This window comes from Gracilinanus agilis, chromosome 4 (genome assembly GCF_016433145.1).
Source record: "Gracilinanus agilis isolate LMUSP501 chromosome 4, AgileGrace, whole genome shotgun sequence".
Lineage (NCBI taxonomy): Eukaryota > Metazoa > Chordata > Mammalia > Didelphimorphia > Didelphidae > Gracilinanus > Gracilinanus agilis.
The window spans coordinates 65020577-65082941 of NC_058133.1; the positions used below are offsets into that span (position 1 = coordinate 65020577).

Sequence of the window (62365 nt, forward strand, 5' to 3'; positions counted from 1 at the left end):
TTTTTAAGCTTTATTTTTTATTTTAAATCAATAAATCCCTTATCAAGTTCTAATTAAGCATTTTTTATGTGCCAGACGCTATGCTAAATACTGAGAACACAAAGACAAAAAATAAGGCTATCCCTGCATTCAATAAATTTACATGGGGTGGAGGGGAAAGGAGGGAAAGGAATAAATGGCATAAATTTTCATATAAGTGTTTTATCTGTTTAAGAGGGAGAAATGCTCCTGGACACTTTAGTAATACACATTAATATTTGTTTAAGTGAATTTACATAAAACAAGTGTTAATCTAGTTAGAAATCATTCTCTATTCACTGAAATATTTTCTGAACAAGTCCCTACCCTCAGAAAGTTCACAGATATAAGACATATACCCAAATAGCTATTGTTGTTTGTCTTTTGTTTTTGAACATCAGTGATATCAGAGATATGTGCTGTCTTGACTTGTGAATGAATTGGATTTAAGTGAAAGTTGCACAAAATCATCGACCTCACTTTCTCTTTCAGAGTCATCAAAGTCCACTGGCAAGACAAAAGTGAGGATGACTGGCAATGGCCCAGGATGCAGTGGATGACCTTAGCCTCTTCAATATCCAGTCAATCTCTAAGCATTCCACAGCACCTACTCCAGCCACCTTCATGGTGGAACCACCTTCATGGTGGAGCCATTGGAACAAACTGCTCTCATTATCCCATCCTGCTGAGGAAAGTCTTCACATGCTTGGGGTAGACCCTTACCTAATCCAACAATGGATCTGTGGCCAATTACCTTCAACCTGGTAGAGTCCATCTGCCAGGATGATTTACTGGGGTACAGCCACTGAAGGATTCTACAGCTTCTTGGAGCCACAGGTGAGAGTTGAGTGCCACGTAGACACCAAGGGTGAATAAGCAGCCCTGAAAAGCTCTCATATCAGAGTGCTGATCCTCCTTGAACATCCCATAGACCCCACAGATAATTATGCTGTAGATTATAATTTAGAATTAATAATAGCAAATATTGCTATAATGTTTTAACATGTGTCAATCACTTTATTTTGTCTGCATGGTATAGAAAACAGTGAAACTGCCTTGAATCTAAGAAAATGAGTTCAAGACTTGACTTTGACACTGGCTATTATAGGCTATATTGATTTGGCTATAGGTCCCTGGGTAAGTAACTTGTCTCAATGCTCTAGGCAAATCCCTAAGACTATAAATGGATAAGAAGAGGTTGATCTGCATTTTTTATAGTTAGTGTCCTAATCTGGGAGTTCCTATTATAAATGAAGTCAAAAAAAGAAATAATTTTTAAGTGTTGCAGTCTGCATTCAGACCCTATAAGTTTTTTCTTGGGGGACAGACAGACCTGGTAATGATAATTCTGGGTCAAGGGTTTACACAGTTCTATAACCTTTTGGGCTAAGTTCCAAATTGCTCTCCAGAATAATTGGATCAGTTCACAACTCCACCAACAGTGCATTAGAGTCCCAATTTTCTCACATCCCCTCCAACATCTGTCATTTTCCTTTTCAGTCATATTAGCCAATATAATTGGTGTGAGGGGTTACCCCAGAGTTGTTTTAATTTTTACTTCCATTTTACATTAATATTTTATAGTTATGATTACTGTGTATTTCCTTCCATCCTATTTTGCCACCTACTTATCCTTCAGTCTCTCTATCCTTTCATCCTGTCCCTTCTCAAAGGTCTATTTTGCTTCTGACTCCCTGACCCTCATCCACCTTCCCTTTTTTATCTGCACCTCCCCTCTTTTATTCCCCTTTCCTCTTACTTCCCTAACAGGCAAGATAGATTTCTATACCAAATTGAGTATATATGTTATTACCTCTTTCAGCCAGTTCCAAAGGGAATAAGATTCAAGCACAGTCTGTCATTCATCTTCCCTTATACTGCATAAAAGATCTTCCTTTTGTGCCTCTTTATGTAAGATAATTTATCCCCTTTCTCCAAGTGCATCCTTCTTTCTCATCCTTTCTTTTTTAAAATCATCCTATCATAGTCAATTCACACACATGCATTCTCTCTATGTATATTTACCCTAACTGCCCCAATAAGTTCTTAAGAGTTACAAGTATCATCTTCCCATACAGGAATGTAAACAGTTGAACCAAATTCAATCCTTTAAGGGATCTCTTCCAGGTTTACCTTTTTATGCTTCTCTTAAGTCTTGTATTTGAAAGTCAAATTTTCTATTCAACTCTAGTCTTTTCATCAATAATACTTAAAAACTCTCTATTTCATTAAATATCCATTTTTCCCTAATGGATAATATTCAGTTTTACTGGATAGATAATTAATGAAGGAAGTAAAGTGAAGAATGCTATATTTTAATCTGCATTTGAATTCCATCTGTTCCTTCTATGGTGGTGAATATCCTTTTTTCTCATGGATCCCTTGTAGTTTTAGATCCTTTCCTTGTTGATAATAGTTGCAATTCCCAATTGATCATCATATATTATTACTCTTAATGAGCACAACACTTTTCTGATTCTTCTCACTTCACTTTGTGTCACTTCATAGAAGTCTTTCCAGGATTTTTGTGAGCATCTTGTTTGTCATTTCTTATTGCACACTCATTATAATCACATATAGCAACTTGTTCAGCCATTCCCCAGTAGATGGACATCCTTTCAGCTTCCAATTCTTTGTGTGGCAGAAACTTATTAGCTGAGATGCCAAAAATAAAATAAAGTCTCCAAACCAAAAAGAAATAGGTTTCTTGAGAGAGGGTCAATCTCACAATAAAGCCAGACTCTGGTTAGGAACCAAAGACCTTGAGCTTTGAGAGGGGACCTCTTATATAGCCTCATACAGTAATAAAGTGCTCTCCAACTCAAGTAAATTGTCCAGTATGTCTTGGTCCTGTATTTTGTCCCCTACAGTGGTCAGTCATGCCACTGACATAACCTCCACCTTTAGCATGAATGTATTGCATGCTATGCTGATTCAGCAGAGATCAACATAAAGATAAACTGTTCTGAACAGTTATGAGGCAGAAGCCTGTGGATTAAACCCAAGTCTTTCGCCCAGTGTCACCCCAGAGCAGATGAGAAAGATGTACAGCTTAGCCAGCTAGCATGGGGGTTGGGGGTGGGTTGGGAGGGACAGGGCAATGTCAGTACAAAATAGCTATAGAATATTACAGAATTATGGAATATATAAAATGCAATACCACAATCATAAAGAGTATGTATGGGATTTCACATTCACATTTGCTAACACAAAGAGAACTGCTATAAATATTTTAGAACATAGATTCTTTTCCTTTGATCATCTAAGGAAATAAATGTTATAGTGATATTATTAGGTCAAAAGATACATATAGTTTTGTAACTCTTTGAGTGTAATTCCAAACTGCTCGCCACAATAGCTGAATCAACTCCCAGTTCTACCAACAGTGTATTAGTGTCTCTATCTTTCCTCATTCTCTCCAATATCTGTCTTTTTTCTCTTTATCATTTTAGCCAATCTGATAGGCATGAAATGATATCTGAGAGTTGTTTTGATTTGCATTTCACTAATCAATAATGATTTAGAGCATTTTTTCTTACCATTAAATATAGTTTTGACTAAACTATTCATATCTTTTTGACTATCAGTTGGGGAATGGCTCATCTTTTATATTTGACAAAATGTTTATATTCTTTAGATATGAGACTTCTATCCAAGAAACTGTTCAGATAATTTTTTCCTAACATTGCTTTCCTTCTAATCTTGACTATACGAATTTTATTTGTACAAAAAAATTTCTATTAAATGTATTAAAAATATCCATTTTACATTTCACAATGTTTTCTATCTCTTCATAAGTTTTCCTGTCTTTCTCAAACTGTGCTCCTAAGAACTGAATATAATGTTTTAGCTAAGGCCTGAGAAAGGTAGGAAACAATGAGACTATCACCCTCCTCTCACCCCATTCCTGGAAGCTATTTTACCCCAAACTGGTGTTAGTTTTACATTAACATTTTGATACCATTTTGGTGCATTACCAATATTACTGTCTGCTATTGATCTTAAAGCCCACTACATGCCACAGATCTTTTTCACAGCCACTTCTATTTAACCATACTTCCTTCAATTTTATAATTCAGAAGTTGATTTTTTTAATACTCAAGTCAATATTTACCTATATTGAATTTCATCTTTTTTTTTAATTCAGCCCAGTACTGTACCCTGGCCTGATCTTTTTGAAACCTGCTTCCATGAATCAGCATGTTAAATATCCATCTCATCTTTGTGTCATATGCAAAGTGGATGAATATAAAGCATATTTCCTTATCCAAGGCATTGATAAAAATGTTAAAACACACACACACACACACACACACACACACACACACACACACACACACACACACAGAAAGCAAAGGGTCAAGGAAAGATCCTTGCAGTATTTACTCCACGGAGTCTTTCCTCCCATGCTGATGTTCAACCATTAACAATACTATTTTGAGTCCAGTCCCTCCACCAGTTCTTGATAATTACTTTATCAAATTATTAATTAATAAATTTATCAAATTATTAATTTCTCCCTCCCCAGGAAGACTGATAATATGATATAGGTTATACATATATCATCACATAATGAACATATTTCTGTGTTCATCATGCTATGAAACAAGACACATATTGCTTAAAACAGAGAAAATTAATTAAGAAGTAAAGTGGATAGACCTCTGGACTTAGAGTCAGGAAGACCTGAGTTCAAATTATGGCAAGTAAGTCAATGGCTGGCTGTCTCAGTTTCCTCACCTGAAAAAAAGAAATAACAATAGCTTCTACTTCAGAGGATTATTGTGATCATCAAATGAGATGATATCTGTAAAGCACTTTGCAAACCTTAAAGCTCTACAAAAAATACTAGCATAACTCTATTTTACTAATATATATCATATTCACGTAATATATTAATTTATTGTTATTAATACTAGTTATCAAGATTATTCCTCTTCAAGCTTCAATTTCCTCAGGTGCCAAATGAGGAATAATAACACCCTTATTTAGTGGATAGATGGCCTCAGAGTCAGGATACCTGTGTTCAGGTCCAACATGACTCACCCTGAGCCAGTACCTTAACATCTTAGTTCCTCAGGCAACTTTCTAGTACTAAAAGTTGGAAAGCAGGTGTTTCTCTGCATCAGAGGAGGGAATTTCCTCCCCTGGAATTGCCTACCGAATGAAATCACAGATGCCCCAATATTCACATATGTTTATGTGTATAAATCTATATAATCATTGCACACCTAGAAAAATAAACATACATGTACATATACCAAACCCGTATATCTCATCATTTGTTGCGAAGATCGTGGAAGGCAATCAATGTGAAAGCATTTGGCTGGAAACTAGAAAACATGTCCAACATATAATGTTATCATCAGCCCAGAAGCTCTTAAATGCCTGGGATGGGTTCATGCCACGGTAGGTTCCAGCGCCCTCTTATCGTAGGTGACCAGCCCCTTGTTTAATTCGAGCAGGCAGAGCCTGGTAAGCAAGATGCTGGAGGAGGGGCGAGCATTTCCTCCCACTTCTCAAATGCTCTTCATACTCTTAAAATGATTTTGGCTGCCTGTCACTCGGCACTCTGGACAAAGGAGAGAGCAGCTCCTTCCAGCTAGAGCAAGGAAAGGAGAGGACCAGAGGTAAAAATGATGCCCATTTCTCAAAGCAAGGAGCTCGATGGGTGTGGAGGAGGTGGAAGTGGGGAGGAGAAAGAAGAAAAATAAGCCTTTGGAGCTTTGGCTCCTGTCCCTATTCACGCTAATGAATACTTGGGAAGTTCTTCTCTCCAGTTTTAAATCTGTGTCCTGTAAACAATGCATACAACAAAAGACTTAGCTTAGCAACTAAGTTTCTCCAGGGAGAGCTCAGGGTTTGGGATACAGCAGGGGTACTAAAGTCTCAACAGTTAAAGCATCCCAGTGATGCACTTGCACACTTTTAAGAGGCTCTCTTTGATCCACCTGTTGACATAGGAGACCATGGCAAAGAATGTGGCCGTCATTGGAGCTGGGGTGAGTGGGCTGATCTCTCTGAAGTGCTGCCTGGATGAGGGACTTCAGCCTACTTGCTTTGAGAGGACTGAAGACATAGGGGGGTTGTGGAGATTCAAGGTAAGTGGCCATTCGTGGCTCACTAAGTGTGGAGTGGGTTGCCTGTTGGTAGGTGGATTCCTTCTCATGACTGACCCTTATAGAAGATTTTGCAAGGCAGACTTCTTTTCAACACTTAACTAATTTCCAGCCTGTAGATTTTAAAATGCAGCTCCAGGGGTTCAAGATTTTCCAACTATCCAAGTCACCTCACATAGACGAGACAAGTTAGCAAAGGGCTATGAGTCCAGCAACAGAGCATAGCCTACATCTGACTTGGACTCAAAGTGAAGAAGAAGGTAGTAGGTTTCCAATCTCTGACAGGTCTTCAAGAAGTAGATTATCTTATTTTACTATGATTTGATCTCTCGTGCCTCACTTTCCTCCACAACAAAGTGAAGAATGACCGTGTCTACAGTGGTAAAATGGTTAGCTAGATGGTCTTAGCAATCAAGAAGATTTAGGTTCAAGTCCCACCTCTGACGTAGTGATGAACATTTAAGCAAATCACTTAATATCTCGGGAGAGATGGATGTTTGCTTCAGGTAGGAATTCAACCAGATGTTGGTGATCATTAATAGTCAGATGACTTCATCAAGAACTGTTCATGTTGCAGCCTAACCACATTTCCTTTCAGATCAGAAGCTCAGGTGGATTAATCTGGATAATTAGAAGAAATAAAGGAAGTCTGAAAACTCAGCAAAAGTTTGAAGAGCTGTTACTGGAGGAAGGGTTGCATTTATTCTGCTTGGTCCCAGAGGGAAATTTTAGAATCAGATTTTTTAGGATATTTTTTATATCCTAATTATATATGAATAGGATATAATTTAGGATAGAATGTATGGAAGTTAATGAGATACGGATTTCAATGAGATAACAAAGGACTCGGTTTAATAATTAAAGCTATGAATAAGCAAAATGAACTGTCTCAGGAACTAGTGGATTTACCCCCCACTAGTAGTCTTCAAGGGAAGGTGGCACAGTCACCTCTGAATGCTCTGTGGCATAGACTTCTAAATAAGTATGATTTGGACTAGAAGTTCCTCACAACCAGAGGTGTTCCTGGAGCCAATAAGAACTGTCTTTTAAGACTCAATTGTTAAATTTTCAGTGCGAGCACTTAGACCTCAGAAATTAAGTGCCAAAAGTCAAGCCTTGATTTATTGTTTTGTTGATTGCATAGACTTAAGAAAATGTTTATAATGCAAATTAAAATTTAAAAGTGTGCTGTACTGGGAGAGCTAGTTGTTAAACATTTACCAGTAGATCTCTGTGCCAATCTCTTTTTTGCTGTTGTTCAGTGTTTTTCAGTCTTGCCCAACTCTTTTTGACCCCATTTGAGGTTTTTGGCAAAAACACCGGAGTGGCTTGCCATTTCCAATTCATTTTATAGATGATAAAATTGGGGAAAACAAGGTTAAATGACTTGCCCAGGGTCACAAAGCTAGTACACATCTGAGGCTAGTTAGGAACTTAGGTCTTCCTGATTCCAAACCCAGTGCTTTATCCACTGTAGCACCTAGCTGCCCCATCTCTAAGAATCTCTAAGATTCTGGGAGTCTCAATGAACCTGTAATTAAAAAGTATTCATACAACTTCACTAGTATACAAATGACTTTTATTCAAACAAAGTGATAATTCTTTTAAATTCTTTTTTTTTCAGAAAATTATCAACCAATAGTTTTGATGGATTTAATACAGTTAAACCAGTATTATTATAATTGGATTTTTCTCTGATAAATCATATGACTTAGTGCTGGGGGAGACCTTACAGATTATCTAATAGAACTCCATTTTACAGGGTAAATGATTTGCCCTAAATCATGCAGTAATAAAGACATAAGAATCCAACCCAGTCCATTGACTCCACATGCTCATTAAGGTTGTTTTTTGCTGATTAATGTCTTTCCTCAGGGAATAATTTGCTAAATGCATTTTTTAAACCCTTACCTTCTCTCTTAGAATTGCTACAAGTATTAGGTCTAAGGCAGAAGAGAGATAAGGGCTAGGCAGTTAGGGTTAGGTGATTTACCCATGGTCCCGCAGCTAGGAAGTATGTGAGGCTAGACTTGAACCCAGGATCTTCCATCTCTAGGTCTGGCTCTTAATCCACTGAGCCAACCAGCTGCTACCAGCTAAATGCATTTTTTAAAGAATTGCTCAGGAAGCCATAAACAGTGGAGTTCACTAAAATAAGTCAGAAGTTCTGGGCCCTGATCCCATTTCTGTCATTTATTACTTGTATAGTCTTGGACAAATTCCTTAACCTCCTTGAGGCCATTTCCTCATCTGTAAAATGGAGATAATAGCATCCACCCTGACTATCTGGCAAGGTTCTCCTAAGAAAAATAGATAAGGAGTAATAAAATGCAATTAAATTAGAATATACTTGCCAATTAATCATCTGAGCTCTGAAATGGATAGAAATGGCTTTTTCAGTATATACATGTTTTATCTTGCTTAAATGTTACAGATGATGCCAAGATCAGAAGTAAAGGCTTGGTTTTATGTAGAACTCCCTCATAGAACATAGACATCACATTCTAGCAGACTCAGCTTCTGGGGGGTTAGGAATAATCTTTTTTATCTCGTCTGCATCCTCACCACCTACTACAGTGCCCTGTATGTAGTAGACCCCTAATATATGCTAGGTAGAATAGGAAAAGGTTCAGAATATATATATTTTGTGTGTGTATATATATTTTTGTAAATATATATATTTGTATATATTTATTTTTTCCTCTCCAGACAGTTAATAAAGATGTAGTTCTAAAAACCAAGTAAGAAATGGCTAAGGGGCTCAGTAGATAGAGAGCCAGGCCTGGACAGGAAATCTTGGGTTCAAATCCAACCTCAGATACTTCCTATCTGTGTGACCCTGGACAAGTCACTTAACTCTAATTGCCTAGCCCTTAAAGCTGTTCTTCTGCCTTGGAACCAATGCTTAGTCTCAATTCTAAGACATAAGGTAAGGGTTTTTAAAAAAAAAAAAAACAAAATCAAACAAAACCTATTCAATACACCCTTGTTATTGACCCAAAGATTATTTCTAATACAAACCCTTGGAGCTACTCTGCTTAGACAGATGTGGCTTCTTTTCTTTGGCTTGTACTGTCTGCTATCCATAGAAAATTAAACACACAACCTACTCCCTGCTTCTGTCTAAGAACTCACAAACAAGACCAACAACATAGATGACAACTAATATGACAAATAATCTCTTTCTAAATATTTTCTTATTTTATCCTCATATCAACCCTGGGGAGCAGGTGTTATTATTGTGCAATTAATTATCTGAGACAAGACATAAACCATAAGGTTTGTTAAAATGGCCAAACAAAATACATTCTCCTTCTGGTAGTTATTAGCTTGCATTTCCTTTCACTTTTCCCAAACCAGACTGTCTCAGAACAACTCAAAACTGTCTCACCCTTGATATTTCTGAAATTTCCTCTGATTCTAAAGGAGGGGGTTAATTACTTCTTTTTTGGCAAGAAAAAAGGGTGGTTTTTTTCCTTTTACAATTCAACAAATATTTATTAAGTACTGGTTATTCGTAAAGCACTTTACCACATTTGATCCATTTTATAAATTGTTATTTCATTATATTCTTGGGGTTCTTTAACTCTTGTATTCTGTCTTGGAATCAATACTAATTGATTCCAAGATAGAAAAGAGGTAAGAGCTAGACAATTGGGGTTAAGTGACTTGGCCAGAGTCATACAGCTAGGAAGAATCTACAGCTGAATCTGAACCCAAGTACTCCCAACTCTAGGTGTGGGGAATCTATCCATTGTGCTGCCTTAACTTTTTCTTTAAAAAAATGTTTTTGTGATGTCTTGTATCTATTTTTCAAACAGAAGATTGACACTCTCCTAACTTTCCCCTACCCTTCTCTTGTCAAAACTAAATTTTATCTTTTGACAAAAAAAAAGTAATAATAAGCAAAAGCATCCAATGAGGTGACTGCATCTGACAAAAATGTATGCACCATTCTGCCCTTGTAGTCTCCTGCCTCTCTACTTTGAGGGGCTGCTCTTGTTCAGTTATTTTCAGTTATGTCTGACTCTTCATGACCCCATTTAGGATTTTCTTGGAAAACATACTGGAGTAATTTGCCATTGCCTTCTTCAACTCATTTTGCAGAGGAAGAAACTGAGACCAACGGGATTGCCCAGGGTCACACAGCTAGTAAACGTCTGAGGCCACATTTGAACTCAGGAAGAGGAGTCTTCCTGACTCTATGCCTGGCACTATGCCATGTAGGGAGGAAAATATCTTTCACTCTATGTTCTCCAGGGACATCAGTCAATTGTTGTAGAGGAGGGTTGTTTTTTTGTTTTTTGTTTGTTTATTTTAATTTCCACATAGCATTGGCTTGCTGAACAATTGAATGCAAGTTGGATTGCTCCTGGACTGATATTAAAAAGAGTAGGAGGATGAGCATCATCCCTGCTTTAATATTTGGACAAGGAAATCTATGTAACAATGCAATCCTTATTCTTGACCTACTTAAGGAGATATCATGGAATTCAATCAGGATAATTTTTGATCCTAAGAGATTTCATTATTAAATTTGAATTCGATAATGAAGGATTACTGGCACCTTTTATTATTTCCTGTTTGGCAATCCAGTGGGTTCTCTTTGGAGGGGTTATAGGAGAAGGGGGACAGAGCAGAACTCTCTCTTTTGTTTATTCTTCAACCAGGTCACATCCTCTAACCATAAGTGTCTCCCAGAGTTTTGTCCTGGACCCTTTTCTCTACTCCCTCAATACTACTTCACTTGGTAATTTCATCAACTACCCTGGATTTAACTACCATATCTATGATAATGATTCTCATATCTTCCTTTCCTGTCCTAACCTCTCTGCCTCACCTCCAGTTTCACCTTTCTAACTGCATGTCCAATAGACCTCTTAAACTCAACATATACAAAACTGAACTCATTATCTTTCCTCCTAAACCTTCTCCCCTCCAAACTTCTCTATTACTGTCTCTCTTTTTTTCTTTTCAAGTACTCTCATTTATTTAGACTCACATTAACTGTAGCCATACCGCCAATATATTTATAGTTAGGGGCAGTGAATATTTAGAAGTAGAATCATCTGGTCTTAGGGCCCAGTTGTGCCATTCAGTAAGGGGAACCATGATGGGGCATGGATCATCTGAGTGGACTATAAAGATGAATGAGAGCCCCTGTTGTTGTTGGGATAGGACCCTGCCTTGAGTGGAAAGAACAAGGCCAGGTCAGGCATGGTAGAGCCCGATTGATCAAGAGCACAAGATGTGATCCTCTCTTCAAAGTATTCTATGATCCCCAGAGAGGAAGCCCAAGGCCACTGAGTGGATCATTGCATGCTTAGCACAGAGTAGACTGAGACTAGAAACAGCATTTTGATAGCAGTATGGATGCAGAGAGTCCCTGCCTTGGCTGGTAAACCATAGCTTCTAAGAAGGAAGACTCTTCTCCATTCCCATTCCCTTTCCCATTCCCTTGACCATTTCTCTTGATGATATGTAGCATCCTAAAGGCATCATGGCAGATAGGCAGCATAACTATAAAGGTTTCTACCTCTCCCACCCCTACCACAATTCTCCTGTGAACTGTGAAAAAGATAATGGAGGCACCAGGGATGTTACAATAAATCTAAATGATTGTGGGCACACACACTGGGTTGAAGGAGAGACAGGACTGGGACAGGGAGACCAGAGTTCACTGGTTTAACACAGGAATGGCAGTTGGCCTCAACTGTCACCCAGCTCACCCTAGGCTGGGGTTTATGGAATCAACAGGTAAGGTAAAGGTTTTAGCAGTTTTAATTATGTTCAACTAAAAGGTGGGAAAGGGATTGCTATACTTAAATCCTAAAGGGCAAAACCGCAGGGCAAGGGGAGGACTTCTCTACTCTAATCTTAGTGATCTAGCAGACAGGGCCAAAGGAGCAATAATGGAGTCTCTGGGAGGCTGCATCAAACCTGGTTCCTACCAGGCTTGACCAGCACAGCTAAGGGGCTGAGGGTGGCTTTGAGGGTTCTCACGGTTATCCACAGATGATCTCAGGATGTCAAAAGCCAAAATGGTCCAAGGTACCAAGTAGAGTGAGTGTGCTTGATATGCTGTCCACCAGATCCCAAACTTCTCCTCCACCTGGTGCTGCTCTGTAATTCTTGTCCTCTTGTTAGAAACCACCACCACACAGGATCTCAGGGAAATCAGGATGCAGGGTGTCCTTTACTCTGAGATCTCCCAGGGCTAACAACAGTTTGTGCCAACCCCTAATGGAGACTCTCTCAGGGCACAAGCCACTTCTTCCTGCTCCTTCATTCCATTTTGGAATGTTCCAGCTCCAGCCCTTCTTGCTAGGTACATCCTTAATACTTAATTAATTACTACCTAATCTTCCTCACAATAGTACTAAGAGTGAGAGAACTGACTCTTTAGATAAGACATTGTTATTTGGTCATGTCTGACTCTTCATGACCCCATGAAGGATGCTGTTGGGGGGATTTTCTTGACAAAGATACTGGAGTGGTTTACTTTTTTCTCCTCACTAAGGCAAACAGAGATTAACTGGTTTGCTCAGTATCACACAGCTACCAAGTGTCCAAGGCAAGATTTGAACTTACTCTACCCACTGAGCCACCTTATTGTCTCCTTCCATTTCTTAAAGTTTGGCTTAGGCTGAAAACAGAGCTTACACCACTTTTCTCAGGTAAAAGAACCAAAATTAGGTTCCATAGAAAGGAGTGACAATGAAAGGCTAATTTCCCTGCTTGTCTTGGCCCTAGAGAACTGGGGAGACCTTGTGCCTTCATTTCTTCCTGGACACTTGCTTAGCAGTCTCAGTAGTCCTATAGCTTTTGGCCTCTTATATCATTTCTCTAGCCCAAAGGAGCAGAGGCAAAGCTTACTTGTTTTTCTGGAACTAAGATGACTCACTTCGAAAGATGTGAGATAGCATTGGCACAGGTACTTCCTTCATTAGCACATTCCACTCTCTTCACACTTCAGTAGATTGTATTTGCCAGAAGCTGTGGCCAAAAAAGATGAACCATCTGGTGAGTGGCCCTCTGGTTAGGAGTCCCTCCATACTTACTTTGGCTGGTCCTCAGACTCAGTCACACATTTCATCACCCTTCTTGCATGGTAAAACCTATCAGAGCCTGGAAGAATCTACAGTCACCTTTATACCATCATTAGACATTGGAAGGCTCTTCTGCCAACTCAAATGTTCATAAAAGTTAAAAATATAGATTACAAAATTCAGATGCTAACTGGGGTCATAGAGCAACTCTATAGAGCCCTCTTCACCCCTGCTCCTTTCCACCCCACTCCCAACCAAGAGGAGGAAGAGTTGGATCCCTTGGAGAGAGAATTGACTCATGGAGCTTTTAGACTGCCCAGTTCCTGGCATAGAAGGCCAAAACAAGAAAGCTGGAAATGAGCTTTGGGTCCAGGCCAAATCTAATCTCAAATGGGGGAAATGGGAGTCCATCCCTCCCTCTTTACTTGTGCCTACCCCATCAGCCTCCTCATTTATGCATTTCCAGCTCCCTCAGGACTGAGGACTTCCACCACCAGGTCTGAGCTGATCAAAAGAATCAATACAGCTTTGGCCAATCTCTGTCCTTCATCCTATGAATAAGGGGCAACAAGAAAGCTACGAAGAGCACTGCTAAAGCTCCTCAGATCCAGGCTTGATTGAGTATAGCAGAAGGATAGTACCTCTTGAGCTAAGGAGTGCCCCAATCCCTCTATATCAGATCACCCAACATGCCATTGGTCATGAGTCCCTACTCATGAACCTTTGGGTGGCTGTTTTTATAATTATAATATGTAACACAAACATAGCAAACCCACCGGGCCTGAGGAAGACTCTTCATACAAGGCAGAAGCCTATTTTCAGGCCTAGGAATCTGTGTTTCTTAAAACTAAATATAAGCATGAAAAGATTTTTTAAAATGTGGATACCTAATGGTACACACACACATACCACAAGCCAACTTGGTTGGGGATGGAGAAGAGCTGTAAAGCGAAATAGGTGTTTTTTGCTTTGTTCGGATGGAATTTGGGAAGGGAGTGACTTTTTCCCAATTGGTGCTGGCTCATAAAAACATTCAATTTCATGAAAACCTTCCCAAATGAGTCTTGAGGGGACTTGGTGGCACTTATTGATACAGAAGATGTAGAAGGTCCATAGTTCTGGAACAAAGATGACCCCAGAGTATGTCTATCTGAGTGTATTATCATTCCACAGCCACAGTACCCAAGAGGCCATAAACCTAACCTAATACTGTCAAGGCAATCATCATCCTTTGTTGAAATGATTATCTGGGACAAGATGAATGCCACTTTGAATGACAGGTCCGGCAGTTGAGAACCTCGGAATGTCCCCAGGTGCTGTGAGCCAAGGGCAAAAAGCAGTTGGCCCCAGCCCTATAAATTACCCCCAAGTGACAAGGCAAAGAGGGCTCAGATTGGAGCAGGGACTTGGGAAGGTGGGAGGTGAAGAGTGAAGGGTAGGCCTGAAACCTGTAACCTGTTATCTTACTGAGAGAGTTAGAGAGCAATCACTATCATTGTGACATAGCTGAGAGAGTTTACTGATATCATCAATCAAGTTCATCAAATAGCCTTCCCTAATCTCTGGCTTGGCTGTGGCCAAGTCAGGTCAGAGAGGGTGAAGAACCTCCAGTTCCTACTGAACCTAGCAATCTACAGACCTTGATCATTAGCCTAGTTAATTAGCAACAGGGTTCCTAAATCCTCAATCCAGTCCCTTATTTCCTAACCCCAATAATAGATTTAAATACAGTGTTTACCATCAAGTACCTTTCCTGAGTGGGGATTATACCAAAGCCCTTGGGAAGGGGAGATCAATAGCAGTCAGATTATACCATTATCCAGTATTGAGTAGCTACTCAATAGCCCTCATCATCAACTAATCCAACCTCAGGTTGGGACCTAGAGAAGTTAACCATCCACACAGCCTCTGAGGGGTTCCCTGCCTGGACAAACTGTTAGAAAGGGGATAACTGACAAGCTTATCCAACCAAGCTTGTCAGGGAGGAGAGACATAGATTGTATCAACAACTAGGAGAGGAGAGTGTGCTTTCTCCCTCACTAACTACAACTAGCTTAGGCCTAGGCATACAATCCCTCCTCCATCTATACTATCATTTCTCTAATATACCAATATAACACCTCCAGGCCCCTAAGCTTATAATCTAGGTGTCATCCTGGATTCTTTTCCCACCCCCCACCCCTTGTATCCAAGCCATTGCCAAGTCCTATCAATTCTACCTTTGCAATAGTACGTAAATATGTCCCCTTTTGCTCTCTGCCACTGCCACTACTAGGGCAGGTCCTCATCATCATGTGCCTAGCCCTAGACCATTATAATAGTCTGCTAGTGAGTCTGCTTGACTTAAATATCTCCCCACTCCAAGTCATTCTCCATTCAGTCACCTAAGTGATTTTTCCCAAAGTTCAGTCCTATTCAGTTTAGTGCTACTGAATGAACTCCAGTAGCTCCCATTCTCCTCCAGGATCAAATACAAAATACCGAGTTTGGCATTCAAACCCTCCGTAACCTGTCCCATCACCATCCCTTTTCTAGTTTTCATTCCCTGCCACATGTCCTTTGAGCAAGTGACAATGACTTTATGGCTGTTCCACAGACAAGACACTCTCTATCCTCTGAGAATGTTCTCTGGCTCTCTCCCATGCCTGGAACACTTTTCCTCATCACCATTGCTGACCTCTCTGCCTTCCTTTAACTCCCAACTAAAATCTGTTGAAGAAGAAAGAAGAAAAGACTTTTTCAGAAAGTCTTCTCCAAGTCCTCTTAATTCCAGTGTCTTCTTTTGTTAATTATTTTCTATTCATCTGGTATGTAGCTCATTTATTTGTTTTCTTGTTATTTCTCCCATTCAATTGTGAGCTTCTTGAGATCAGGTACTGTCTTTTGCCTCTTTTTGTATCCCAAGCACTGAGCACAGTGCCTGGCACATAAATATTTATTTACTTACTGAATAAAAACTGACTTGAAGACATCAACAGTAATAATTGCTAGCATTTATAAAGAACTTTAACACTTGGGAACCACTTTACAAATAATACTTCATTAGATCTAATGAATAAGATAGATACAATTGTTATCCCATTATATAGATGAGAAAACTGAGGCAGACAAGAGAAATGACTTGTCTAAAGTCACACACCTAGTAGGTGGCTGAGGCAGGATCTGAGCTCAGTTATTCCAACACTACCCACTATACCATCTACTTACCTTCTGATCAAGTTAAAACAAAAACAAAAAAAATCTTACTTTTTTTTTTTTTGCTGGCAATTAAATTTTCATCAGGAATGGACTTTCTAGAAAGGAGACAAGATAGATAACCTTGCAAATCATCATGTATGCCATCTAATTTGAGAAGAATTTAGTTTTCCCTATTAGATTGTCCCTGAGGTCTGAAATTACACCACTAGAAATGTCTTCCATTATGTCAGCCTTTATACAACATTTTACATATACAAAAAAAAAACCCTTATTTTGTGACTGCAAGTAAATTCCTTAATTTCTTCTAGCTTTTTCTCTTTTCCAAAATGAGGGTAATAATGCTTCTATAACCTTCCACAAAAGGCTTCTATTAGGAAAGCATTTTAATCTACAATATGCTTCATAAATCTGGATGAGAGCAAAGGTTTCCTGGCCTTACTGTTAAGTAGGTAGCAGTTGTTTATTTTTTTAAAATCTTTCTGTAACACCCAACATTTTAATCATGATGATAAACACTTCAAGTCTAAAAAAGGGACTTTCTCAAAGTCAACCCAAGAGATCTTATCAGAGATTCTAGTGCCCTCTAGTGGGTTTTTGTTGAGCATATATCTCAGCAGACTGCTACCAGGTGAGATGCCAACATAAATCCTTACTATTTCCATTCCCTTGCTCCATTTCATGCTAACTCATCAACTTGTTGCTGGTACCCAGGGACTGTAGTGAGATTAACTATCACTCACCCTTTATTTTGAATGGGCAGAGTTTGCCCAAAAAGTAAGCAGATGGTACAACTATTGATTGGGGCAGGTAGGTGGCACTATGGATACAATGCCAGGCTTGGAATCAGGAAGACTCATCTTCCAGAGTCCAAATCTGACCTCAGACATTTACTAGCTATGAGATTGAGGGCAAGTCATCTAATGGTTTGCCTCAATTTCCTTATCTGTAAAATGAGCTGGAGAAGGAAATGGCAAACCACTTCAGTATCTTCTCCAAGAAAACCCCACATGGGGTCACAAAGAGTCAGACATGACTAACTACTACTGAAAAATAACCATAAAAGAACCATTCATAGGATTTCACTCTAAAAAGGACTTTTAGAGAACTCTAGTCCAAGCTTCTCATTTTACAGATGAGGAAACAGAGTCTCACAAAACTGAAGTTCATACAGATTAGTAGCACAACCAGTACGCATACTCTTGTCTTCTGATTCCAAATTCATTGTTCTTGATTACTATATTGCCTTCTTCCTTTTTTCATGGCCTCCAACCTGATTAATTTGGTTTTCATTTTAATATTCAAACAATTTATATAAAGCTAATAGAGTTTATGAGTCATATTTTATAAAATCTTAAAAATGCAAGGCATCTTAGATATCATCTAGTACAACCTCTAATTGAAAGACAAATCCCATTAATCTTCTGCTAATTCAAACCATTGCTTCAACTCCTCTGGTGACAGGGAAATACTACATGATGAGTTTTTTAATTTGGCTCTAATATTCCTGGAAGTTGTCAGTTGTGGATTAAATATAGGAGATGATCTGTGGATTCCCTCAATTTCCACTTTTCCCTCTTGTTCGAGAATGTCAGGGCAGTTTTCTCTGATAATTTCTTGTAGGATGATGTCTAAACTTTTTCTTTTGTCATGATGTTCCAGTAAACCAATAATTCTTATATTGTCTCTTCTAGCTCTGTTCTCCAGATCTTTGGTTGAATCAATGAGGTGTTTCATATTTTCCTCAAATTTTTCATTTTTTTTAATTTTCGTTTTATATATTCTTGCTGCCTCGTAAAGTCATTTGATTCTAGTTGTTAAGTCCTATTTTTTAAAGACTTAATTTCATCCCTGGCTTTTTGGTCATCCTTCTCCTTCTGGTCTGATTTTCTTTGTAGATCATCTTTTGCCTTCTTGTAGCCCATGTCATTTGAAAAGAATCACAGGAACTGAGTTTGAATCCTTTCCCCATCCTTGTTCAAACTATCTCTGTGACCCTACCACATCATCAACCTCTTTGGTCCTCAGTTTTCTCATATGTAAAGTAAAGGGCATGGCCCAGATGGTCTCCCAGATTCCTTCCAACTCTAAAGCCATGATCCTATGAATCAGGACAGCATTAGTTGCTATTCAATATTTCCTTGTATTTAAACTTCTTATCACTTCCATCCATGGGTCAATATCTGGCACATATTAGGTGCTTATAAATGTTTGTGGATTGATTGGCCTATGTTCTTCCCCTCTGAGACCAAATGGAACAAACTGACTCACTCTTCCACATGGCAGCCCTCCAAATATTTGGAAACAGCTTTCATGTTCCTCTGAAATCTTCATTCTCCAGACTAAACATATCCAATCCTTTCAAATGATCTGCATATGACATCTTGGTCCTTCTACTATTATGTCAGTCCTTTGGTGTGTGTCCAAAACTGAACTCATTAGTCTAGATATGATTGGAAGGAGATAAAGAACAACTTATTGGGTAAGGTAAGTCAAATCTATGACAGACAATAAATAGCCTGATACAATGGCATAGTTGCAAAAAAACAAGATGGAAGGTAAGAATTTTAATAAATAATCATAATAATAAAAAGAAACAGAAATGAACTATAAAAAAATTATACTGATCTATCATGATCCACCTATGAGGTCAGTGATATAAAAGTATCTTGTAAACAATGTTCATAGCATCAGATAGGTGGTACAGTCAGGAAGACCTGACTTCAAATCCAGTTTCAGACACATACTATCTGTGTGACCCTGGACAAGTCATTTAACTCTATATGTCTTAGTTTCATCAACTATAAAATGAGAAGAATAACATCACCTACCTCTGGAGGTTGTTGCAAGGAACTTTCTTTTCTTTCCTCCTTTCATTCCTTATCAGAGGCAGAGGAACAGTGGATGTATGCTGGACTTAAAATTCAAGAAGACCTGGCTTCTAATCCTATCTCAGATAATTACTAGTTGTGAGACCCTGAATAAGACAAACTATCTCAGCCTTAACTTGCTAATTCGTAAAATAGGGATGATAATAGCATTGTTTGAGGATCAAATAAGACAACATGTGTAAAGTGCTTTGAAAACCTTATATCTTTGTATAAATGCAACCTATTACTATCATTTAGCAGCTACTGGGTGCCAGGCACAATGCTCATTTTATGGGAAACAAAGTTGTGTAATAGAAGTATGATATCCAGCTCAAAGTTTTCTATCCTGGTTAGACTACATGTGAATTATCATTTTGAATTCTGGTTACCAAAATTGGGGATTATCTATAATAGCTGACTTCTTCATTGTGCTTAAAATTCTGCAAAGTAAGCTTCAGCAATATGTGAACCAAGAATTACCAGAAGAGCAGGCTAGTTTTCAAAGAAGCAGAGGAATTAGAGACCAAATTGCCAACACTCACTGGATTGTGGAAAAAAGCAAAGAAATTCCAGAAAAACATCTACTTCTAACTCATTGACTATACTAAAGCCTATGACTGTGTGCATCACAACAAAATGTGACAAGTCTTCAAAGAGATTGGAGTACTGGATCATCTTACTTGTGTCCTAAGGAACTAGTATACAAGTCAAGAAACAACAGAATTGAACATGATGCAAATGATAAGTTCAAGGCTCAGAAATAAGTGTGATATGGCTGTATATTTTTACTTTATTTATTAAACTTATATGTAAAGTACATCATACAAAATGCCAGTCTGGATGAATCATAAAATGATATTAAGGTTGATGGGAGAAATGTCAGCAATCTCAGATATGCAGATGATACCACTTTGATGATAGAAAGTGGAGAAGAATTAAGAAGTCTTTTGATGAAAGTATAAGAGGAGAGTGTAAAAATTGGCTTAAAGTTTAAAACTAAAAAAAAATTAAGATTTTTGACAACTGATCTTGTCACTTCCTGGCAAATATAGGGAAAATAAATAGAAGCAGTGTTCGGTTTTTTATACTTGGACTCAAAGAACATTGCAGATGGTTGTCACAGCCATGAAATGAAAAGGTCCTGACTTCTTTCTTTTTTTTTATTTTAAACCCTTAACTTCTGTGTATTGACTTATAGGTGGAAGAGTGGTAAGGGTAGGCAATGGGGGTCAAGTGACTCGCCCAGGGTCACACAGCTGGGAAGTGTCTGAGGCCGGATTTGAGCCTAGGACCTCCTGTCTCTAGGCCTGTCTCTCAATCCACTTAGCTACCCAGCTGCCCCCGGTCCTTACTTCTTAATAGGAAATCTATGGTCAGTCTGGATGGCATAAAAAAATCAAATACATCATCTTGTCAACAAAGATCCAGTTTTTCCATATCATAACAGTTATGGTTTTTCCATTAACAACGTATGGCTGTGAGAGTTGGACAATAAGGAAAGCTGAGTATCACAGAACAGATACTTTCAAATTATGGTGCTGGAAAAGACTTTTCAGAGTTCCTTAGACTGCAAGGAGATCAAATCAATCAGTACTTAAGGAAATTAATTCAGACTATTCACTGGAAGTTCAGAAACTGAAACTGAAGCATTTAATACTTTGGTCACATAATGGAACCACAGAATTCATTGGAAAAGACTCTGATGCTGGAAAAAACTGAAGGTTAAAGAAGGAGGGGATATCAGAGGGTCAGATGGATAGAGAGCATCTTAGTAGCAATGAACATGTGCTTAGACAGACTTCAAGAGTCTAGAGGTGGGATAAAAGAGCCTGGCATGCTATGGTCCATGGGGTCAGGAAGAGTCAGATATAACTAAATGACTGAACAGCAACAATATATTATACTTTGTGAAGAAACTGAATTGACTTCTGTTAGTCAACCAATAAGCACTTATCATCATTATTATTTACTTTATTCATTAATTTATTATTAAATGCAGTCAACATTGTACTAAGCATTAATGGCACCAAAAAAAAAAAAAAAGTAAAATTATGTTTCCTGCCCAGAAGGATCTTGTATTTGAATTACAAAGACAATATGCAAATAGCTGTACATACACTATAAATATAGTATAAATAGAAAGTAATCTCAGAGGGAAGACATTAGCAGTGTAGAGAACTAGGAAAGATTTCTTAAAGGAAAAAAATAGGATTTGAGGTGAGCCTTGAAAGAAAAATGGGAAGGAGGTGGATTACAGGAGAGACAGCATCCAAGAAGAGCAAACAGTGAGTAAAAAGACAAGTTTCAAGAGATAAAGTAAGAAATCTTATAACCTAATCACCTGAGCTCTTTGGGGTGTAAAACACAGCTTTTCACTAACATATAATAGTATTGTGTGGACTAATATTAAAAACAATTACTTAATGATGCCTGATATGTTTACTATCTGCTTAAAAATAGTCTAAAAGTTGAAGGGAACCTAATTAGCAGTTGTCTAATCTAGTTTCTAACCTACTAAGTACTTCCTTCTATATCACTCCTGAAAAATCAGCCTTCACTTTTAGTGATGGGAGGCTTACCACTTATCAAGTTATTTCATTTGTGTTCAGGCATGATGGCATGCTAGTAATCTCATTTAGTCTGAGGCTGGTAGATCTCTTGAGCTCATGAGTTTATGAGGTTAAGTCACCTGGGAACCTAGTTATCAACATTCTTAGATTGAGCCCCCAAGAGGAAGAATAGAAGGAAGGATTTACTAAGTCCCTGATATATGCCAGGCATTTTACTAAGCACTTTACAAATATCTCATTTGATCCTCACAAGAGCCCTGGTAGGTAGGTTCTATTATTATCCCAATTTTGCAGTTAAAGGAATTGAACCAGACAGGTTAAGCAACTTGTCTAGGGTTATACAGCTAGAAAGTGTCTGAGGCTAAATTTGAACTCAAGCATTCCAGACCCTAGACCATCACCAACTGTATCTAAAAGAACCAACCCAGATCAGAAATGGAACTTATTATGGATGAGTAGTAGAATCAGGTCCTTGAGTAATCTCTGCCCTTCTAGCCCAGACAAAATCAGAATAGTCTTTAAAAAAGTAATAATAATTAACAATTCCATTTGTTAGGAAGGTCTAACTACCATAATTGTTATAATTATATGCTTATTTTATTTAGGTCTATCAAGCAATAAATATTCATTGAATTCCTACTATGTGCAGGGTACCTTGCTAAGCCCTCAGGATACAAAAAGAGGCAAAAGATAGTCTCTGCCCTCAAAGAACTTAAGATCTAAAGATGGAGACAACATACAATATATGCAAAGCAAGTTATATACTAGACAAAGGGGAAATAATAGAGGAAAGGCACCAGAATTAAGAGGGGTTGGGAAAGGCTTCCTGTAGAAGTTTAAGCAGTGTAATAATCACTACAATTATTACAAAGTTATTGTATCTACTGAGCCAAAATGTACTTCCTTGTAAATTCCACCCTAATTACATCTGATAATAAATTCCTTGTAATTCCTTGTAAAATTCCTTGTAAATTCCACCCCAATTATATCTGATACCTGATCCTAATTACAGATCCTAATTAGTCTAATTCTTCTAGATGACAGACCTTCAAATACTTTAAGACTTCACTAATGCTCCGAGTCTTCTCTAAGTTAAGTACTTCTCTCTTCTTCAGCCTTTCCTCAGATGAAATGATTTTAACTACCCTTAAAATCATGTTGGTTACCCTTCTCCTCTGGACTGGTTTAATCTTGTGACCACCATCTCTAGAAATGTAGTGTCCATTTGTTAGTTTATTCATTCGATAAATCTTTACAGAGTATCTGAGAGGCAGGAGAATACAAAAGTGAATTAGCTCCTAAAAGAACCTTAAACTCTAATGTGTCTAATGGGATTGTGGTCTGCCTTCATTAGGATGCTACACTGAAATTAATATAGTACAAGAAACTCTTTAAGTTCATTTGGTAGCAATTTCACAATACTCCACCTGAGATTACATTTTACAAAGAAAGCTAAAAGCCCCAATTTTTTTTGTTTTGTACATAAGCATACACATACATATATATTTACATATATATACACCTATATATATATTTACATATACTCCTATATGTATGGACATACACATAGATGCATATGTGTATGCCAAATTTAATGGTGACAGAAATAAAGCCCTGCATATTATACATATGTACATGTAAACATGTACCTGCATGTATATGTATATATACATACATACCCACATATATGACAAATGTATATATGTCAAGGTAGGTCACCACTATCTTCTATTCTGTACTTATACAGTGCAGAATTTTCTTTCTGTCATTGTTAAAATTCATTTTGTTAAAGTTGGTTCATTGTTCTAACCTATTGAGCCTTTCCAAAACCTGAGTATCTAGGCAAGACATCAGCTATCTCTTTCATCCTCAGGTCATCTTCAGATTTCACAAGAATGCAATTTATCATCTTGGTATAAATTTAGGTCACACTTTACCCCCAAATTCTAGCTTTTGTTAAACCTGAGTGCAAGCAGCAAAAGTGTTATTTTTTCCAGGATCCACTTATGTGTATCTTTTTCCTTTTCAAGGGATCTGTCCAAAAGTGTAAAGTCAAGAAGTTTCAAGAAGTTGGGGGTTTCCCGTCACTGAAGGTTAGCAAACCATTGGTGATGTTGTTAGGAGGATTCCTCTTAAAGTATGAATTGTTTAGGTGGCTATTGAGGTCCCTTCTAAATCAAAGATTCCAAGATTTCTTCTTATTCAATCCAATTTATTTGGACCCATACGGTATATCTGTAGCCCAACTGTTAATAGAAATTCAAAGCAAAATGATGCTTTGAGCACCCATTATACAAATTTGTCCTGCCCTAGTTGACATAAAAAAAAAAAAAGCCCTTACCTCCTGTTTTGGAATCAAAACTGTGAACTGGTTCCAAGGCAGAAGAGTGGTAAGGGCTAGGCAATGGGGGTTAAGTGACTTGCCTAGGGTCACATAGCTAGGAAGTGTCTGAGGCTAGATTTGAAACCAGGACCTCCTGTCTCTGGACCTGGCTCTCAATCCACTGAGCCACACAGCTGCACTCTCTAGTTGACATTTTAAGGGCTACCCATCTCAGCTTCCTGTCTGCCCTTTAAGGTCCCATTAGGAGATATCATCTTATAAACAATATATATTTTCTTGTTCTTCTAGAACAAATAGATTTTTAAATTTTATTTATATCTAGTGCCCACTACCTTTTACTATAGAACAATGCTGTCTCCTCATTGAAGATAAAAGCTTTAAACAGAACTTACTTGAAACAAATTGCCATTTCCTTTTTAGAAAACTGAGCACCACACCCTTGTTGGCTCACCAGAAGTTTCCTTTCCTTGGATCAGAGTACATCCTTCCTAACTTAACTGATTTAAAATTACTTATATCTTGAGCCCTTGGGCAAAGGTGAAATAACTTGAAGCACATATAATTGGTGGCAGTGCTCCAGATAATTCATTCAAAAGAGCAGAGAATGGGGAGAGTTAATCCCTAATCATCTAAAACAAGTTTCTGCTAAATTTTCCCATACCATTTTAGAGTATGATGAATATCGATGAATATCATTATAGAATAAGGACCAGACCTGAGGTTTTATTGGTATAGGAAAGCTTCTAGGTGAGACAAATCCGTCTGCCAACTCAATTTGGCACTTTCTGTATAATGTATAGTCTTTAAGGGTTGCATAAGGTACTGAGAGTTCATTAATTACCCAGGATCAGGATAGACAAGAGGCAATACTTGAACCCAAGGTCTTTCTGACTGTGAAGCCAGCTGTCTAACCACTATGCTAAACTGCCTTTCAAATATATCAGTATTTTTTTTAAAATCCCAAAGCTATCTGGAACATACTTCCAGATTATGTTTCATAATTTTTAAAAGAACACCTTTTTTATTTTTTTTTTGGTCAAAACTTCCGCTGAAGTCCTATGGTTCACCATGGTGAAGAGGAATAAATAATGATCCTTGGTCCTTAAAGGACATGCCAGCAAAGCCCTCTTACAGGTCCTACCTACCTTGAAGGATTTTGAGTACAAGTCAGGTTGTAGATTGTATGTCCGTCTTGGAAAACAAGATTAAATTGGAGAAAGGTCATTACCAAATTGGCAACAGGATAATGGATTCATAAACTATAGCCACTCAAAAAGACTGTCTACTTAAGGTTAGGAGAGGTTTTCATTTGTTTTGATTAAGCATTCTCTACAATAAAATCATGGACATTTCATTATTGAAAAAAGTATTTTTTAAAATAATAATAATTCTGTAACTGCACACAACAGTCCTCTTTAACTCATGACATTATGAGGGTTATAACTCACTTTTTTCCCTACATTCCCCTAACTTTCCTAAAATAATCAATATCATACATACAGTATTTGAAAAATCCAAGAACAAGATTTTTCTGTTATTTTATACCCAAAGAAGGTCTCACAATATTGTTTCTCTCATAGAAGCTTGTTCTATATATGGAAAATTTCAAATGAGTGGATTCTCATCTCCCTCTGCTATGGGGTCAAAGTCCTCTGAGATTTTGAGCACCTAAAATATTTTGTACAGTTATTTGTAAAGGCTCCCTTTCACCATCCAGGTTCACCATCAAAAACATACACAACTGGCTCTCAATTATTGAGTATAATTGAATGAACATTAGATGGTGATAATCCAAATCCTTACCTTTGGAATGCAACTTATGATTATTATTTTTTTTAAACCCTTACCTTCCGTCTTGGAGTCAATACTGTGTATTGGCTCTAAGGCAGAAGAGTGGTAAGGGTAGGCAATGGGGGTCAAGTGACTTGCCCAAGGTCACACAACTGGGAAGTGTCTGAGGTCAGATTTGAACCTAGGGCTTCCCATATCTAGGCTTGGCTCTCAATCCACTGAGCTACCCAGCTGCCCCTATGATTATTTTTTAAAAGAAAAACTATCCTTACCTTTCACTATGACACACATACCACATATAGAGAGGTAATTTGCAAGCTTTTATTAATTACCTATTTTGTGTCAGGCAAGACACAAAGTATGAAATAAATTCAGCTCTCAAGAAGCTTATATTCTGATGGGAAAAACAACAGGAGCCTATGAGAGTAAAGAGAGAAAGACACTAGACTTATGATTTCATTGGTATGGCAACCTCCTAGGGAGAAAACTGCTTTGCAAATTAGTCTTTAAAGTAATTGCAAGGGCACTGAGGGATAAAACTATAAAAGTGATTCTGGAGACTTATTTAATGGGCTTTAATTGGACCCTTCTATAATTAAAGGACAAGCTAGGTACTCTATTACAGTAATAAGGCAGCTAAGTGGGGCAGTAGTTAGAGCACTAGACCTGAAGTTTTTTTTCCTGAGTTCAAATCTGGCCTCAGACACTAACTATGTGACCTTAGCCAAGTCACTTAACCTCATTTGCCTTAGTCTCTTCATCTATACAAAGAGCTAGAGAAGGAATTGGCGAACCACTCCAGTATCTTTGCCAAGAAAACCCCAAATGGGGTCATGAAAAGTCAGGCACAACTGAAACAACTGAACATAGTAATAGACTTCTCTAGTCATCCTCCCATATCCTCTCCAAGATCTCCTGATAAATATTGGCATTGTCCGCAAGAGTTCATAGACTGTTCACTTGTCAAAGATAAATAAATTAAAAATAATAAAGAGAACAAATAAGAACAGAATCTAGGTTCATTTAGTTAAAAATGGCAAAAGTTTTTGTCCTTGGAGGAATTCAGAGAAGTATTTGTTTTCTGAAACTTATAATTGAAAACACAAATGTTTCTGGGCCTTTTTTTTGATTGGCTGAACTGAGAGGCTGTACTCCCCACAGACCCTTGTTACACTGACAGTTATGTAAGATTTTATGGGCAAGGTTTCAAAAAAGAATATTTTAGTTTGTTATTTTTTAAAGGCAACAGGATTCTCTAGATTAGATTTTGAAAAACAAAGCATTCCTAGTCAGATCACTGTGGAAATTGATTCTATCCTTCAGTTAATAAAGGGCAGAAAATAAATCATGATAGTTGGCTTTTGTGTCTTCTTGGTGGGCAAGTAATAAGGAAAAATCAAATATTTTTAAATTTAATATACATAGAGTATTATATTTTTCAATTCCATTCACATCTATTATTCTGTGATAAATATATGTGAACTTGGTAAGATAAATATTATTTATTCTCATTTATTATTTTTGTAAATGCCACATTCATCTGACATTTACTGTCAATATTTTTTGTTAAGTCAATTTCATAGATGAGGAAACCAAAAAACAAAGCAGCTAAGTGATTTGTCTTCCATTAGACAACCAAGTTGTAATTGAGTTGTTTTTCACTCATGACCCTCATTTGGTGTATTCTTGGCAAAGATACTGGAGCAGTTTGCCATTTTCTTCTCTTCATTTTGCAGATGAAGAACTTAGGCAAACAGTGTAAAGTGACTTGCTCAGGGTCTCACAGCAAGGCAGAGTTCTAAGAGACATGGTCTAGGATGGTAGTCAAGATAGACCCTTGAGAAGGATCATTTCTAAAAGAACAAAGAATGGTAGTTTGAACACATAATGAAATAAGATAGCAGGAAAGAATAGAGATCAAGTATAATTGTCTTCTAAAATAATGTCTGACTTTGGAGCAGCTGGGTAACCCAGTGGATAGAGTGCCAAGCCTAGAGTCAGATTTTTTTTTCATATGAACACTTCTCCAAAGAGAGATAAATCTACATTATACATACAAAAACCTGAGTTCAAATGCAACCTCAAACATTAACTAGCTCTATACTCCTGGGTAAATCACTTAATCTCTGATTACCTCTGTTTCCTTCTCTGTAAAATAAGGTCTCTGTGGTCCCTTCCAGCTCTAAGTATATGATTCTAAATCAGATGATCCCTGACTCTAACCATCAAGGTGAAGGAAGAAACCAAAAGCAAAACTGATGAGGCCGAAGCAGAAACATTCAGAGAAATCAATTATCATATACTCTTTGTCCAGGGACAAGAATGGGGCCAGAGTATGGGATGGGACAGAACCTAGAGGCAGAAAATTGTAGGAGCAATAAACTCTGCCATTATGTAGAAGCTCTAACAATATTTTCTATCAGAAGAAACCTATGTTTTCTTAACTTAAATCAATTAACAAACCATAAGAAAAAATCATGGTGTCTATTGAGAGAAAAAAGGTGACATCAATTATGATAGATGAAGTTCATAAACAGTGTAGGATGGAGAAATTGCAGGCCTTAAAATAATTCCCAAGTCTTCTCTAGACATTTTCTACAATTACATAGAATAAGAATGATAGAGTTTACTGCTAGAAGAGACCTCAGAAACCATTTGTCCAGCCTGTTCAATTCACAGAGAAGAAACTGAGAGATAACATGATTTTTAAAGTGTGACCCAAGATAAAAAGGAGCAGAGCTTGAAATTGAAGTCGTCTTTTATATCCATTCTTTTAATCTCCAAATGGATATTTATTGAATACCTACTATTTACATAACACTGTTCTAAAACATAGACCACCCCCCAAAAAAATGAATAGCAGCATCTCTATCATTTTTCAGTAGTCTTACAAACTGGACTACCAAAGGATATCATCAATCTTCACTGCTTTAGATACTAGCTCTATTCTAAACACCAGATGGTGGGAACTTTAGACTTTTAGACGGGCTCTTTCTTTGCTCTTTCCCAAGTTGTGTGTATTATATAGAAAATAAAGAATAAATCTCTGACCTATAAAATAAGCTAGAGAAGCAAAAAGCAAACCACTCCCGTATCTTTGCCAAGAAAACCCAAATGGGGTCACAAAGAGTTGGACACAACAGAAAATGACTGAATAACAATCATGAAATTACCTATGACTATCCAGAGCAAAACTGATAAAAACATTTTCAGGTATTTGTGTCACTGAATCTAAGAGCTGCAAGGTTTGAATGAGAAGCCATCTAGTTCAAACTGTATTTGAACAATAAACTCTCCTTCGCCATTCCCAATTAATGATTAATCAGATTTCGGATTGAAGATATCTAGTGAGGGAAAATCTATACCCCATCCCCATCCCTAGACCTGCCAGTTCCAGGAGCCTAACAATAAACATCATATCATCTATCAATCTATCAAAAGTATTGTGCTATAATCATTGTGACTTTGTCAATACTCATAATAAGACATCCTAGTTGAGGGAGCGGAGTTTTCCTGCTCTTAGAACAATGTAGTGCTCAGAAATAAGTATTACTGAATTTCAAACTGAGAAGGACCTCAAAGTTCATTCAATCCAGCTCCTTCATTTTAAACCTGAGAAAACTAAGGCCATGAAAGTGACTTGGTCAAAGTCAAATTCAATAACATGCAGTATTAATTTCCTCCTGCATATAGTCTGAATGAAGCGATAATCACATTTCTTATTATTTACCCTATGAGTCTTATGCTGAGGTCAAAGTTCTGATTTCTTATTTGTTAGGCAAACTTTTAAAAGATGAGTGAGTAGTGTAATGGTGAGGCACCAGGGATGTTAATATTATTATTAAAATGTAACCTAAATGGTTTGTGGGTTCACACTGGGTCGAAGGAGAGACAGGACCAACCAGGACAGGGAGACCAGGGTTTACTGCCAAGCTTTTAATTGACACAGGAATGGCAGTTGGCCCAACAGTCACCAGCAGGCAAAAGGTAAAGTATATAACAGTTTAATTGAGGGTAACTAAATAAAGGGCAGGATAGGGGATTCTACACTTGAAACCTAAGAGCAAACCACAGGGAGCAGGGAAGGACTTAACTACTCTATCCTATTGACCTAAGCCAGGCAGGGCCCAAAGGAAGCAGTACTGTAGTCACAGGGAAAGCTCCTTCAAACCTGGTTCCAGCCAGGTTTGGTCAGCTCAGCTAAAGGGCCAATTGGGGTCTCATGATAATCCAAGGATGGTCACAGGATGCCAAAAGCCAACTCCACCAGATGATCCAAGGTACCCAGGTATGGCGAGTGAGTTTGTAATTCTGTCCACTAGATCACAAACCACTTCCCCACTTGGTACCGCTCCGCAGGTCAGTTGTCCACTTGCTGAAAGCCTTCACCTCTCAGGATCCCAGGGAACCTGGATGCAGTTTTTCCCTAACTCTGAGATCTTCCAGGGTTAGCAACAGTTATGTTCCAACCACTAATGGAGTCTCTCTCAGCACAAGCCCCATTTCCTGCTCCTTCATTCCATCTTGGAATCCTCCAACCCTTCCTGCTAGGTCCAACACTATTACTAAATTAATTGCTAAATAACCCTCACAACAGTTGGGATCAGAGAGAACATTTAGTAAAATCCATTTCAGCTGAGTAAAAAATGATCTGTACTTGAAGAGATAAGAATTTCTGTTCTTTATGAAATATTTCCCTTTTGGGAAAATGAGTTATGTAAGTTACTCCCACCTCAAACTTGCCAAGGGCATAGGTCCTGGCGATTCTTACTCAACAGAAAAGATTTTGTTTATAAATAACATTTTAGCTTTGAAATTGTTCCGAGTACAAGCTTAAACATATCACATCTGATTCATTCAGAGCCCAATTCCTGTTCTTATGTAAAGACGGTTGTCACATGCCCTCAGATTCTAATACCTGAGCATGCCTTATCAAAGCACTAAATTACTACCACCTGGAAAAATTGCATCATTTTTAATTGATATGAAAATGTATTTTGGGAGGGGGGTTCAAATGTAACCTCAGACACTTCCGGTTTTATGACCCAGCTCAATTCACTTAACCCCAATTGTCTCGCCCTTACCATTCTTCTGCCATGGAACCGATTCTTAGTATATTCTTAGTATTGATTCTAACACCAAAATTAAGGGTTTAAATTTTTTTTAATGTATCAAGGATTTCATTTAGCTATTATACTTGATCTAGGGAAAGTTTAACAAAGTTATTATTCGCTTAACAAACATTTATTAAGTCAAGGCATTGAATACTAGGTATCAGGGATATAAACATTTGAGCTAGCACAATCTCAGCCCCCAGGGAATTTTTATATTCCATAAAGAATGAGGGAGAGGGTACGATATGTACACAGGTTAAGAATAATGCAAGGTGGGAAGTGATGGAACCAATGGAGACAGCCAGAAAAGGGGTTCTTGGACAATTTGAAGAGGAAGTAAATATTTTCATTTTAGATTTTATGGAGGAAGTCACATCTAAATAAATTAGCTTTGAAAGAAGATAAAGCTTATCCTTTTTATTATACATATATTATATATATTCGGATCTTCTAATTTCAGAAAAAATATATTGAAAATTGTTATTACATGTAATTTGGAAAATAAAATATCTTTAAATAAGAAAAAGCATCATACCGTAAAGTCCAAAAAACATAAATTATCCTTCCATTCAAAGCAAAGAAATACTGAATTCATCAGGTTTACTTTTTTTAAAAAAGCATTCTAATGATGCTTTTTATCTGTACATCACAATTGTTTCCCACTCTCTACTCCATGAGATGAAACTTTACCATGCAACAAAGTACAATCCAGCAATGGCAACAAAAAACAACAATCCATTCCAGGACCACAAATGATGTGTACATAATGTTCTCTCTTCTTAGATCTGTCTTCAGATTTATTTTCCGAAATCCATATGCAAATAGATCACCTCCTATTAGTCAATGAGTAGCTTGATCTAGAAGAGGGATTCTTTACCATTTCAGTTTCATGGAAGCCTTAGGAATTCTGGGGTCTCCCTTCTAAGAATGAAATATACAGAATTGCAAAGGAAGACAATTGCATTGATGTGTAGTTATGAAAATATTTTGTAAAAACAAGTTCACAGGCTCAAGTTTAAAAATTTCTGCTCTAAATAATTTAGATTGGGAAAGCTGGGTGGCTCAGTGGATTAAGAGGAAGATCCGGAGACAAGAGATACTGGATTCTAATCTGACTTCAGATATTTTCTAGCTGTGTGACTCTGGGCAAGTCACTTAATCATCATTAGCCTTTAAGGTTCTTTTTCCTTAGAACTAATACACAGTATTGATTCTAAGATGGAAGGTAAGAGTTTTAAAATTAAATTAAATTGAATTAAAATGGAATAATTTAGATTGGTTCATAGACAGTGTTGAATTTAAGTTAGAAGAAAAGATGAAGCTTTTATCCCATGGTGAATGTTGTTTGTTAGTAAGAAAACTCAGGTTTCTTTGAAGACTTCTGTAAGTGTGAAAAAGCATTGCCCCAATTAGGTAATCAGGACTTTCTAGAAAACCTTCCTTCACCACCTCCCTCTTTCCACCTACTCTGCTGAATCAAAAGGAAAATGCCTCATTTTAAAAAATACACAGAATGGCTAAATAAATTGTGGTATATGCTGGTGATGGAATACTGTTGTGCTCAAAGGAATAATAAACTGGAGGAATTCCATGTGAACTGGAAAGACCTCCAGGAATTGATGCAGAGTGAAAGGAGCAGAGCCAAAAGAACAATACACTGTGGTAAAATAGAATATAATGGACTTCTGTACTAGCAGCAATGCAATGACCCAGGAGAGTTCTGAGGGATTTATGGAAAAGAACGCTACCCACATTCGGAGGAAGAACTACAGGAGAGGAAATACAGAAGAAAAACAACTGCTTGAACACTTGGGTTGATGTGGACATGATTGGGGATGTAGACTGGAAATGACCACACCAATGCAACTATCAATAATATGTAAATAAGTCTTGATTAATGACACATGTGAAAACCAGTGGAAATGCACGTCGGCTATGGGGAGAGGGGAATTTGAGGGAGTGAAGGGGAAAGTAAAAACATGAATCATGTAACCATGGAAAATTTTTCTAAAAATGAAAAAAAAATTATTAAAAATTTTTAAAATTAAAAAAAATACACAGAAGAGAACAAAACAAAGTCCAGAAAGATACAAAAATAAGCCAGGAAGCCTTGAAAGTTACATATTAAATTTATTATGTATTTTAAAAGAAAAGCAAACAGTAATGCAGATTTACCCTTTTGAGTATGATCTTCTTTTACTGTCTTTCTTTGTATATGAAAATATCCACAGTGGGGGGTTAAATTAAGAATTTTTAAAAATCATTCCATCTAAGAACAACAACAAAAAAAATAAAAATTATAACTTCTTGCCAGAATGTCTGTTCACTTGGAATTTCATGACTATATTTATTTGTATTTATTGTCTATAATAAGGGAATAAAACAAGTGGATGGGGTTTGTGGGTCCCTTAGTCAGTAGGTGGGAAAGGAGGGTACAATGGTGGAGGTAGTAAGTTTCATGACTATAGTTATTTGTATTTATTGTCTTCATATTTATTTTATAAACAGATATAAATGATAATGCTAACAATAATAATAATAATTGTATTTATATAGTGCTTTGAGATTTGCAAAGCACTTTACAAATCTATCTCATTTTTCTCCTCCCAGCAATCCTGGAAAGTAAGTGCTATTATTATCCCTGTTTTACAGTTGATTTAACTGAGTAGACAGAGGTTAAGTGACTTGCACAGAGTTCTACAACTAAAATAGAGTCAGAGACTGAGTTATAGCCCTCATTATAATGTTTGGGACTTCATAGTATTAATTGTTTTGTTCTTTGGGGCACAATCCCTGGCAAATAGGAGATGCTTAATAAATGCATGTCAATCAATTTAAAATTGTGCTATTTTTCTAGGTTTGTAGAGTTTTTCTTTTATGAATGAACAAGAGAACTGATCAAGTTCTCTTACTTACTTTAATGAATGTGCCACATTTGAAGATAAATGGCTCTCCAAATGAGCAATTATGAGGGGAAATTAAGAAGAGTTGAAAGATCAAATTCACATAGCCAAATGAGATTTACTAAAGAATATTACTTACAACTGACCCAATGTGCATATCTCTTAGGCTTTCTTCTATGCAATCTGGACATGGGAGTCATTCCTCAAGGATGACTTCCCAACTTTCTCTTTTTGTTTAGGTATGAAGGAGCAGAGTATGAATCCCTTTCCCTGCCTGCCAATTCAGTTTAGGAAGTCACAGAAGGCCTAGAATGTAAGCAGAAGAAAGAAATAAGGAGTGGAAAGGGGGCATTAGGGAGTTTTCCAATGACTTCAACTCAAAAACTTGGAAAAAATCCCTTCATCAACTTGAAAGGATTATAAGGTCTTGGTCTTTGAATGAATGTAACTGATACAATATATGGTACACATGCATGCATGCATATTTATATAAGGTAGCACAAATACTCATCTTCCTGAGTTCAAATCTGACCATAGACACTAACTGTGTGACCTTAAGCAAGTCACTTAACCATATTTGCCTCAGTTTCCTCATCTGTAAAATGAGTTGGAGAAGGAAATGGAAAACCACTCCAGTATCTTTGCCAAGAAAACTCCAAATGAGATCACAAAGAATGAGACAAGACTGAAATGACTAGAAAACTATAATGGATACACAAATGTCTATATGTTACATAGACATTCATATACATGTGTATGCATATATGAATATATATGTATGTGTGTACCCACATGTTCATGCAAATATATTATATCCACAGATATGTGACAATAGTATCCAAATATTTTTTTCAATTCTTACCTTCCATCTTAAAATGTATTGTTTCCAAGACAGAAGAGCCGTAAGGGCTAGGCAATGGGGATAAGTGATTTGACAAGGGTCACACAGCAAGGAAGGGTCTGAGGCCAGATTTGAACCTAGAACCTCCTGTCTCCAGGCCTGACTCTCTAGCCACTGAGTCACCTAGCTGTGTCCTAAATTATCTCTATATTGAAGAATTCAAACCTAAGAGGAGGAAAGATTATAAGTCCAGAGTTGCCTTTCCCATGTATATATCCTATGCTTTTACCTCAGTGCCATTACTCTCTAAGTTTGAGCCCACTTTTTCCATGGCTGCTGTGGTGGAGATAGTATAGACTATAACTATTCTATCATGCTATACCATTTCTGCTGAAAGGAAGCACAGTGATATGAAATAATAGAGGTAATCTCTCTCAGGTAATAACCCTCCATTCCAAGCTAACAGCACCACTGAGGGGGACATGATGCTGCTCATACTCTAAGAAGCTGGAGGAGTGCTACCTATAAAAAGTCCCATCTTTAACATGAGCTGGACAACTTGTTTTTTTTAAGTTCTTCACAGTCTTGGCCTTCCTAATTTATAGTCATCATGCACATTCTCCCCATTCACATATTCAAGGATATAAAAATATTAGCCTTCTTTTTTGTTGTTGCACAAAGCACACCATCTTCTGATTCTATGACTTTTCAATAGCTTTCCTTCATGCCTGAAATGTTCTACCTCTTCACCTTCACCTTCACCTCATGAGTTCCCTCACTACCTTCAGGATTCATATCAAACTACACCTTCTGTAAGAAACCTTCCCCTATGTCCCTACCACCATCATTGATATTTTTTCCTATGAGATTACTTTCCATATCATTTACACAAATGATAGATAGACAAAAATACAAATAAATTAAACATAGAGATAGATAGATAGATAGATAGATAGATAGATAGATAGATAGATAGATAGATAGATAGATAGATAAAGAGAGCAAGAGAAAGAGAATGAGAGAGATAAAAAGTTAGATAGATTTTCAAATCATTTAGCATTTTATCTAAATTGATTTTTTTTATATCACTATCACCTTTTCCAATGCCTAGAACAAAACAAACATTTGATAGATGTTTTGTTGATTGTGTAACACCTACTCTAGAAAAATTTTCCCCACCTCCAACTCAAAATGTCCCCAAAGGGCAATGACTACTTTAATAATAAAGAGATCCAGTAACCAATTTTTGACTGAGTGGGAGATAAAGAGAGAGTCTATGTAGGTGAGTCTCTCTTCCAGCACTCCCCTGGGGACAAATATACACTGGGAGACTTTAAGGGGATGTCATCCCAAAACTGGGTGACCTGAATGGTCATGCCACCCCACAGAAGTTGGAGGTGAGGCTTCTCTATAAGACAAAGTATGTGGTACCCCAATCCAATTCTGAATAAGGACAGGGTTCACACAGACCTCCCCCCAATCAGTTAAATTCACAGCGGGTGGTCCAGCTTCAAGATGGAGGCAACCAGACCAATCTGTGGTTCCCCTCACCCTTGTCTCTCAGGCACTCTGGAACACGATCTGAATGATGAATGGTTTTTATTATTCACAATTTAGGGGTTGGGGAAAGGGGTGAAGGGTAGAAGGATTTTGGGGTGCCCTCTTCTCTATTTCTATGGGGTCTGTCACTTGGGTGGGAACCTTTAGGGTTCCCACTCCCAAGCTTCTTCTCCCCTTCACCTTCTCCTTCTGATTCTATTTCTATTATTCTATTTCTATCCCTTTATATAATTGTAAGTTTTGACTGAAAAGGGGTCTCTCAGCAAAGTTGGGTAATGGGTGAAGGAGACTAAGAAATCACTCCCAAAGTAGAGTCCAAAAACTTAGCTGACTCAATAGTTGAATTCTTGATGGGTGAGATGCGATGGAATGGCTTTGATCAGGGAATCAGGGTTTCAGTTTCCAAAAAAAATCCTCAGGAAGCCCTCAGGACTGGATCTGAGCTGGGATGTCCTCCTCCCCTCTCCCCCAGTCCTCTGCAGAAGACCTCTCCTTCCTCCTTCTTCCTCCAATGCATCTCTCAGAATCCTCCTCCTCTCAACTGTGAGTAACTGTCACCAACTGCCTTCTTCTGGCTCCTTTTGTCCCATCCTCCTTGCACAAATCCTATCCTTACAGTATCCCGGTTTTATATGGTGGGACTTTATATAAAAGTCCCACTTAATTCATGCATCACTATTTCCTATTCCTATCTTATGTTCCCCCTCCCTCCAAAATAATAAATCCTTATCTTGTCTTATCACTATACTAATTATCTATCTATTCCTATTCTAAGATGGGCTTTGGAGAGGCTGGTAGGGGGATGAGGATTGTCATTTATAAAAACAATATTTACATGGTATAAAATAATTTTGTAACAAGAAAAGTTTTCCATTGAACCCAATGTTTAAGTTTACAGTGTAACAATTTTCTTATCCTTAAACTCTTCTAAGTTATTATTTAACCCATCTATGATTTTAACAGAATTTTAACTTGTTTCTACTTTTAATGTATGTCTATCAAGTAATGAAATACAATTATCTTATTATTTCTAGCTGTTATCAAATTATGTTTAAGCTACCTATGTTTTAAATGCAATGTTAATTTTATATTAAAAATCTATTTTAGTATGTTAGTATTTTTAGTTATCTATCCAACAATACATATATTTTATTCTTATGCTTTCCCTACACTAGCTCGCTAAAAAAATTTTTTAACTTCCCTAGCCCTTTTTGCACTTTCCCTATGTCCAATGTCCAAATTATCTGCTAAATTGTTAGTATGCTACAGCATCTACATGGTTAGGGACTATTATTTACAATTCTACTCTACTTTTCCAACCTATGTTACAGGTATATATAAAATTTACATTATTTACACTATTATACATTTGTACAAGCATTAGTTCTGCATATCGACGTTAACCAGACAAGAAAATTACTTGAACTTCTTATATGGTTAAAATCTTATGCAACTTGCAACTATTTACATTATAGATATAAACACATTTTGTATTTTCACAATCTTCAGACGCTCATTATTTACACGAGGTCTAGACTAAGTATCAGTTTTGTGTTGTATTTTGTGTTCTCTTTATATACTGTGCATGCAAAATACTCACTATTGTTTTCAAAGTTGTCAATTTTCTTCAAGTTGTCTGTATATTTCTCTTGTATCTTGATCCTATGTACTGTGGTTGCGTTTTCCTAAAGTGTGAGGTTAATTTGTGTTTTTGTGCTATCACCACACCATAGTCTTACATAAACCATTTCCTTCTGTCTTCTTCATTGTGCAATTGTCCATTTTTGCAAAGTTCAAAGTTCAAAAGTTTTTTCACAATGTCTTTTCAAGTACTCTTTTCTTGCACCTTCTTCTTGGTGATTTTCCCAATTTCCTTTTCTTCTCTTGATTCTTTCCCCCTTCTCTGTTTCTCCATCACATGTTGTCTATTGTCATACATGTTGTCAGATGGGCTCTCTGGTCTGGATGCAGGAACAGTGTGGATTGTTATGCTTTGTCAGTGACGTTAATCAATTGTTTGTATGTGTATGTTATGTGCACTTTCAGATGTTTTTTAAAGATTTTGTGTTTTGCAATGACCTGGCTAGGTTTTTGTGGATCAATATCCACTTACATATGCTTTCCTTTTGGAGGGGTAATGTTCTCTATTGGTTGAACTAGCAATCCAATATTGCTTTAATTCCACTTATATATACTGTTTTTCATTGCTACAGTCTTCTCCACATTATGTTTGTAATCCTTCTGTATTTAGGCTTTTCTTTAGGTGTTCTGTACTTTTGATAGATTAGTCATCCAGTACATGTATGAAACATAGCTACTCACGCCTTTCTTCAATACTTATGTCTGGTATCCTGCTTACTGGTACATTTGCTTCTCAATATAGTCTTTTCATTTCCTCTTCATCATCAGAACTCATTTCATCAGAGTCTGTGTAAACAGGGTATGGTTGTGATGACTTAGTATTAATTATATCTAATGCTAAAATTGCTTCCATGTCTATATCTGCTAAGTCACTTTCTGGTAGCATGCTAGTCATGTGTGGTTCATTGCTTTCTGTTTCTTGGTTGACTTGGCTCATGGGTTCAGCTGTTTCTGTTTTTTGATTCACTTGAATCATTGGAGCCTCTGTCTCTGTATATCCCATATCCCTTCCTGTTGTAAAGTGACTACTGTTTGTTCTGGCTTTGGACCCTCAGATTACAAGGCATTTTAATCTTGCAATGCATTTTCTTCTCCTACATTGTTGTTTCTGTATGACATTAACATGTCGTTATCTTGATTGTTACCCTGGCTTATCTGTATTATTTTATGGATTGATTTGTTGTTCTGTGTGAGAGATTCCTCCATTTGGTTATCTCTTAAGCATTTAGAGTTCTCTCCAGGTGGAGGCATTCCTGAAGTAACACAAGCTTATAAGTATGGAAGTTTTTGAATCAAGGTTTTTCTCCTCTCAACTGTCAGTAACTGTCACCAACTGCCTTCTTCTGGCTCCTTTTGTCCCATCCCCCATGCACAAATTCCATCCTTACACTACTGCTCTCTTCCAAGTCCTAAGAGTAAACCTAAGGGGGTTTGTGATATTCTAATGCTATCACTCATGAGCCCCCAATATAAATTACCCAGTTGAAATCAATCAGTTTTTACACAGGAATATTTACTTAGAAGATATAGCAAGAACAGAAATACAAAAAGCACCCTCCCCCAAAAAATAAGGGGCAAATCTTCCCTTTGTGTACATTTGGTATTTGGAATAGCTGATGCTATGACCAACTTCAGTCACTAAGGAGACCCTGTCTCCAGATAATCATTCAACTAAAATCAGGAAAAAATAAGCACACACACAGACATGCAAGCATGCATACACACACATCATGCATTCAAGAACACAGTATTAAGAGATAAGGCAGCCTGTCCCACCTACCAAGTTGCAACTGTCCATACACAAAAGTCCTCAAGGATGGAGAGGCATAAGGAGCAATTTTTTTCAGATTCAGATTCAGCTTGGTACCTGGCATATAGAAAGCACTTAATAAATGTTTATTTTAAAAATCTATGTGTTCTAAAATATTTATAACTCCCTTTGTGGTGGCAAAGAACTGGAAATTGGGGGGTGCCCAACAATTGGGGAGTGGCTGAACAAATACAGGTATATAACTATAATGGAAAACCTCTAACTAGTAAGAAACAATGAGCAGGTTTTATACATATATATGGAAATTATATGCAAAGACCTACATAAAATTATGAAAAGTAAAATGAGTAAAACCAAAAGAACATTATATACAGCTACAGAATTAATGTTTGAAGAATAACTTGTGAATGTCTACCTTCAGAGAAAGAACTGATAAAAAGAAATACAAAAAGACATAGTTTATATTTACCAGTTTTTTTTTTTTTGGTCTGAAGATGCCTTCTCTCAGGTTGGGAAGGGAGGGAAGGAGAGGGGGAAGAGATACCTGGGAAGTTAATGTAAGCAACAACAACAACCAAAACAAAAGTACAACAATTTTGCAGAGGAAAGAGGAAAATTGTAATAATTGTTTCTCTAAAATTGTCACTTAAAGTGTTCATTTTGCCAATAAAATCATTACTCTATGTAAAAAAATTTGTTATTGTCTGATTGATCAACATTATGTTCAGTATTTTATCCACAATGTCACACTGACTATATTACCATATAAATGACCTATTTCTTTTTAAAGCAATGTATAAAGTTTTTTAATTTTTGATAAGCATTTTAATCAATACTCATTTAATTTTCTTATAGGAGAAAGTGGAAGAAGGCCGTGCCAGTATCTATGAATCTGTTATCACCAATACCTGTAAAGAAATGTCCTGTTTCAGTGACTTCCCAATGCCAGATGATTTCCCAAACTTCTTACCCAACTCCAAGCTCCTGGAATATTTCCGAATTTTTGCCCAAAAGTTTGATCTCCTGAAATATATTCAATTTCAGGTACTCTACATATTGCAGAAAAGGTCTTATATATTTAAATTCTGAAAATTAGAGCTATGTTCTATAATTAAGATCCTATTGGGGGGGGGGAGAAAAAAACAACACTTAAATAGGTATAAGAAATGTCAGATTTCAATCCTGGTTCAACTACTATCTAGGTATGCATCCTTAGACTATTTACTTACTTTCTTTAGAAGCAAAATTGGAAATCTAAGAGAATATTGATGCCTATAAGAAAAATACAATAATTAGGACAAAGGGATAATGAATTTCATTTTTAATATATTAAGTTCAAAAGGTTATTAAGGCATTCAGCTGAAAATGTCCAATTAGGCTAATAGTGATGCAAAACAGGAGCTTAATATACTAGGGCTGGATCCTAAGGGAGGTAGAAAGAAGCAGAAAAAGCAATTTATTTAATGGCAGTTTCCATTATAGGAGACAATATTATATTGGCTTGAGCATGACTGAGCCTCTGAAGACCACTCTTTTCTCCATCACTTACTAACTTCATGTCCCTTCCTTTCTTAAGGCCTTAATTTCCTTATATGTTGAAATGTGGATAATAGAGAACCTGAGTTCAAATGTGACCTCAGACACTTCCTAGCTGTGTGACCCTGGGCAAGTCACTTAACCCCTATTTCCTAGCCCATGTTTCTCCTTTGTCTTAAAATTGATATTAAGAGAGAAAGCAATGTGTATATGTGTGTTTTCTCCATTAGGATAATAATGTTTACACTATCTACTTCACAGGATTGCTTTAAGGAGCAAATTATGCAAATGTGTTTGAAGTTATAAATCACCCTACAAGTGTTATTCTTATTTAAGTTACTCTAGCTATGTTCCCATAAAAAATTTTAGCTTGATTTTCACTGAAGGTGCCTTTTAAAAATCACATGGAGGGGCAATTTTTCTGCTCTCTATTATCCATGAAGGTCTGCCATATAAATGATGTCTCTGGAATCTGATGACTAAATCCATTCTTTATATGTGATTTGTGTTGGCATAGCATGTTGCTTTTATGTAATAAATAATGTATGATATACCCTCTTCACAACACCTCTATGATGAAGATGCTGCAAGCATGTTTATCATGCCCATTTTACAGATGAGGAAACTGAAGTCGTAGAAAGTTAAATGGTTTGTCCTCATTCAAGGAATCATACTACTAATGGCTCTCATGTTTGAAGCACTTCAAAGTTTAATCATTTTTTATCACAACCACACTAGAAGATTGGTAATAATTTAAATTAAAATAATGATTAATAAATTGAGAGAAAAAAACAAGTGTATATACACACATATGTACATAAACAAGTAGATTAGGAACACAGACTTTAAATTAAAAGAATCAAGATTCCTCTAGATATTAATTACCATTATCCTGCACTAAGGTTGGCATAACTGGACAGCAACAAATCGGTCCATTTATCCCTCAAAATAGCTGATATGTGACATTAAAAAATGCTTGATATACAGAATTACTTAGTAAATCATTAATGAATAAATGAACTCAGGTGTGACTTTTTAATTAAATAATCATCCTCTTAAATGTGTGTGGCCCTCTGCTAGGTGCTAGGAATATGAAGAACAAAACAAAAGGGGGAAAAGTCCTTGTCCCCCTTAAGCTTACATTCTACTATGGCAAGAAACATGTAAAAAGCTCAATCTTAAGAGTAGAAAAAGAATCTGTAAATTTGCTCTTATATCATTGGCCATAGAAGAGAATTCAGCATAAAGCATATGCATCTTGGACTCCATCCCAGTGGGGTCTGATTATTAAAGCAGTTAAGGAACACATGTATCTTATTTCCTATTGGCATTTTTAAAATTCACAGTTTTATGTTTTAAATAACTTACACAATACAATATCAAAAAAAATTTTTAACCCTTACCTCTATCTTAGAATTGATACTGAGTATTAGTTCCAAGACAGAAGAATGAATGGTAAGAGCTAAGCAATGCAGCTTAAGTGACTAACCCTAGGTCACACAGGTAGGAAGAGTCTGAGGGCAGATTTGAATTCAGCAAGATGAGTCTTCCCAGCTCCAAGCCAAGCACTCTCACTCCTGTGCCACTTAACTGCCCATAGAAGCCTACCTCCTTGTAATTAATAATTCATCTTAAAAGAGAGTGATTAAAAAAATAATTCAGATCAAGAATAAATGTTAAACATTATTTAGAAATCTAAAAAACGCTGACTCCATAGTCAGAAGCCCACAGTTAGACTCCCACTCTTCTACAAACCACCTAAGAAGCCTTGAGCAAGTCAATGGATCTCTTAGGTCTTTCATCTAAAATGAGCAGGTTGGTCTCAATGGTTTCTAAGGGATATTGTCTAATTATAAATCCTATGGCAGAGGGGCAACTTAGAGGTTCAGTGGATAGTGGTCTAGGCCTGGAGATGGAAGGTCCTGGGTTTAAATCTGTCTTCAAGTGCTTCCTAGCTGTGTGACCCTGAGCAAGTCACTTAACTCCAATTGCTTAGCCCTTACTGCTCTTCTGTCCTGGAATGGATACTAAGACAAAAGGTAAGAGTTTTTTTTAATCCTTTGATAGGAATTAATTCAAGTTGGAAGCAAATTTTGAAGGGCCATTTAATTTAATTTTTTATTAAGTATTGATTTAATAATTTATAATATATGGAATATACAGTAATCTATAAATATTTAGTGCTCCCAATCCCAGTATCTCTATGTGTAGTTTTTAGAACCCTCATAGCTTTAAACAGTAACCAAGAAAAGATTACTCCTTCCCTGCCTTCCACTCCCTCTCCCTCTCCTTTCTCTCCCTGTCTGTCTGTCTTTGTCTGTCTGTCTCTCTCTTTTTCTCTCTCTCTCTCTTTCTTTCTCTCCCTCTCTCCCTCTCTCTCTTCCCTTTACCTCCTCTCTAATCTACATCAATAAAGGGAGCTCTCATATCAATGAAGCCATGACTCTTCTGAGGAATGAAAACACCTAAGTAGCACTCTCTTACTTTAATGAGCTATGTGTACAGTGTCGCAGTTGTTATTTCTTTTCAAACTCATTTAAATAGGATTCTATTTGCCTTTCCTCTGTAAAAAAAAAGTCTTCTTGCTTATAGTCCTGGGCTAACAGGGCTGGCTGACTATAGTTTAATTGCTACTGTCTCGCTAACCAGAATATAATCTCCTAAAAGAAGAAATTGTTACTTTCTTTCTTATTTTTACATCTCCCTAGGTATTAATACAGTATCCTGAAAACATTGAACAATCGTTAACTATTGCCTAGGAGAATAATTTCCATTGCCACACTGTTTGCTGAGGCATTGCAAAATGTTCGTTCTTGTCTAACAAATGATCTTGGTTCTATAAATTTTGTGACCATGGGCAATTATTTCCTCAGTGTCAAAGTGAAGGATTCAACTCGGATCAGGAGGTTTTTTTTAATTTTTTCAGTCTTGGCCCACTTTGGTAGTCTGGTAAAGACTATGGACACCTTCTCAGAATGACAGTTTTAAATCCATAAAATAAAATACATGAATGATGAAGAAAATCAGTTATATTGAAATATAGTGGTCAAAATTATTTTTAATGAAAAAAATATTCATGGACGCCCCCCCCCCAGTTAAGAACTCCTCTACCAGATAATCTCTTCTTGTTCTAATATTTTAAGAATTGAGGAGAGCTCATTGGTCAGCCTCTTTTCTAAACAATCTGAAATTGACTCAGATAAAGTCATCAGATCTTTACATCCTTGCCTTCTGCCAGAATAGCAAGTGGTACAACTCAACAAACACTTATCAATACACAAAACTGTGCTAGACAGTGGGGATGCAAAAATGAAAAATTGCAAAGTCCTTGTCCTCAAGAACATTACAATCAAGTACAAATAAGGAATGTGCCCAAATCATTATAAATACAAGTAGAATATAATAGAGGAATGGAGACATTCTGACCAAATGCTATTAGGAAACTAGGGAAAGAGTGGTCATTCCTACTTCCCCTCACCTTATTTCCCTTCTCCTTCCCTTCCCTCTGAGATTACCTCATATTTACCCTGTTTATATATTAAATGTACATAATTGTTTGCATGTTGTCTCACCCATTAGACTATGAACTCCTTAAGGGAAGAGACCAACTTTTTGTCACCTTTCATCTCCAGTATTTAGCACAATGCCTGGAAAATAGTAGGTATTTAGTAAATACTTGTTGACTTGATGTGAAAAAAAAGCCTCCTGGAAGAACTGGTGCCTTAGTTAGACCTAGAAGGAAGAGGAGGATTTCAATGACTGAAAGGAAGTATGGAAGGAGACCACACTAGGCATGAGATGTATCCTTTGTGAATGCAGAAGTCACAGAGAGTAGGATGAGTTTATACAACATCTAGTAGTCTATTCTGGCTAAATAAAGGGGAATAGTACAAGATAATGTTAGAAAAGTACAAATGTTGGAGGGAATATGGAAAAACGGGGACACTAATACACAATTGGTGGAACTAAGGATGGAACTAATGGATCCAACCATTCCAGAGAACAATATGGAATTATGACCAAAGAGTTACAAAATTGTATGTACCTTTTGACCCAGTAATTCACTATTGGGTTTATTTCCTAAGATAATCAGGGAAAAGAGACAAGAAATTATATGTTCTAAAATATTTATAGCAGCTCTCTTTGTGGTGGCAAAGAATTAGAAATGGAAGGGATGCTCATTAGTTGGGGAATGGCCTCGCAAGTTGTGGCATATGATTGTGATGGAATACTACTATGCCATAAGAAATTATAAGCAGGTTAATTTTTTTAAACATGGAAAGAGAGGCAGCTAGATGGCTGAGTGAATTGAGAACCATGCTTAAAGATTGGAGGTCATGGGTTCAAATCTGCTTCTAAGACACTTCCTAGCTGTGTGACCCTGGTCAAGTCACTTACCTAGTCCTTACCAGTCCTCTATCTTGAAACTGATACTCTGTATTGATTCTAAGATGGAACATAAGGGTTTCAAAAAACATGGAAAGAACTACATGAAATTATAAAGAATGAAATAAGCAGAAATGAGAAAAAATTATATATAGCAACAGAAATATTATTTGAAGAATGACTTGTCTATGTCCACCTCCAGAGAAAGAACTGAAAAATAGGACATAGTTTACATATATATATATATATATGTATGTATGTGTATGTGTATATATACATACATGTATATGTAAAATTTGGTCAAATTAATGCCTTCTATAATGGGGGAGGGGAGGGATGGAGGGAATTACCTCAGTATTTTAATGTAAGAAAATAATTTATTAATTTTTATAAAGATTACACTCCAAACAATATATTAAAAAGAAATACAAACAGAATGCATTAAAAGAAAAGTATAGATTTTAATCCTATCTTGGAGGATCTAAAAAGCCAATCCAAAAATTTGTATTTGATCCTAAATGTTGGAAGTTTCCTTGAAAAATTGAAGCTTGTTAAACAGATAAATAGAGCAATTAGAGTAATCCATGAATCAAGAAGTTTTTATTCAGTGTTTATGATATGCCAGTCACTGTGCTTGGAGATGAGAATTCAAATTCAAATGAACAAAAAGAAAATCTTTGCCCTCAGGAGCAAAGATTGGTAAACTATGGCTCGAGTCACATCTGGGCCCATTTTCCTATTGTGTTCACCTTGGGTTAAAAAAGGCTTTTGCATTTTTAAATACAATGAACTTTTAAAAATTCATTTTAATTTATTTTTAACATTGTTTTCTTTTTTAAATGTTGAGTTCTAAATTCTCTCACTTCCACTCCTTCCCCACCCACTGCGAAGGCAAGCAAAATGACATCAATTAATTATAGATGTGAAATCATGCAAAGCATTTCCATATTTTTCACAAAAGTCTGTTTTGCTTCTATCCACTATCTCCCTTAATCTACTCTCCATTTTATCATATTGTCCCCATATCTCTTATCCCCTTCCACTTTTATTTCTCTATTGAATAAGATAGTTTTCTATATCTAACTATGTGTGTATGTATGTATGTGGATATATACCTATATATATGGGCATAAATTTTTCCCTTGTTGAACCAATTCCAATGAGAGTTTAAGCATTGCCTGCTACCACTATCCATTTTTCCTTACACTATAAAAGTTCCTCCTTTCATACCTCTTTTGCATGAGAAAAATTTCTCCATTCTTCCTCTCCCTTCCCCCTTCTCCCGGTGCATCCTTCTTTCTCATCCTTTCATTTTGTTGAGATTATCCCAATTGGACTCATACCCATGCCCTCTGTCTATGTAGACTCCTTCTAACTACTCTAATAATCAAATTTTTAGCAGTTACAAGGGTCATCTTCCCATATAGGAATATCAGTAGTTTAACTTTATTGAAGCTCTTGTGATTACTCTTTTATGTTGACCTTTCTAAAAGTCTTGTGTTTGAATGACAAATTCTCTATTCAACTCTGGTGTTTTCCTCAGGAATGTTTGAAAGTTAAAAGACCAATTGTGGATCCACAATATTTCAATTGTTTCTTTCAGACTACTTGCAGTGTTTTCTCCTTAACCTGGGAGTTGTAGAATTTGGCTAAATGTTTCAAGGAGTTTTTATTTTGGGGTCTCTTTCTGGAGATCAATGTATTCTTTCAATTTCTATTTATCCTCTTGTTCTAAACTATCAGAGGAGTTTTCCTTGAAAATTTCTTGAGAGATGATATCTAGGTTCTTTTTAAAAAATCATGATTTCTAGGTAGTCCAATAATTATTAAATTATCTCTCCTTGATCTAGTTTCCAGGTTAGTTGTTTTGTACATGAGTTATTTCACATTTTCTTCTATTTTTTTCATTCTTTTGACCTGTTTTATTGTTATTGTTTTTTAAATTCTATCTTCCCCCTTAAAATCAATACTGCATATTGGTTTCAAGGCAGAAGGATAGTAAAAGTTAGGTGAACAGGAGTAAGTGGCTTTCCCAGGATCTCAGAATTAGGAACTATCTGAGACCAGATTGAACTCAGGATCTTCTGTCTCTAGGCCGCCTGGCTCTCAATCCACTGAGCCACTTGCTTGCCCCTTGTTTTACTGGGTTTTTTTTATATTTCATGGAATCATTAGCTTCCACTTATCCAATTCTAATTTTTTATTGCTTTCTTCAGTGAATTTTTGTTCCTCTTTTTTCTAATTGACCATTTCTGCTTTTTAAGAAGTTCTTTTCTTCAATGAATTTTACCATTAGGCCAATTTTGTTTTTTAAAGTATTATTTTCTTTAGTACTTTTTTGCATGTATCCTTTATAAGCCTGTAAATTCTCGTTTTATAATTTCCTCATATTACTTTCATTTCTTTTTCTGATTTTTTGTCCTTTACTCATCTCTTTCTTTAACTCTTCCAGGAATTCTTGTTGGGCTTCAGTTCTTTGAGTTGGTTTATAGTTCTTTTCACATTGTTGTCTTTTTATGAGTTTATGTCTTATTCTTCCCTGCCACCATGGTAGCTATTTATGATCAAGATCTTTTTTGTTGTTGTTTGATCATTTTTCCAATCTATTTCTTGACTTTGAAATTCATGTGATAGGTTGGGCTCAACTCACTTAAGGGTGGATATGCACTATTCCAAGCCTCATGGTTTTTTCTACTGCTATTCTGGGGGGAGTCTGAAAGTTTTGGGGACTTCCAATGTGAGTGTGATTCAGGAAGATTTATAGTCTCTGCTTTCCTGGTCTGTGCTCTGATCTTTACCCAGAAAAAGTTCCTACCCCAATACAGCCAAAAGCACTAGCACTCCTCTTGACCCTGAAAATGTAACCAGGCCCCCTTTTCTCTTGCAGCCATAAGTATTAGCACTCCTCTCTACCTTGGAATTCTAACCAGGGCTTCTGTGGCCCTGTGGCCAACCAGAGGCAATCCTCTCTGCCCTGGAACTATAATCCAGAACTGTATATGGGAAATATAATTACTAACCATTACCAGCTACACCTGGTGCCAGAAAAAATATCCCCAAAATCTCTTACTAACCAGTTTTCAGACTATTTACCTTCTCTGGGATGAGAACTCCTGAAGCTACTACTGTCTCTGCTACTATCTCAACCACTTCCAAAGTCACCTACTGGTACTCCTGCTGCACCTTGGACAAACTCCTGCCCTGGTGTTTCAGATCTCTCTTTCTAACCTCCTGTGATGTGTTAAGCAGGAACAGTATCTCATCCTGAGCTTTTGTTGGCACTGCATGCTCCAAAATTATTTTAAAGTTGTTTAGAGGGGAATAGTGGGAGGACATACTCTGTCATCTTGGCTCCTAATGAACTTTATTTTTAAATGTAAAAATCATTCTTAACTTGTGGATCATATTAAAACAGACAGTAGACCATAGAAAAACAGGCTGAAGGCCAGATTTAGGCTATAGGTCTAAGTTTGATAATTCCTTGGTCAAGAAAACTGATAATAAATACTTTTTTCCTGTTTATTCCAGACCACTGTCCTCAATGTAAATAAACATAATGATTTTTCTTCCACTGGCAAATGGGATGTTATTACTGAGAAAAATGGGAAGGAAGAGTCGACTACGTTTGATGCAGTTATGGTTTGCAGTGGTCATCACATCGTCTCCCACATGCCCCTAACGTCATTTCCAGGTAAGTCTTGGATTTTCTTAAAAATTTTTAAGAGTGTCTGTGCAACTGTTATACATTTGGAGCAAGAAATAAACCTCACTGCTATTTTAAACACAACGTTAAAGCCAGGAAATTCAGCATGGAATGGCATCTAGTGTGTAAAGAAGTATTTGGTTCAAATCCCACCTGTGAGCTATATTAACCCTAGGCCCTAAGAAAGTCATTTAGTCTTTACATACTTCAGACAACTTCCTATAATATTATTTATGGGGTTTTTCTTCTTTTTTAGATGTATTATCATCAATATCGTTGAAACTCTATTGGTAATATAAAACATTTTCCATTTTCTGGCTTAGTTTCTATTCACTTACTTGAGTCCTAAACATACTGGCACAAAGTACATAACCAAAAGAGATTTGCTTGGGGGCACATTTGGTTTCTATTTTTTAAAACTCTGACATGGATATGAACCAGCAACTTTTGGGCCTTAGCCACTAAAGGAATCGTGTTGAAGTTTGGGATGAGCAAAGAAGGTACAAGAAAGTTCCAATTGAGGCCAAGTAGGTGGCTCAGTGAATTGAGAACCAGACCTAGAAACAGGAAGCCCTGGGTTCAAATTTGACATCAGACACTTCCTAGCTATGTAACCCTGGCCAAGTCATTAACCCCCTTTGCCTAGCCCTTATTGCTCTTTTGCCTTGGAACCAATACATAGTATTGATTCTAAGACAAAGGTAAGGGTCATTAAAAAAAATAAAGAAAAAGAAAGTTTCAACCTCCTTTTTGCTCAAGGTGGAAAACACAAAGAAGGATTTGATTTTTCCAATCCACTGAAATTCCGGCAGGCTGTTGATGTTATGTGTGATTCAATGATCTCTGCTCAATGATTTACCACTTTGAGTTCTTTATGCAACTTAACTGGAATGTCTGGGTCATCAAATTTCCCTGCATCACCAAACAGTAAGACATTTCTCCAGAAGGCCTTATCCAGGGCCAAAAATCATCCCTGGGGGCTCTGAGGTACTTTTACTAAGTCAGTTTTGGAAAGTGATTTTCATTTTAACCATGTATCTTCCTGAGCCTTTCTACTTCTCCCAAAAAAAGGCATTTGATAGTTTACTGAGTTCTTTTCTTTTTTAACCCTTACTTTGTACCTTAGGAACAACTCTAAGACAGAAGGGCAAAGGCTAGGCAAACAGGGCTAAGTGACTTACACAGGATCACACAGCTAGGAAGTGTGTGAAGCTATATTTGAGGCCATGTCCTTCCAACTTCAGGCTTGATACTCTTTCCACTGTGCCACCGAACTGCCCTTAATGAATTCTTTAGAAAGGGGAAGGGAAGAGAGACTTCACTAAGACCCGGAAGTGGTTAAATTTCTATGAGAAGAGACTCTTAAAAGGGGAAAGTGATATTATGTGATATCAAAGAGAAGGAAGAGTAGAATGATACTTGGTATCACCAACTGGCTATCCCTGCTTTCCCCCATTTCCTTCCAACAGGTTCTAGGATCCCTACGAACCCTCAGAGAAATGACTAAATACATTTTCAAGTGGTTTCACTCAGCTTCTCAAGTTCAAAAAACAATTACAATAGTAATAACCTACTAAGTATAAGGAATAGGAAACTATACGGTTACAACTGATGGAAAATCTGCCCTCAAGGAACTTACCCCTTTCAGGGAAACAGTAGGTAACCATCAAACAAGTAAATCTGTATTTTACAGGATGCTACAGTGATGGATGGCAAAAGGAATGGCATCTTTAATTCAATTTGATAAGTTTGTAATAAGTTCCTATCTCACATATTCAATGATACAAAGGAAAAAGTGTTAGATTTAGAGTCAGGATACCTAGATTAAAATCTTAGTTCTGCAGCTTGACACACAATTGTGGCAGGTCGCCCAGCCTGAGAAAGTTCTCGATTTCTTCATCTGTGAAATGAGGGAGTTGATATGGAAATGTGTTTTGTAGGATAATACATGTATAATCCAGATTGATTGGCTTGCCACCTCCAGGAAGGATGAGAGATGGGAGGGAAAGAGACACTTTGGATCATATAACTTCAGGAAACTAATGTGGAAATATGTTATTACACAAAACTGATAAAATAAAATATCTTTATGAAATGAATGAGTCTGATAAGATTACCTCTAATATGTCTTCTTGCTTTAAATTTATGATCCTTTGTACAAGACATTGTATGATTTGTAATATTGGTGATTTTTTTTGCTTGATCATGACCTATGATTTTATTAGTCATATATCCAGAAGGTATAAAAAATAAAATAAAACTTGAACCTAGGCCCTGTATTTCCTGAGGCCAGTTTTCTATTCATTAAAACTATGATGCTGATGAGAAAAAAAGACAAAACAACACATAATCCCTGCCTTCAAGGAGCTCTCCTGACCTCTCTACTTTGTCACTAATTCTCTGTGTCAGACAGACCCAATCATGTAACCCCTCTGTTCTTGACTTTTTTTCTCTCATGCAAAATCAGAATAAGAATAGCATCTGCTCAGGCTTCCATTTCATATGAATGGTGTCACATTTTAGAAAGGGCTCTGAAATTTTCTAAAGAAAGGGATAAACTGAAAAATCAGGAAGATCAAGAATAGGCAAGAGCTTCATGTTCAAGAGTAAGAGTTTGATTTTGCCTCTGATTAGGAACATTTGTTTATTCCTGGTAAAAATGTAAACCTATGTCCTTGAGTTCGGGACCTTTGATCCCTGTTCCAGATGTTAAAGTCCTATGATTCCAAAGGGCAAGCATACTTCAGGCACTCAAATATTGATTCTATGGTTAATTAACTCTTTGCATTGGCCAGTAAGCAATTCAAATTGTTGAAGCTTTAACTCAGAGAACTAAAGGGAATGGAGACTAGTTACTGAACGTAGAAGACATAGGCAGAAATGGAATTTGTTTTATATGGAAATGATGGTGTCACATTGACATAATTGGCCTACCAAGAAGTTTATATCTTTTCTCTTCTTTTTCTTATAGGTATAGAGAGGTTTAAAGGCCAGTATTTCCATAGTCGCCAATACAAGAATCCAAATGGATTTGAGAAAAAGAGAATTCTGGTGATTGGATCTGGAAATTCAGCCTCAGACATTGCAGTTGAGCTGTGTAAAAAGGCTGAACAGGTGTGATGTTTTAGATAACCTTACTTATGTCAGTGAAAATCTGGAGGGAAATCCCATTTTGGAATTAATCGCCTAAATGGTAGAGACCAAACTGGCCTACATTCAGCCCTACTTGGTATTGTTTTTCAGGTGTTTATGAGCTCCAGGCATGGTTCATGGGTCATGAGCCGAATTTCTGACAATGGCTACCCTTGGGACATGGTGTTCCACACCAGATTCAATACCATGCTCAGAAATACCCTCCCACCAAAGATTGTGAAATGGATGATGGAAACGCAGATGAATCGGTGGTTTAACCATGAAAATTATGGTCTGGTACCTGAAAACAAGTAGAGTGATTTCACTTTTCTTTTATAATCTCTCTGATATGCAAAGGCATATAAGCAGAAAAGATAGTCCCGAAATGAAACTTTCTTTCTACAAATCTATGCTAGCATAAAATCCTCCAGAGACTTCTGTTCCTTTTAGAGTTCAGGAACAATAAACTTTATTTAAAATCAGTATTCAGTAATGAAATGGTAATAGGTTAGTAACCACTCTATCACTAATGGCTCAAACAGAGATAAAAGACCCATCTGTTAGGGTTCTTAGGTAGAAGGCATTCTTGGGGAAAGAGAGTTGGTAAGAGGTTCAAATAGAGAACTCTGAAGTCCCTAAGAATGGATGATCCTTAACCTATTTGGGGATGCAGGAGAGATTCATATATCAAGGACTCCATTTTGATGTATAATAATAATTTGGGGCAGTTAAGTGGCACAGTGAATAGAGAGTTGGGTGCTAGAGTAAGTTCAACTCTTCCCTGAAACACTTACTAGCTCTGTGAGTCTGGGCAAATTAAAAATGTATTATTATTTATTATTATTAAATTAAATTATTAAAAATAAAATTATATTATTTATTATTATTTAAGATAATAATAATCTCCATTTGCCTCAGTTTCCCCATATATAAAACTGGGATGATAATAGACCTTACCTTCTAGGGTTGTTATAAGATGAATAATTGTAAAGCTCTTGGCACAATACCCGACATATGAAATGCTATATAAATGTTGTTATTGTAACTCTTTGTGACCTTTTGGGGGGTCAAAAATACTGGAGTGGTCCACCATTTCCTTTTCTCATTTATTTTACATATGAAGAAACATAGACAGAGAGTTCATTGACTTTCCCAGGGTCAGACAGCTAGTCAGTATCTGAAGTGGGATTTGAACTCAGGAACACAAGTCTTCCCAACTTCAGGACTGGCCTTCTATCCATTGCATCACCTAGCTACCCCATATAAATGATAGCTATTATTATTAATAACATCAGTGTGATCCTGTGCACATGAGGATTTTCCCCACAGATGGCTTCGGAGAAAAGTGCTTCTGAAAATTTTAATTCTTTTTCATCTCAGAGCTAGAGAGCATCACTCAATTTCCCAAATGTGCATATTCTTTTTGCAAGTTGAAAAACTTTCATCAAGTGCCAAAGATTAGAGATACTTGACCTTCTTCTCTAGCCAAATGTATGCATAAACTTACATCACTAGCTACTGGTGTTAGAAACTGAGTTAACCCACAAAAATTCTATAATGAAAGCAAATAAAGAAACACAAGCTACCAATCCTTGGGTGATGTGGGGACAGGGACAGGATCTGACATTCACAGACAATCTAAAAACTTTATTTTGGGGCCAGCTGGGTGGCTCAATGGATTGAGAGCTAATGCCCAGAGACAGGAGGTCCTGGGTTTGAATCTAGCTTCAGACACTTCCTAGCTGTATGACCCTGGGTGAGTCACTTAACCCCTATTGCCTAGCCCTTACCACTCTTCTGCCTTGGAACCAATACACAGTATTGATTCTAAGACAGAAGGTAAGGATTTAAAAAAAACAAACTTTATCTTATATATAAATTTATCTTATATATAAATTCCTTAGGAAATTTACTTAAACTCCTAACGCATTTCAAAATCAATAGATACACATTTTCTCATGGTCCTACTCACTCTCAGACAAGATTCAGACAAGAAGCAGAAAAAATAAGCAAAAGAAGTAGGTAGGCAGAAGAGGGGAGGACAGTAAGTAAGTAGCTTAATTATACTAAACGGAATAATCAAGAACATATACTGACGTTCTTCCTCAGCACTTTCAGGTAATATATTTGTTCTGACATATGTTGCCCTCAGGATTTATTCTCTTCGCCATCCCCTTTCTAAGAGAGTGGGAGCTGTAATACAAGTGCAACTAGATCATAAGAGTGGGGAAAACTATTTGAGCAAATTACAAAGAATTTTAGAGATTCCTAAGAAAATGCCTTTTTCAGGGCTCCTCTCCTATGAGATTGGCTGAGCTTGAACTATTTCAGCAAATAAACTATCCTATTTTGTTGTGTTTTGTTCTGTGTGTTTTAGGTACCTGATGAAAGAGCCAGTGCTGAATGATGATCTCCCTAGCCGAATCCTCTATGGAGCCATCAAAGTAAAATCCAATGTCAAAGAGCTCACAGAGACCTCCGCCATCTTTGAGGATGGAAGTGTGGAGGACATTGATATGATTGTCTTTGCCACAGGATATCAGATTTCTTTTCCCTTCCTGGATGAGTCCATTGTCAAAGTGGAACACAACCAGGTGAAACTGTACAAGTACATCTTTCCCCCTGACCTGGAGAAACCAACTCTAGCATTCATTGGCCTCATCCAGCCCCTAGGATCCATCTTCCCAACCTCTGAACTCCAAGCTCGCTGGGTAACAAGAGTTTTCAAAGGTGAGTGAGTATATATATGTGGATAGTATTTAAAATCCCAGTGCATCTTGCTTAATAGATGGGTAACGTTATATCTAAAGAAAGCAGTATCATATTGTCTGTCCCCATCCTTACAGGAAAACTTAGCTCCTTTTATGTTGGCACCAACAGAAATGCAATAACTACAATTGTGAGGGAAATAGTGTTTCATAGGTCTTAAACTTGAAATAAGAAAAATTGGGGGTTATATCCTGCTCACAATACTTACTAGGTATTTGAAGTTGATCCTGGTCCTCGATTTCCTAATCTATAAAAATGGAGACATTAATAACTCTCACACTTGCTTTATTATTGTTTTAAAACTCAAATGAGATCATTTCTGTAAGGTACTTTAAATGTTAAAGCACTCTAGGGATAGAGACTTAGAGCTGAGATATCACTAATGTAGGGAACTCCTGGAAGCCATAACTTTCTCTGCAACCTAGTCTTAGGCAGTGGTGTCAAATCTAAATAGTAATGATACCTGTGGACTACCTGTTGACATAAAAACCAATTAACATTATGTTTCATTGTATTTTTGTTTATTTTGTTAAGTATTTGGGGTGGGGGGGAGAGTCTTGTGAGCCCCTAGGGTCATCTGGCCTTGAGTTTGACACCTCTGGTTTTAAAGAGATACCTGAGGCACTGAGGAATGAAAAGACTTGAGCAGCATCATAATGGAGGCATTTGGGGACTTGGATTGAGGCTTAGACCATCAATCTTGAAACCAATCTACCATATTGTCACTCAGTTACCAATCCTCTCAAAAGAGAAAATCTTCAAAGAGAACATAGAATCTATTTAGGTACTATGAAAGGAAAGTATTCCAGCTAAAAAGAAAAATCATTTGAATCTCAAAATCTGGGCTCTTTGAAGTCTGCTGATTCTTTGGATTATTTGAGAATCAAGAGAACTAGGAAAATGGACCATTCTTGATTTTCTGATTTTTGAAAAAGTCATCCATTTGGAGCCCAACCCTTACTGTAGAAAGATTCCATGATTTCCCAGAGAGTAGACAGAGTTCACTCCATTCACCAGGAGATTTCCTCTCCCACAACTTCACCCAACTACCTATAAGAACCCCAGAAGGGCATTTGTCCTATTGATTGATTATATTGCTTCTGGAGAAAGAAAAGCTTCAAATATTTCTGACTACTGACCCAGCTTATCTGGCTTTCAAAGATTCTGAAGTGTTATGGCTAATGCATAAATTCCTAGAGTTCTTCGAATGAGAAATATTAAGCAAACATATTTTGGGCCTCAGTCTCCATATCCCTGACTCTCTATTTCAAAAAGACTAATTATGACTGACTTACACTGTAAGGGTCTTTATGAGATCAAATCACCACAAATCTACCTTTTTTATTCTAGGTCTTTGCACACTTCCCTCAGAGAGCACTATGATGGCAAGCATTGAGACAAGAAGAGAAAAAAGACTTGAACTGTAAGAAATAGCATTTTATCATTCAATTAAAGTCCATTTGACTCAGGGATATTAACTCCATTTAAGGAAGAAAACTTTCCTTCAATTTCTTTGCCTTTGCTATTTGAAGTTTAAATTGGGGTAAATGTCCTAGAGCCATGTTGGTGGAATTTATGGCATGCATGCCAGAGGGAGCACTCAGGACCCTCTCTGTGGGCAAGCAAATGGCATCAGCACAGATTTTGCCAGAGTTTGTTACTAGAAAGCCAGAGGCTGTTTCCCTTCCCCTCTCCACACAGTTTGCAGTTTGAGCACTCAATCTCTGAAGGTTCACCATCACTGTCCTAGAGCTTTAGGGAGTAGAGGGAGGTAAAGCTAAAGCAAAGGTTCTAGGAAATACACCTTTGAGTGGCATGAGGAAGTAAGGTAGAGAGATAAGGTTAAAAATTATAGGATTTTGGATTGAACTTTCAAATTGCATGCCCATCTTTGCCTTGATTTGGCAAGAAATTAGTTGCCTACAGAAAATGCTTTATTGTCCTTGAGGCTCTTGAAAGATGACTGCCCTTAAATTTTTCATAGGATACAAATGTAAAGGGCGGATCATGGGAGCGCCTAATCAAAAAATATATGATGTCAGCCATTATAACTGTCTGGGAAATAATTTATCCAAAAAAAATCTGAGGAATTTATAGGTTTTGAGCCATTGTTTGAAGACAACTGATAGGACACAGGAAATTCCTAATGATCAGCTGCCTTAGGATCAGCCATACTGCCTCTTGATATGGAAAAGCAAGATGGTACACTCTCTGTGATTCCCAACTCTTGAGGATTTAAGGAGTTTTCCCTGGTGACTTCATCTAAAATGGAGGTGGAGAGACAGATTTCCATCTTCCTCTCCACTCTATCATGAGGAGACAGACCTAGTAACTAGGAACCAATGAAAAGAGCTTCCAATGGAGTACGTGTCCTTCAGCCAGTACCTGTTCCACATCCCATTCCAAGGGAGATTCTGCAATTTAACAAAGGTCCACATCCTATAATTTCATCATGCAGCCAGAAAATTTATCAAGCCAATCAAGGGTTCCGCTAATTATTCCTACTATAAAGTACAGTACAATGCAGCACAATACAATACAAGAGTATTCCTATGCCAGGAAATATGCTAAATAAGCAATGGGAAAACAAAGGTAAAAAAGTTGATTCTTCAAGAAGCTTACATTCTACTGGATACTATACTTGGAGATTATATTACAATGCTTTATGAACCTTGGGTCTTTGTAAAAAGATTTAGAAAGTTGAGGGAGCTAACTAAACAAATCGTGGCCTTATAATGAGCTATTCAGTAGAGTTTTTAGATGCCAATTGTCCATGTCAGGTTTCAAATGCAGTGAAATTCACCCAATAATTTGCCTGAGACAAAGAAAAGAAAATTAGTAGAAACACTATGAAAGGAGTCTTTAAAGGAAATAATTATAGTGAATGAAGATGAGGTGGGTGACTAATAATTCAATATACAGTAAATAATCCCACAAAATGGAAGTCATGGTCAAATCCTTGGGGAAAGTAAACATTTTTCATTTTGTATTCCCAAATAGAACATAGAGCTTAACATATATTAAATACATATTAAAAGTTACCTGGAACCTAATGTCTAACAAATGCTTGTAAATTAGTTTTATTTGAATTTAACTGAACTGAATTGAGTTGATGACTACCAAATTACTTATTTCAAAGAAGCTGCTCTCCATAAAGACATCAATGGAAGGTATCAATTATGTGACATAATTATGTGATAGCTTCACACTTTCCACTAGGTATAGAAAAAATTTAGTAAGAAAGAAAGTGAGATATTTGGAGATACCTCTGAATATAACTTAGGATTCTTTTTTTCTGCATTAAGGTTTGGAAAGAGCCAGAGCCAAAGTTTGCAAACCAATCACATTGACTACTTGGATGAACTCGCCACTGAGATAGGGGCCAAACCTGACATTATCTCGCTCTTTATGAAAGATCCTAAACTGGCCCTGAAGATTTACTTTGGGCCCTGCCATCCATATCAATATCGCCTAGATGGCCCTGGAAAGTGGAAGGGAGCCAGAAATGCCATCTTCACTGAGAAGCAAAGGCTTTTGAAGCCTCTGAAGACTCGCGTTGTAAAGGGTTCTTCCATGACTTCTGTTGCTTCTTGGTTGAAAGTCCTGGGTCTTATTGCTATCGTGTTGGCCATATTTTTCAACATTCATTAATTCTATATCCTAGTTATGATAGTTGGGAAAGGGAGATTGCTGTATAGAGTTTAAGTTCCTTGAGGGAAAGCACTATTTTGTTTTTATCTTTGTCACTCAAGTGCCTAATATCAAGTCAACAATCATTTATTATGTACCTACTGTGTTCCAGATATTTTTCTAAGGATTGGAGAGACAAAGAAAGGAAAAAGGCAGTCCTCCTTATCAAAGAGTTTATAGTCTAATAAATGTCTGTTGTCGATTTGAAGACAATATATGTCTACATAGGCAGATCTATATGCACACATATGGGGGAAATGCTTTAAAATTCCCAATCAACCTATATCCCCAACTTTATCATAGTAGGAGATAAATAAAAAAGGGCATTATAGAAAATTAGTTAATTATTGTTATAAACCAGCTTTATGAATAGTATGTAAAAAACTAATTATAGCATAAAAATGTTTTACCATCCCATCCTTCCCACGGAGGGTGGCAAAAGTTTAAAATGTCATTTTTTTTAGCACAGAGCATTGATATTTATAATGCCAGCCATGAGCATGTGGTGATTATGAGAAAAGCCATAGATCATATACATCCCTTGATTCTAAATTGTCAGATAATCAAAATAGTAGAGGATTATTTAAAACCATTTCTCTTGAGTCACATTCTTGATGGCCTTCCCATCTGGTGTCCATCTGGTAAATTTCACTCTGCTTCAAACCCAAACTCAAGTTCTTGGCAAAGTCTCCCAAATGCTGAAGGGAAATATTTGAGCAGAGATTATATAGATGAACAAAGTTTGCATGGAAACAGGCATAGCATTTTTTTCACCAAGTTCTTTAGGTCTAAATAATCACACTTTTATTAATGTGGTCACAAGAAAACTTGCTGGGTTTTTTGTCATTTTGTAGCATATGAGTAGGAATTGTATATTCAAAAGAGGACTAAATTTGGTATTAAAAGACCTGGGTTCAAATCCCATCTCTGCTCCCTCTTACCTAAAGCAAACCACTTTATCTTCCTAGTCTCTATTTCCTTAATTATAAAATTATCTATTAGGTCTCTTCCAACTCTAACTCTACGATCCTATGCACTCCAGAATTCCTCTATTATGGCCCAGCTCTTAAATGAGTGATAATATATTTATAACCCAGTGAAATTGCTTGTCAACTCTGGGAGGGGGGAGCAAAGAGGGATGGGAGACAACACAAATCATGTAACCATGAAAAAAATTTTAATTAAAATTTAAAAAATTAAAATTAAAAGAATAAAATAAGTAAAAAAAAAAAAAAACTCCATTCCAACCCTGGAATTCACACATTGGAAGTAAGTTCTGTCCCTGCAACTTTTCCCTCTGATTGGATAGTTCTGACCAGAACTTCTAAGGAGGGCACTGAGGCCATTTGTGTTATATTTTCTCTCCAGGCTATACTCTAGACCAGTGATGGGCAAACTACAGCCCACAGGCCAGATGTGGCCCCCTGAAATGTTCTATCTGACCACACAACATCATTCCTAATCTGACGAATACAATGAGTAGGATACAATACAATGAAACTTTGAAAGACTTGCTTTAGAAACAGGCTGACAGATGAGCATTTCCTTTCCTTTGGCCCCCTCTTTAAAAAGTTTGCCCATCACTGCTCTAGACTTTCTTTTTCAGGCCCATTGGGTGCCTTTGTGTCTCTTCCTTTTAACCTTTTTTACATTTTGGAATATAAGGTCTTTGAAGGAAATTTTTCTTTCGATTCATAATTATGTTCCCAGCACTTATCAACAGTGACTGCTGCTACCTAGTAAATGCTAAAGTTTGTTGCTTTATTGGTGATTACCACTAACAAATCTCACTATTATTAATGGAGTATTTTACTAATAATTTTATCAATAGAATACAATTATATTTCAATCATGCCTCCAATGCTCTTTGTATGCTTCACATATTAATAAACTCCTTTTGCAAATATTAAATTAAGTGGGTTGTAGTCATCTATTTCTATGACTTCTGTTTAGAACTATTTTTCTCATGAGCTTAGATGATAACAGGATCTTCAGCATAGATAATACCTTCCAAGAAAGGTTAAAGCATGGATGGACCATGTATATTGGGAAATTCTCCACATTAAATGTCTAATTAAGGAACCTTATTAATTAAATCTCATTAAGTTTATCTCCCTAAATGGCCTATTATTCAAATATATTTCTCTCATTTGGCCAAATCATTTGTGACTGGCACACACACACACACACACACACACACACACACACATATGTCCTGCCTTGAATTCTTAGGAGGTCAAATAACTCTGGTTAGGGGATCCTTTGAAATGGTGTTTGCCTTTGGGAAGTGAGATAGCTAGATTGGAATCCTAGAAAGGTAGTGGAGTGAGAGGAAACCCAGGGCACACCTCCTCCTCTACCACTCTAAACTATTAAAATGCCCCCAGATGGAACAATACAATGACAAGAAAAGGAAAAAATTGGAAGAACTTACCACAAAGTAATCCTTATGGAAAAAAAAGTAAGTGAAGACCAATCACCAATCTGTTGTTTCTGCATACACTCCCATTGCTTTCAACAAGAAAGTACAATGTGAGGTCTAAGGGAAAAGGTCATTACCAATAAGCCAGATTGTTTGCAACTAGGAAATTAAATCAAAATCCCTTGAGGAAAGTGAAGATACTACAACAAATTATTCAGAGCCCTCTGAAATGACAATGGAGTAATTATAAGAACCTTCAGAATGGTGGAGAAGAAGACTAAAAATCAATTTAAAAAATCAAGGAAAATGGGTAAAAAATAATAGCTCTTAAGAATACGATGCAGTTTTTAGCTCCTGCTCCAGCAACTGGTCTCCTGATTTTTTTTCTAGATCTACCACTTGCTGCTTCTGCTCTGGATTTCTCTCCTACTTGGGCCACTGTGGAAAAGAAACATGGTGTCACAACTTCTCTCCTATGCAGTTCTTTGTTGTTCAGTTGTTTTTCATTCATATCTGACACTTTATGACCCCATTGGGGATCTTCTTGGCAAGAATACTGGGTGGTTTGCTGTTTCCTTCTGCAGTTTATTTTACAGATGAGGAAACTGAGGCAAACAGGGATTAGTGAGTTGCCCAGAGTCATACAACTGGTGGGTGTCTGGGAGCAGATTTGAACTCAGGAAGATAAGTTTTTCTGACTTCAGCCCTAGCATTCTCTCCACTGTACCACCTAGCTGTTCTACCTGTAGAATAAAACTATAGTATTTTTGAAGTGTTCTAAGGGGACTTTTTACTTTTACAAGAGTGGGCATTTTAAAAGTTTCTTGAGTTCTTTTCCATTCCTGCTTTCTCTGTGTGTGTGTGTGTGTGTGTGTGTGTGTGTGTGTGTGTGTGTGTGTCTGTCTCTCTCCCTCTCTCCCTCTCTTCCTTTTCTCTCTCTC

The 62365-nt window shown here is 36.9% G+C and overlaps 2 protein-coding genes across 2 annotated transcripts in view; one reads left to right on the forward strand and one right to left on the reverse strand.

Moving 5' to 3' along the window:
• The window catches only part of LOC123245895 (putative dimethylaniline monooxygenase [N-oxide-forming] 6), a 63798-nt gene extending 62856 nt beyond the window's left edge, over window positions 1–942 (reverse strand). Inside the window, exon 1 of the mRNA XM_044674881.1 lies at window positions 780–942. Within this exon, the coding sequence (XP_044530816.1) occupies window positions 780–942 (163 nt within the window). The remainder of the gene's footprint in view (window positions 1–779) is intronic.
• Window positions 943–5575: 4633 nt separating this feature from the next.
• On the forward strand, window positions 5576–59070 carry LOC123247594 (dimethylaniline monooxygenase [N-oxide-forming] 2-like). Its single transcript, XM_044676536.1, has 9 exons — window positions 5576–5648; window positions 5982–6119; window positions 40642–40830; window positions 49237–49399; window positions 52383–52525; window positions 52655–52854; window positions 54921–55273; window positions 56663–56735; window positions 58618–59070. The coding sequence occupies exons 2-9, from the start codon at window positions 5988–5990 to the stop codon at window positions 58961–58963; spliced, it is 1599 nt and encodes a 532-aa protein (XP_044532471.1). The 5' UTR covers window positions 5576–5648; window positions 5982–5987; the 3' UTR covers window positions 58964–59070.
• The last annotated feature ends 3295 nt before the right edge of the window (window positions 59071–62365 follow it).

Coding starts and splice junctions, on each gene's coding strand:
- LOC123247594 (XM_044676536.1), top strand. CDS start 5,988: ATGGCAAAGAATGTGGCCGTCATTGGAGCTGGGGTGAGTGGGCTGATC. Junction 6,120..40,641: donor GGGGGTTGTGGAGATTCAAG/GTAAGTGGCCAT, acceptor ATTTTCTTATAG/GAGAAAGTGGAAGAAGGCCG. Junction 55,274..56,662: donor GGTAACAAGAGTTTTCAAAG/GTGAGTGAGTAT, acceptor TTTTTATTCTAG/GTCTTTGCACACTTCCCTCA.